General features: G+C 43.0%; 15 non-coding genes across 15 annotated transcripts; all 15 read right to left on the reverse strand.

Moving 5' to 3' along the window:
* Positions 1-25,137: 25,137 nt before the first annotated feature.
* On the reverse strand, positions 25,138-25,212 carry Trnat-ugu (transfer RNA threonine (anticodon UGU)). The gene has a single exon. It is a non-coding gene; the product is annotated as a tRNA-Thr (tRNA).
* A 331-nt stretch (positions 25,213-25,543) lies between these two features.
* Trnat-ugu (transfer RNA threonine (anticodon UGU)) lies at positions 25,544-25,618 on the reverse strand. Its single transcript has one exon. It is a non-coding gene; the product is annotated as a tRNA-Thr (tRNA).
* A 331-nt stretch (positions 25,619-25,949) lies between these two features.
* Positions 25,950-26,024, reverse strand: Trnat-ugu (transfer RNA threonine (anticodon UGU)). Its single transcript has one exon. It is a non-coding gene; the product is annotated as a tRNA-Thr (tRNA).
* A 331-nt stretch (positions 26,025-26,355) lies between these two features.
* Positions 26,356-26,430, reverse strand: Trnat-ugu (transfer RNA threonine (anticodon UGU)). Its single transcript has one exon. It is a non-coding gene; the product is annotated as a tRNA-Thr (tRNA).
* Positions 26,431-26,761: 331 nt separating this feature from the next.
* Trnat-ugu (transfer RNA threonine (anticodon UGU)) lies at positions 26,762-26,836 on the reverse strand. The gene has a single exon. It is a non-coding gene; the product is annotated as a tRNA-Thr (tRNA).
* A 331-nt stretch (positions 26,837-27,167) lies between these two features.
* Trnat-ugu (transfer RNA threonine (anticodon UGU)) lies at positions 27,168-27,242 on the reverse strand. Its single transcript has one exon. It is a non-coding gene; the product is annotated as a tRNA-Thr (tRNA).
* A 331-nt stretch (positions 27,243-27,573) lies between these two features.
* Trnat-ugu (transfer RNA threonine (anticodon UGU)) lies at positions 27,574-27,648 on the reverse strand. Its single transcript has one exon. It is a non-coding gene; the product is annotated as a tRNA-Thr (tRNA).
* Positions 27,649-27,979: 331 nt separating this feature from the next.
* Trnat-ugu (transfer RNA threonine (anticodon UGU)) lies at positions 27,980-28,054 on the reverse strand. The gene has a single exon. It is a non-coding gene; the product is annotated as a tRNA-Thr (tRNA).
* Positions 28,055-28,385: 331 nt separating this feature from the next.
* Positions 28,386-28,460, reverse strand: Trnat-ugu (transfer RNA threonine (anticodon UGU)). Its single transcript has one exon. It is a non-coding gene; the product is annotated as a tRNA-Thr (tRNA).
* Positions 28,461-28,791: 331 nt separating this feature from the next.
* Positions 28,792-28,866, reverse strand: Trnat-ugu (transfer RNA threonine (anticodon UGU)). The gene has a single exon. It is a non-coding gene; the product is annotated as a tRNA-Thr (tRNA).
* A 331-nt stretch (positions 28,867-29,197) lies between these two features.
* Positions 29,198-29,272, reverse strand: Trnat-ugu (transfer RNA threonine (anticodon UGU)). Its single transcript has one exon. It is a non-coding gene; the product is annotated as a tRNA-Thr (tRNA).
* Positions 29,273-29,603: 331 nt separating this feature from the next.
* Trnat-ugu (transfer RNA threonine (anticodon UGU)) lies at positions 29,604-29,678 on the reverse strand. The gene has a single exon. It is a non-coding gene; the product is annotated as a tRNA-Thr (tRNA).
* Positions 29,679-30,009: 331 nt separating this feature from the next.
* Positions 30,010-30,084, reverse strand: Trnat-ugu (transfer RNA threonine (anticodon UGU)). The gene has a single exon. It is a non-coding gene; the product is annotated as a tRNA-Thr (tRNA).
* A 331-nt stretch (positions 30,085-30,415) lies between these two features.
* Positions 30,416-30,490, reverse strand: Trnat-ugu (transfer RNA threonine (anticodon UGU)). Its single transcript has one exon. It is a non-coding gene; the product is annotated as a tRNA-Thr (tRNA).
* Positions 30,491-30,821: 331 nt separating this feature from the next.
* Trnat-ugu (transfer RNA threonine (anticodon UGU)) lies at positions 30,822-30,896 on the reverse strand. Its single transcript has one exon. It is a non-coding gene; the product is annotated as a tRNA-Thr (tRNA).
* Positions 30,897-72,089: the final 41,193 nt, after the last annotated feature.

A 72,089-nucleotide genomic window follows, 5' to 3' on the forward strand; every position in this document is an offset into this window, starting at 1 on the left:
TCCAGGGTACTGATGACCTCAGAAGTTAAGTCCCATAGTGCTCAGAGCCATTTGAACCATTTTTTTTTACTTTTTCTGTCCGAAGCAGCTCTCTACCTTAATATATTATCTGAAAGGCTTCTGAATTCTGCAAAACTACTGCAACCTACTTAAACCACTTTCATTTGAACATGCCCTTTGTGTACGAGCCTTGGTCACGATCCACAGATTTTCCCCCTCGAACCTCCCACATCCTTCGGTTACCATACAGACGATTCTGTGATTCATCAGGATTCTCCCCATCAGTCGTTCCTGTCTTTTGACTACGTTGTACCTGCTCATTAGTTATTCTATCTACCCATCCGATCTTCAGTTTTCTTCTATACCATCACATTCCAAAAGCTTCTATTCTTTTCTTGTCTGAACTGTTTTTCGTCGACGTTCCGCTACATTACAAGGCCACATTGCTGAGAAATGCCTTCATACATGACTTTTTGACATTTAAATTTATACTCTGTCTTAATAATTTCTCCTTTTGGGAAACGCTTTTGTTACTGCCACCAAGATGCGTGATGTATCCTCTCTACTCCATCCATTATCGGTTATTTTGGTAGCCCAACAGCGAATTTCATCTAGTACTTTTAGTGTGCAATTTCTTACTGTAATTCGCTCGGCATCGCCTGAGTCAATCCGTCTTCATTCAGTTGTTTTTTATTTGTTTTTTGTTGATGACCATCTTATAACTTGTTTTCAAGGCACTATCAACACCGTTCAACTGCTCATCCATGTCTTTTGCCGTCTCTGACAGAATTATTACGCCATCAGCAAGCGTCAATGTTTTTATATCTTATCTCGGTACTTTAATCCTTTTTCTTATTTGTCCTTGGTTTTGTTCATGGGACTACAACTCTGTTTAACTTGTTCCTCAACTACTGATGCCCTTCTATATTCATAGGCTCTTATAACTGCAGTATGGTCTCTTGCACGCTGTACATAACCTTATGCTCCCCCTATATTATCCTTGCTACCAACAGAATTTCAACGAGTGTACTGCAGTCAAGACAGTCAAAATCTCTATACGTCAAGGGCAACGTCCCGATGCACTGACTCACTCATTCACTGACTCATCATCGCCCCGCCCAAACCACTAAGGATAGAAACTAGAAATATTGCCAAGTTTGATGGTCTTATACTGTAGGCGTCGTTAAACAAGGGATTTATCGATATTCCATACCTAAGGGGGTTAAATAGGAGATGAAAAGTTTTATAAAAATATGTTGCTATTAAGGCAGTTCTGAAGCTATACCTACGAAAATTGATATTTGAATTTTTGGTCACAAATAGACAAATACGTGTTTCATCATTCCTGGAAATTTAATCAGTATGACGTGAAATAGTAGGTGATTTTTTTTGGAAATAAATCACAATCAAATAACTAGTAAAAATTTTTTGAAGCTACATCTATGAAAATTGGTATTTGACTTGTCGGTTACAAATAAAAAATTGCATGTTTGTTTTTGGAAATTCTGCCCCTAAGAGGGTGCAATAGGGCATGAACTTCTTTACGAAAATTTTTATTATGAAAGTATTTTTGAACCTGAATCCATGAAAATATGTATTTGGCTCCTGTATCAGAAATACAAGGATAAGCACTTCACAGTTTTTGGAAATCGAACCTATAAGGGCGTGAAAAGTTTTAAGACAATATTTAATTGTGAAAGTATTTTCACAGCTAAATCTTTGAAAATCTGTGTCTGGGTTTTCGATAATAAATGAAAAAGTATGTGTGTTCACTATTTTTGGAAATTGAACTCCTAAGGTGGTGAAATAGGGCCACACTGATTCAGTGACTCATTAATAACCAGCCCAAACCACTAAGGATAGAAACTTTGATGTTGGTACTGATCTTATGCTGCAGGCATCGTTTAAGACGGGATTGTTCAAAATTCTACGGGGCGCAAGCCTTTCTGGAAATATCTCGCTATTAACTTTGATGCTGTTGTTGTTGTGGTCTTCAGTCCTACTGGTTTGATGCAGCACTCCATGCTACTCTATCCTGTGCAAGCTTCTTCATCTCCCAGTACCTACTGCAACCTATATCCTTCTGAATCTGGTTAGTGTATTAATCTCTTGGTCTCCCTCTACGACTTTTACCCTCCACGCTGCCCTCCAATGCTAAATTTGTGATCCCTTGATGCTTCAAAACATGTCCTACCAACCGATCCCTTCTTCTAGTCAAGTTGTGCCACAAACTTCTCTTCTCCCCAATCCTATTCAGTACCTCCTCATTAGTTACGTGATCTACCCACCTTATCTTCAGCATTCTTCTGTAGCACCACATTTCGAAAGCTTCTATTCTCTTCTTGTCCAAACTGGTTATCGTCCATGTTTCACTTCCATACATGGCTACACTCCATACAAATACTTTCAGAAACGACTTCCTGACACTTAAATCTATACTCGATGTTAACAAATTTCTCTTCTTCAGAAACGATTTCCTTGCCATTGCCAGTCTACATTTTATATCCTCTCTACTTCGACCATCATCAGTTACTTTGCTCCCTAAATAGCAAAACTCCTTTACTACTTTAAGTGTCTCATTTCCTAATCTAATCCCCTCAGCATCACCCGATTTAATTTGACTACATTCCATTATCCTCGTTTTGCTTTTGTTGGTGTTCATCTTATATCCTCCTTTCAAGACACTGTCCATTCCGTTCAACTGCTCTTCCAAGTCCTTTGCTGTCTCTGACAGAATTACAATGTCATCGGTGACCCTCAAAGTTTTTACTTCTTCTCCATGAATTTTAATACCTACTCCGAATTTTTCATTTGTTTCCTTTACTGCTTGCTTAATATACAGATTGAATAACATCGGGGAGAGGCTACAACCCTTTCTCACTCCTTTCCCAACCACTGCTTCCCTTTCATGCCCCTCGACTCTTATAACTGCCATCTGGTTTCTGTACAAATTGTAAATAGCCTTTCGCTCCCTGTATTTTACCCCTGCCACCTTCAGAATTTGAAAGAGAGTATTCCAGTTAACGTTGTCAAAAGCTTTCTCTAAGTCTACAAATGCTAGAAACGTAGGTTTGCCTTTTCTTAATCTTTCTTCTAAGATAAGTCGTAAGGTTAGTATTGCCTCACGTGTTCCAACATTTCTACGGAATCCAAACTGATCTTCCCCGAGGTCGGCTTCTACCAGTTTTTCCATTCGTCTGTAAAGAATTCGCGTTAGTATTTTGCAGCTGTGACTTATTAAACTGATAGTTCGGTAATTTTCACATTTGTCAATACCTGCTTTCTTTGGGATTGGAATTATTATATTCTTCTTGAAGTCTGTGGGTATTTCGCCTGTCTCATACATCTTGCTCACCAGATGGTAGAGTTTTGTCATGACTGGCTCTCCCAAGGCCATCAGTAGTTCTAATGGGATGTTGTCTACTCCCGGGGCCTTGTTTTGACTCAGGTCTTTCAGTGCTCTGTCAAACTCTTCACGCAGTATCTTATCTCCCATTTCATCTTCATCTACATCCTCTTCCATTTCCATAATATTGTCCTCAAGTACATCGCCCTTGTATAAACCCTCTATATACTACTTCCACCTTTTCACCTTCCCTTCTTTGCTTAGAACTTTGAAGCTAAACATCCGAAAACTGGTATTTGGTTTCTCAGTCAGAAATTTAAAAATATCCGCATTTTTGAAAATTTGATAACTGAGGGAACAAAACAGAGGGTTAATTTTTTAAATGAATCAATGTTAAGGTACTAATAATGAATTTTTAGAAACGATATCTACGAAAGTTGGTACCTGACTTCTCTGTAAAAAAGTGCGTGTTTCACTGTTTTTGGAAATTCAATCCCTTAAGGGAGCCAAATACGGGATGAATAGTTTTATGGCATTATTTCATTACGGAAGCATTTTAAAAGATAAATCTATGCCAATTTGGCTTCTATGTAAGAAAAAGTACGTGTTTCACTATTTTTGGAAATTCAAACACTGAGGGGGTGAAATAGGAGACGAAAATTTTTAAGAAAATATTTCGTTACATTAAAAACAAATTAAGCTACATACATGAAAATGGGTGTTTCACTCCTAGGTTAATTATAAAGAAATATGTGTTAGGAGATGAACCTTTCTTCGTAAATATCAGATAAGAAGGCAAAAGGCATAATTAACTAATCCTTGGACTCCAGCTACCAAAGCCATTTTGTTCAGAAGTACATTCAGTAACGTCTAGGTTTCTAGAGGCTTAATTAGCGTGAAAAGCTTGGAAGCGTATGCAGTTTGTGAACAAATAAAAATTCTGTGCAGACCGTACAGTCTACGCGAAAGAAGCAGCGGACGCTACGCTAGTGTTTATTTAAATCCACAAATGCTACAAACTTAGGTTAGCCTTTCTCAACCCTATATTTTAAGATAAGTCGTACGGACCCAGTTTGCTAGGTTGCTTCTAAATTTCTTCAGAACACAAACTTTTCTTCCCCGAGGTCAACGTCTACCATTTTTCCATTCTTCTGTAAATAGTTCATGCCACGATGTTGCAACCATGGCTTGTTAAAAGCCGAGTAGCACCGTCGATCGGAGCCCATGTTAAACTGCAAGTCCCCCTATTAGTAGAGGAGTCAATCAATCCAAAACTCTAAGAAAAGAAATGGCATGCCATTTCTAAGAGTACAGTGGTGTTCAAACCTGCTTTCGGATTGATTACAGGTTTAATTCCACCTTGTTTCGGTACCATTCACACATGACAGTAACTGCTTGTTTTGAAATTGGATTTATTACATTGTTCTTAACATCTGATACTGTTTCGCTTGTCTAGAATATCTTGCACACCAGGAGGTCTGTTTTGATCATGGCTGTCTCTCGCAGTGATTTTAATAATTCTGAGGGATTGTCGTCTACTCCTGCAGTTCTTCCCGAAGTATTGAGTATGGTGTTTTCCTTGTGTGTAGGATTGGATGCACTGTCGAAACACTGGGTAGCGCAATAAACAACGTAGGAGCCAAAAGGTCTGATAAAAGATGATTTACACTCGACGGAAAGAAGGGCAAACAGCAGAGGCGGTTGTTACGTGGAACGTGAACGACTGTAGCTACAAAGCGTCGGTCCGCGGAATGATGCTTGGTAGCGCGGACGAAGCAGTTGGTCGTGTTCGCTACTGCAGTATTCATCTAACGTGCGAGCAATGCACGCATGCGCTAATGTGTACTGTTTACTCGTGCTGTGTACCTCGTGCATGATTTGGGTCCCGTTTCCGTAGCTCTGCTATTAATAATGTCCCTCACAAATATCCCCGTTATTTCCGTTTGCACATCTCACTTCTGTCGCCGGAAAGCGAGCAATCACTGCAGTGGGTAGCGGTATACCCTCGCATTACGGCTCTGGCGCTATCGAGGAGCGCTCGGAACAACGCATCCGTGTGTAGCCGTACTCGGAAACCGCAAAGGCCACTGAAAATATCGACAAGGCTCAACAGACAGTTTCAACCACCTAGTTTTATCCGCATCATTAGACTACTCTTGCGCGTACATTATCACGGCTGTTAACGTTAAGTTTACCAGCTGAGAGGTAATCCCGGAAGCAAAAGGCGGTGATATGTGCTATACACAGCACACGTTAAATGTTGAACAATACTTTATGGCAGCAGATGGTTAAAAGATAATAAATAGGTGCAAGTAGGACTTGTGCTCTGAGCCTACTGTATGAATTTCATTATGTATATAGACAATTCGACTGTCTCAGGATTCGAGAATATTGACTGTTTTTGCCTGTTACCGATGTTGATACTGGCAAGATATCGGTCCAGGAATTCCAAGGCTTTCGAGAATGCTTTAAGTTAGAAGTTGGATAACAAATTGCAAGAAAAATATTTAATGTTATATAATTAAATATTAACGCTTTCTGGCAGTTTTCCTTTACCTGTACTGTGAAACCTTGCCGCTCGTCAAATTTCATGAATATAGGTCAACGGTAACTGAACTATGGTTTTTCTTGAGTTTCCGAGAGTCATAATATATGACGTAAACGGCCGCATCTTTTGACTTCATTGACTTAGAAGATTAGATTTGTTCCGTTGCCAAGGAACTATAGACCTTAGTATACGATATAAATTTCACATTGATATGTCCACCCGTTCCTGAGAAGAAGGGGTCTTACAGACACAGGGACAGACTGTCGCATAACAAGGGACACCTTTTTCTTCGTTTGATGTAATCACAACTTAACAATTTTCGGATTTCTTCCTTGACTTGTACTACGAAGCTTTGCTTCTTATCAAATTTCATGAGTCTAGGTCAACACTAAATCCCCTGATACCTTTGATAAGAGTGTTTTCGAACGTCAAAGTATGTGACATAAATGGCCGTATCTTTTGATTGCATTGACTTAGCTTACAAAGCTAACGATTTTTACACCGCTTAGGGATCACAGACCATGGTATGTCACATAAATTTCAACTTGTCAGGTGTACCCGTTCTTGAGGAAGAAAGGGGTCTTAACGGATGGGCAAACAGACTGTCGGATAACATATCACAAAAGAAATAATAATCACAAATTAACCCTTTTCGAATATTTTTCTTTACATGTACTGTTATTGCTTGCTTCATGCCTAATTTAGTAACTATATGGAAACGGGAAGTACTGTATAGGTATGAATCAGTGAGTTTGCATCAAAATATGTGACGTAAATGGCCGTATCTCTTGACTGCATTGACTTAGAATTTAAACACTTTACACCACCAAGAGACCGTAGGCCGTAGTACGTGACATAAATTTCAACTTGATATGTCTAACGGTTCCTGACGAAAGGGAATTTTAACGGTCGAACAGACGTACAAACAAACAGACCGACGGACAACTTAAAATTCTGTAAGAGTTCCGTTTCTGCCGACTGAGGTACGGAACCGGAAAGCAGGAACTTCCACAAATATGCAGTAATGTTGTTGACAAAGCGTCTGCTCTGAACAGAGATGGACCAGGTTGTACTGCGGGACAAGGATTTAACTAAGAATACACAATACATACGAGTTGAAGGTAGATATAGACAGGAGGCAGGAATATGAGAACTAAAAACTAATATTCGAAAGAAGATAAGACCAATGGAGGAGTGTCTCTTTGCGATTTATGGGCGCTCAACGGCGAGGCAATCAGCTGCTTTACAAGTATTAGTAAAAACAAATGTGTTTAAAATTGCGTAAAACAAGGAAGAGCAAGTTGTGGCAGAAATATGCGTACACCCTCCCAACTTCATTCAATCTTCAGAACAATCACGCTAGCTCATGTCCTTCAAGATAGCGTAATTAAAGGCAAATGTTCTGAAACAGGCAATTAAAACACAAGTATTGTAAGAGGAAAGATAAAATAATCACACATCGAAATGTGACTGACTCTTAATTACAACAAGCATGGATGGACCAATACCTGATGACTTACTAAAAATATCTCTCTAAAATTTTAGGGAACAAGTCTGACAATTCATAAAACCTTAATTGTCGTACCACATTCGTTGGTTGTCAGTCGAAATAGGGGGCAAATGTGCTGGTAAATGAGCTGCTGCCCTTTGGTTTGAATATAAAACGCAGTCTACTAAAATGTGTCTAGAGTGACTGTAAACCACACAATGGGCTTTTCTCTTGGCGGAGCAAAAAACCATACAACATAGGGCTGGTTACAATGTGAAGACGAGTGAGAAGGACCACATATATTATTCGTGGCAGGAAGGAGGTACGCCATGGCAGAGTTGTTGTCACTTCCAACTACTCTTCTTCCTATCACCTCAAAAGTGAGGTTCTAGTATGTAGAGGATGTAATGGTACTTGAATTACGTAGCCATTACGGAACCTCACCTGAACCTCTCGATACCTGTAATATTCTACTGTGTTTCTGTAAAGTAGTTGACATATTTCTGAGACAACATTCAGAATTGATTTCATTAATGTAGAGGTATTTTGATACATCGATATGTTTATATTGCAATGATATTATTCTTTCTTTTGTCACTATGATCTTTGACGTACTTGTAACTCTTGATTTTTGGGCTAGTAAGCAGTTAGTTAGAGAGTCGGACGTTTAGAGAGTCAAGTCTTGGACGTCATGTTGGAAAGACGCATATTGTAGTCAGCTTATAAAATGTGAACTTTAACAGTGAGGAAGATGTTTTCAAGTATAATTTTTATAGTGAAGTGATGTTTTGTGTGTTACGTGATATTGCAACAAAAGCAATAAAAAGGAAGTGTAACTTAAACTCGGAGTGCTGATTTTTTTTTTTTTTACATCACCATTGTGCTAACTTTGAAAGGTTTAATCTTCAAGAATGGTTTGTGAAGCGCATTTACAAAACTTTTGAATATAGCAGAATAAAACCTAGGCCTCTTAGCATCCGAGCTTGGAATCATCACTACCTAGATTTTCAACGATTGAACCGTTCACAACGAGACCAGCGTGGGAAACACGAAAAGATGAGTGCCTAGTTTATTCATTATTACATGAAATGACTTTATTAACTGTGCTCTAATGACACCTGCCACATAATTACTTTGTTGTTGCCCGAAAATGCAGGCTTTAGCAGCGTGAGCAAGGCCACGATCATTATTAATTTTGACCTTTGTTGTGGAGGGTTGTTAGAAGGGGTAGCGCACGGAGCTAGGGGAGTATCGTGACTCACCTTCTTGGATGCTACATCTTCCGGTTTGTTTCCGTTAATACCCATGTGGACTGGTAACCAGCAGAAAGACGCCTTCTTCCCAAGCCTATGTAGATGGAGAAGGATGTCTTGGATAAACTGGACTATTTTATCCACAGGTTACAAGTGTTTTAGAGAGTTAGGGGCACTTAGGGAGACAGAAAAAACGAGAAACATAGCAGTCGCAACACCTACATTCGCTCCAGCGCTCTCAAGATCGGTATAATTTGGCATCGAACACGGAGAACTCACTAAGTAGCCAGATCTGAAGGCACGATGAGGAAACGCAACAGGGCTGCCTATGAAGTCCTCCTGCATAGACCCATCCCTGAATACAGCAATATAATTGTGGTACTCATTTGAAATATGAAATATTCTGTTAAAAACATGTGCAGGAATATAACCTTTCCTGTATCGCATTCAGTCTAAAATTACTCCAACTCTCTGCAGCAACCAGGGTGGCAGACAGTTACAACCATGGATTTCCATTTGTACTAGAACCACCCCAAGTAACTCCAGCACACGCCTTACGCGGATCCCAAACGGCTTTGTTGCTCGTATGTGTCTCAAGAAAGGGCATTACGTTGCTGGACGAGTAACAGTTTGGTATATTGATGAGCTAAGACCAGCGAGGTTCTGATACATTTGACACACCATCAGGAGCTTCCGCCTGATTATGAGTGGCGGTTTCCCAGCCTCAGCACAGAAACGGGGTGTGGGGTATGTCCCTAAGCACATTTGGCCCGCCCAATCCCCTCATAATGGATGCCGTCAATAATTTTTAGATAAGAAGGTTTCGCCTGTCCGTACGTGCACCTATAGTCTAGCCCTTATTCTCACGAAATCCCTATAAAACTGCAGCCGACATGTGCTGTCCGCTCCGCATCACCTGTGGCTAAGCCACTTTAAGTTCCTCTATTAAACTTCGCGTGTGGAGCCGCATAAATTGAGCTTATTCTTTTAATATTTCGGATGTAAATCTCTCAGACATCTTGAGAGTGAGCCGAAAGACTAATGCTCCAGCACTCGTTCCGTCCCTCTAGACTCTGGCCCACTGCGCCATTGCGCATGCGGGCATAGATAGACAAGCACCAGAGACGTTGATCAGCGGCGATAAAGAACAAATGCATAAATTACATCTATGACAGTGCAATCGATTCACGCTGGGATGTCGATGTATCACTGTGAGCTGCAGTATCGTGACTTTTTTTGTAAGTTTATTACACAAAGCGCCGGATTCAGGGAGTTATGCAAGCTGAAGCCGCTATCTCTATTAACTAATTCGTCGGTAAGCGAATTTCAGTTGTCTCTTCCACTACCGAGTCCCGGAAAGGTGAAGCAGACACAAAAATTTTGACGTTAACGTACAACATAGAGTGACCAGCATGAATACCAAGCTCTGTCACAAATTATTTATTTGACTGTGAGAGTTGAGGATACCTTCGGTGTTCTGTACATCCTCAATGGACTGGACGAAACGTTTTTCCGAGGTATTAGAGGCCGCATTTGCAGGGGATCTTGTTAATGTATTGCCAGAAAGTGTGTGCAATATTGACAAGTGAAATAAAATAAGATGGCAAAATTACGGCTCTGTAAACTCACTAAGGTAGCAGCGGATGAATTCTAATGCTGCAGATTTGTTCTTTTGAGAAAAGCAGTTACCTTTCGTACTCTAACTATACACGCACCTTAATTTGGCGTTCATCTGAACAAGTCTACACCTAAACTAGTTTGAAATTGTACGGTACTCCGGTATAGCAAATGAGTAAATTTTAAACAGTGGCACGAGTAAAACTGATGTCAAAAAAACTTGTGCCAAGGAGGTCTAGCTGTAATTTGTTGTGTATTTTAAGTGCTGTGTTAAATTGGCTTTATCGGAATACAGTTTTTAGGTTTGAGTTGCTGTCAGTTTGTTATTATAAATTTGTTTGAGGGTTACTGCACGCATTTTTGAAATAGCCTTGGGCATTTTAAAACTTTTATCGGAAATAGTTATCGAGTTTGTTCAAACTTGTAATTGACGTTATAATTGCTTTACACTCAAATTTGGCACCACTGTATCACCGATATTTTACCCTTGATGTTGGACTGGTGTAAATATTATTAATTAGGAGTAAGCCTTGTAATGGGCCCTTCTTAACAGAAAAAAAAATAAAGCGGTCGGACAATATGTTTTCTAATAACTGTTGAGTAAGAATTGTTTGTTAATAAATTTTTTTCAAAGGACGTCTGAATCCATGTTAGCCCGGCACCTCACCACTCCTTAATACATAGCTCCTACCATTCGGGTGGTAGCAGAGCGCAGTGAGAGGGTGGAGGGGTTCTGAGCCTGCCGTGTGGTAGGACCTGTTTAAATACTTGGTACCAGTTGTGATTGCCTAAATATAGTCATTCTTACGTTGTGTGTTACACCGAACATACTATGCATATCACTGCATTTAACAAATAGCCAACTTGAATATGAGCTCGCGACTCGTAAAGAAAAGTTGACGGAAGTGTAACTGAATTAGCGCAACGGCTGCGCGGAATGCTGGGACGCTTCCTTGTCATGACGGCAACTGTGGGCCACGTGACAGACGCTTACGCCTGTTGTAATAGCCTCTTATAAACAGTGCAACCTAGTATAGAGTTATTGCACGGTAGTGTTCCTAGCCGCGTGCAAGGTTTCCGAATACAAGCGCAAACACATCATTTGCTCACTCGTGTTCAAGGACTAGAACATTTAGTGGCTGGTTCCAAACAGAAAGCGCATATTCAGTATTTTCGTAATAAAGTATTTAAAGTAATCACTCAATAAAAGCAAGTCTTCTCGTCCAGACTGTGTACCATTTAGGTTCCTTTCGGAGTATGCTGATGCATTACCTCCATACTTAACAATCATATACAACCGTTCGCTCGACGAAGGATCCGTACCCAAAGACTGGAAATTTGCACAGGTCACCCCAATATACAAGAAAGGCAGTAAGGAGCAATCCACTAAATTACAGGCCCATATCGTTAACGTCGGTATGCAGCAGGATTTCCGAACATATATTTTGTTCGAACATTATGAATTACCAGGAAGAAAACGGTCTATTGACTCACAGTCAACATGGGTTTAGAAAACATCGTTCCTGTGGAACACAACTAGCTCTTTATTCACATGAAGTGTTGAGTGCTATCGACAAGGTATTTCGGATCGATTCCGTATTTCTGGACTTCCGGAAGGCTTTTGACTCTGTACCACGCAAGCTGCTCGTAGTGAAATTGCGTTCTTATGGACTATCGTCTCAGTTATGTGACTGGATTTGTGATTTCCTGTCAGAGAGGTCACAGTTCGTAGTAATTCATGGAAATTCATCGAGTAAAACAAAAATGGCTCTGAGCACTATGGGACTTAACATCTATGGTCATCAGTCCCCTAGAACTTAGAACTACTTAAACCTAACTAACCTAAGGACAGCACACAACACCCAGCCATCACGAGGCAGAGAAAATCCCTGACCCCGCCGGGAATCGAACCCGGGAACCCGGGCGTAGGAAGCGAGAACGCTACCGCACGACCACGAGATGCGGGCCATCGAGTAAAACAGAAGTGATTTCTGTCGTTCCACAAAGTAGTGTTATAGGCCATTTGCTGTTCCTTATCTATATAATCGATATTGGCGACAATCTGAGCAGCCGTCTTCGGTTGTTTACAGATGACGCTGTCGTTCATCGACTAATAAATTCATCAGAAGACCGAAAAAAGTGCAAAACGATTTAGAAAAACATATCTGAATGGTAAACGATTTAGAAAAACATATCTGAATGGTGCGAAAAGTGGCATTTGACACTAAATAACGAAAAGTGTGAGTCATCCACACGAGTGCTAAAAGGAACTCATTAAACTTCGGTTACAAGATAAATCAGTCTAATCTAAAAGCCGTAAATTCAACTAAATATCTAGGAATTACAATTACGAACAACTTAAATTGGAAGGATCACATAGAAAATGTTGTGGGGAAGGCTAACCAAAAACTGCATTTTGTTGGCAGGACACTTGGAAAATGTAGCAGACCTACTAAGGACACTACTTGCACTATGCTTGTCCTTCCTCTTTTAGAATACTGCTGCGCGGTATGGGATCCTTACCAGATAGAACTGACGGAGTACATCGAAAAAGTTCAATGAAAGGCAGCGCGTTTTGTATTATCGTGAAATATGGGAGTGAGTGTCACAGAAATGATACAGGATTTGGGCTGGGCATCATCAAAAGAAAGGCGTTTTTCACTGCGACGGAATCTTCTCACGAAATTCCATCTCACCAACTTTCTCCTCCGAATGCGAAAACAGTTTGTTGACACCGACCAACATTGGGAGGAACGATCACCACGATAAAATAAGAGAAATCAGAGTTCGTACGGAAAGATATAGGTGTTCATTCTTTCCTCGCGCTTCACGAGACAGGAATAATAGAGAATTGTGAAGGTGGTTCGATGAACTATCTGCCACGCACTTAAATGTGATTGTCAGAGTATGCATGTATATTTAGATGTAGATGTAGTTACAAATTAGTTTGCTAACATGGCAACGAAATGAGACGAAGGGAGGAATGCATGTTTCTTATCACGCGAGTGAAATGGTCCCTAACTAACCTAAGGACATCACACACAACCATGCCCGGGGCAGGATTCGAACCTGCGACCGTAGCGGTCGCGCGGTTCCAGACTGTAGCGCCTAGAACTGTTCGGCCAACCCGGCCGGCAAATACTGTATAATAAACTACCCAATCCTTCTCTAGATCTGTTTGCTGCTGCATCAGAGTTTGCAATATATACTATTAAACAAATTGCACAATTATTATGGTCCACAGTGAGTACTAAATTTCTTTCTGCTTATAGAATGTGAGTTTATCGTATCATGCCAACAAAATTTGAGTGAAGCTTTGCAAGCGCCTTAGATAATAGGGCTGCATAAGATGTTTCCTCGTGCTGTAGGGAAACTTAAAAGAGTGATTACTGAAACCATTAATGAAATCTATCACTAAGTAATTTTAGAGATGAGTTTTGCAAAATCAGCTCTCAGAAAGAGCACGATATGAACTCATAGGTTCTCATGTATATCGTGTACAAAGGAATTCCGAAAATTTGGCTCAAAATATTGAGGAAATCCGAGTAACACTGTCGGTGCTATCTGTAGAAATCCCAGAAAGATATACGGTAAGAAGTGTAATTAAGGGTCATCGGGTAGAAGTTAGATCAAGTGCGATAGTTTGCACTAAACCACAGACATTCGTTGAATTTGATCAGTTAGTCTTGCACACTGAGCAGTTTTGGTTTAGTGATACGAAACGCAATAACGGGGAAATAAATCTTTGTAACAACCAAGTGCAATCCTCCGCAAGTGAACAGCCTACCGTTGAATTTAGAAATTACACAGTGTGTTTACGATCTAATAAAAGACGACATTTTGCACCTCATTGCTCTGTGTGTCAAAAGAAGAAACAAGGCTTTTCGCGAAACAGTTAAGGGTGCTTCTGCTGTAATGAACAAGGTCATTTAGCGCGTGACTATATTAAAAATACGGACAGAGGGAAAATTAATAGACGCCAATATCAGTTTATTGATACGGAAGAGGCACAAAGCATTTATGTGTAGCAACTTCCCCTTTATATGCGGAACTGTTCATAGAGAACCTATTTGTCCGCTACGGGACCCCGGCAGTAATTTTCTTATCACCGACGAACGGTGGTGTCGGCATATTGTATGATTTCCAATCATCCGCATGTACAGAGGTCATATTTACGTCGCGGCTGCGTCAATAGAGAGTCTTTTCCTGTAAAAGTATTGTTCTCTTGTACGTTAAAATTCAGGAGCTGAGTTGATATATTCAGTTTATTATTCTTAAGCAACTGGCTGTGGATGTTATCTTGGGTTGTGATTCTTTCAAAGAAAACCAATTGTGTTTTCGATTATGTGGATTCCGCCATTCAATTTAAATTTAGGCCGCGTGTAAAAAAAACCTTTGGTGTCAGCATCAGAGACGATCTAATGTACACAACTGGCCATTAAAATTGCTACACCATGGAGAAATGCGGATGATAACCGGGTATTCATTGGACAAATATATTATACTAGAACTGACATGTGATTACATTTTCACGCAATCTGGGGGCATAGATCCTAAGAAATCAGTACCCAGAACAACCACCTCTCGCCGTAATAACGGCCTTGATACGCCTGGGCATTGAGTCAAACAGAGCTTGGATGCCGTGTACAGGAACAGCTGCCCATGATACATCAATACGATACCACAGTTCATCAAGAGTAGTGACTGACATATTGTGACCAGCCATTTGCTTGGCCACCATTGACCAGACGTTTTCAATTGGTGAGAGATTTGGAGAATGTGCTGGCCAGGGCAGCATTCGAACATTTTCTGTATCCAGAAAGGCCCGTACAGGACCTGCAACATGTGGTCGTGCATTATCCTGCTGAAATGTAGGGTTTCGCAGGGACCAAATGAAGGGTAGAGCAACGGGTCGTAACACATCTGAAATGTAACGTCCACTGTTCAAAGTGCCATCAATGCGAACAAGAGGTGACCGAGACGTGTAACCAAGGGCACCCCATACCACCACGTCAGGTGATACACCAGTATGGTGATGACGAATACACGCTTCCAACGTGCGTTCACTGCGATTTCGCCAAACACGGATATGACCATCATGATGCTGTAAAAATAACCTAAATTCACCCGAAAACATGACGTTTTGTCATTCGTGCACCCAGGTTCGTCGTTGAGTACACAGGCGCTCCTGTCTGTGATGCAGCGTCAAGGGTAACCGCAGCCACGGTCTCCGAGCTGGTAGTCCATGCTGCTGCGAACGTCGTCGAACTGTTCGTGCAGATGGTTGTTGTGTTGCAAACGTCCCCATCTGTTGACTCAGGGATCGAGACGTAGCTGCACGATCCGTTACAGTCATGCGGATAAGATGCCTGTCATCTCGACTGCTAGTGATACGAGGCCGTTGGGATCCGGCACGGCATTCCGTATTACCCTCCTGAACCCACCGATTCCATATTCTGCTAACAGTCATTTGATCTCGACCAATGCGAGCAGCAATGTCGCGATACGATAAACCGCAATCGCGATAGGCTACAATACGACCTTTATCAAAGTCGGAAACGTGATGGTACGCATTTCTCCTCCTTACACGAGGCGTCACAACAACGTTTCACCAGGCAACGGCGGCCAACTGCTGTTTGTGTATGAGAAACCGGTTGGAAACTTTCCTCATGTCAGCACGTTGTAAGTGAAAAGATAATCATTTGCATATCACAGCAACTTCTTCCTGTCGGTTAAATTTCTCGTCTGTAGCACGTCACGTCCGTGGTGTAGCAATTTTAATGGCCAGTAGTGTATGTACCATCCAATCCAGTGTTTCCAAATTTGATACCTCAATATTGAGTACTGAACAGAGGGAGACCTTCTTGGAGAGAGGTGTTAGGGGGATTTCCTGAAGTGCTGACGGACCGCTTGGGTGTCACAAATGAAACTGAGTACACCGTTCAGTTGACTTGTATGGTACTGGTTCGGCAGTCTACCTGTCATTTATCCCACCCAAAGAAGAAGGAATTGTACCAGTTGGTGTATAAAGTGCAGGCGCACGGAGTGATTAGATCTTCTGTGTCTCCCTACGCCTCGCCTATATTCTTAGTGGCTAAGCCTCAATGGCAAGGTTACCGACAGGTAGTGGATTGTAGACCGGTCAATAAAAAAGCGGTTTTGGAATTTGTCCCGTTGCCTGATATGCGTAAGTTTTCTTCTTGGCTTCCTTTAGCTAAGTATTTTTCCTTCTTGTACATAAAACAGACCTATCATTAAAATTCCTCTGGCTGAAGAATCTAAAGCAGTGACTTCATTTACTACCAACTGGAATTTGAGTGTAATATGGTGCCTTTTGGTCTTGCCACAGGAGCGGCGTGTTATCTCTTTCATCAGATTCGGTCTTGGGAGACCTTAAATGTAAGTGTGTTTACAACTGTGTTGATGATGTGATCTATAACCGTACGTTTGACGATCATTCCTAGAAATGTTGCATGAAGCTGGACTCACAGCTACACCTTCCAAAGTAAACTTAGTGGGTAAGGAAATCTCATTTTTGGGGCATATAGTTTCTGCTGATGGCGTGTCCCTCGATCGGAAACGGACTCTGCTACTGTTGGTACGGTGGGAGCTATTAGGAATGGTAAGGTGGCGGGCTAACATGAATTCATCCATCCTTTGAAACAAATTTACCTTCAAACAATTCTCACTCAACAATTATTAAGGAAACATATTGTCCGACCACTTTACTTTTTTGTAAAAGGTTACCCATTACATGGTTTAGTTTTAATTAATACCGTTTGCACTGATCCAACATCAAGGGTAAACTACTGATGATACAGTAGTGCCACATTGGAGCCCAAAGCAAATTATAACACTGATTAAAGGTTTCAACTCAACCTCGATAACTATTGGAGATCAAAGGCTTATAATTCCCACGGCTATTTCAAAAATACATGTTGTAATCTTAAAAAGAAAATTATAATAAAATTGATAGCAATTCAAACCTAAGAACTGTATTCAGATAAATCCTATTTAACACAGCATTTGAAATACACAACGAAGTACAGCAGAACCACCTTATCACAGTTTCTGTATACGCCAGTTTTTTTGTGCCACAGTTAAAAATTTTCTGATTTGCAGTAGAGGAGTGCCGAACAATTTCAAACAAGTTAAGGGTGCAAACTTCTTCAGACGAACGCCAAATTAAGATGCGTTTATAGTTAGATTACGAAAGGTAATTACTTAACTCACGAATAAATCTATAGCATTAGAATTCATCCGCTGCTACTTCAGGGGTGTACAGCGCCGTAGTTTTGCGGCCTTATTTTATTTCACACGTCAGTCTTGCGCACACTTCCTGGTAATATATTACCCTCATAATTAAACTGGCGTGATAAATACAAATCAGTCACCACTGGTCCCACACATGCACACAAAAAACGGGCCTCACTAGGGCAAACACAATGACAACCTTGTAACATGAACAGTTAAAAGAAACAAATGATCAGTCACGAAATAGTGGAACTAATGGCGCCCCACAAGGGCAGACTCAATAACAATTTTGCAAGATGTACAACTAAAACACAAAGATGAGGAAGAGCTCAATAATAAGGTAACTCAGATTCACATGAAACTATCCAGTACTCGAGTGACAGTGCGACCAGGGCGGAGTGGCAGTATTGTAATGGCTCTACACGCCTCCAGGTGCTGCTTTAACCACCGATCGCCGATTTCCTTCGGGCAACACCAGTGCTGTGCAACCGAAGTGCTCTTGCATGCAAAAGGAGAACTCCTTTCAAAGTTACAGCTTTCCAGCTTATCAGCGGTTCTCAACTACAAATAGGCCGTGTTATCACTCCAGGTGCGGCCAATCATATTTTTTCCGGCACATACATGGACATTTGCCAGCACAGGGCCCCACTCACCACCTTCTTCCTGCAGCTGGTAACTCAGATCCTTCGCTCCCCGAGCCATACCGCCTCGCGGACAACAGTCGTACGACAAGCCTATCTGGTAAAGAGATTCTACACAATTAGCGATTCCATCAGAGAGGCACAAAGTCGAACTATACCAAACTTTGAGGAAGTTGTAAACCACAGCCTTCCCGGTTATCAAATCATCTTTAAAGAACCCAATAGTGCTGATGTCTTCGCTGGAAGATAAAGAATAACATTTACTTTGTGCTTGCTGAGGATCTAACCTATTTTTGACATAGAAAGCAAGAAGAAAAAGAAAGAAACAGATGCAGAAAAAATTAAGTCCATGGCTTTCTCACTATTTGTGGGAAGCCTATCATAAAAGATAGGACGTACCATCAGGAAGCATAAGGTAAAAATGATTTTGCGTATGCATGTCATGATTTAAAACGGCCATTAATCATCAGCAGTGTTTGTTCCTTCGCACATGCATGCATTTCCGAAGGAGGATTGCCTTATACTATAATACAGGCACTGTATTAATGTATGTCAATCTTGAGGCTATTCGTAAGGCCGGTTTGGACATACTGATCACGAAAAGTAATTACTACGGTCCAATTTCCTTCCGGCGAACAATTTACCACGTGCTCTATAATTCATCTTCTGTGATAACCTCTACATCTCAGAGTAGCACTTGCAACCCAAGTCCTCAATTATTTTCTGGATGTATTCCAATCTCTGTCTTCCTCTACAGTTTTTGCCCTCTAGTACCATGGAAGTCATTCCTTCATGTCTTAACAGATGTCCTATCATCCTGCCCCTTCTCCTTATCAGTGGATTTCCACATATTCATTTCTCTTCCGATTCTGCGCAGAACCTCCTCATTCCTTACCTTATCAGTCCATCTAATGTCAACATTCGTTGTAGCACCACATCTCAAATGCTTGGCTTGTCTTCCGTTCCGGTTTTCCCATAGTCCATGTTTCACTATCATACAATGCTGTACTCCAGACGTACATTCTCAGGAATTTCTTCCTCAAATAAAGGCCGATATTTGATATTAGTAGACTTCTCTTGGCCAGGAATGCCCTTTCTGCCATTGCTTTTGATGTCCTCTTTGCTCCGTCCGACATTGGTTATTTTACTGCCTTGGTAGCAGAATTTCTTAACTTCATCTACTTTATGACCATCATTCCTGATGTTAAGTTTCTCCTTGTTCTCATTTCTGCTACTTCTCATTACCTTCTTCTTCCTCTGATTTATTATCAATCCATACTCTGTACTCTTTAGACTGTTTATTCCATTCAGCAGATCATGTAATTCTTCTTCACTTTCAGTCAGGATAGTAATGTCATCGGCGAATCGTATCATTGATATCCTTTCACCTAGAACTTTATTCCACGCGTGAACCTTTCTGTTATTTCCATCATCGCTTCCTCAGTGTACATATTGAACAACATGGACGAAACACTACATCCTTGTCTTACACATTTTTTAATACGAGCACTTCCTTCTTGATCGTCCACTCTTATTATTCCCTCTTGTATCTTGTACGTATTGTGAATTACACGTATTTCTTTATAGCTTATTACTGTTTTAATGTAAATCATCTTCACCTTCAGTGAGAATAGCAATGTCGTCCCCGAATCGTATCATTGATACCCCTTTACGTTCAATTTTACTCCCACTCCTGAACCTTTATTTTATTTCCATCATCGCTTCTTCGATGTACGTTTGAACAGTAGGAGCGAAAGACTGCATCCACGTCTTGCACCCTTTTCAATCCGAGCATTTCGTTCTTGGTCGTCCACTCTTATTATTTTTTCGTGACTCTTGTACACATTGTCTGTCCCTAAAGCTTATCCCCATATTTCTCAGAATTTCGATCATATGGCACCACTTTACACTGTCGAACGGTTTTTCCAGGTTAACAAATTCTACGAACGTGTCTAGATTTTTCTTTAGTATTCCTTCCTTTATCAAACGCAATGTCAGAATTGTCTCTCTCGTCTTTTACCTTTCCTAAAGCCAATCTGATCGTCATGTAGCGCATTATCAATTTTCTTTTCCTTTCTTGTGTATATTATTCTTGTAAGCAACTTGGATGCATGAGCTGTTAAGCTGATGGTGCGATAATTCTCGCACTTGTCAGCTCTTGCCGTCTTCGGAATTGTGTGGATGATGCTTTTCCGAAAGTCAGATGGTATATCGCCAGACTCATATATTCTACACACAACTTGAATAGTCATTATGTTGCCACTTCCCCCAACGATTTTTGAAAATCTAATGGAATGTTATCCATCCCTTCTGCCTTATTTGATCTTAAGTCTTTCAAAGCTCTTTTAAATTCTGATTCTAATTCTGGCTCCCCGATCTCTTCTAAATCGACTCCTGTTTCTTCTTCTATCACATCAGACAAATCTTCTCCCTCATAGAGGCTTTCAATGTATTCTTTCCACCTACCCGCTTTCTCCTTTGCATTTAACAGTGGAATTACCGTTGCACTCTTAATGTTATCACCCTTGCTTTTAATGCCACCGAAGGTTGTTTTGACTTTCTCGTATGCTGTCCTTATGACAATAATTTCTCTTTCGATGTCTTCACATTTTTCCTGCAGCCATTTCGTCTTAGCTTCCCTGCACTTCCTATTTATTTTATACCTCAGGGACTTGTATTTCTCTATTTCTGAGTTTCCCGGAACATTTTTGTACTTCCTCCTTTCATCGATCAATTGAAGTATTTTTTCTGTTACCCTTGCTTTCGTCGCAGTTACCTTCTTTTTACCTATGTTTTCTTTCCCAACTTCTGTGATGGCCGTTTTTAGAGATGTGCATTCCTCTTCAACTGTAATGCCTACTGAGCTATTCCCAATTGCTGTATCTATAGTCTTAGAGAAACTCAACCGTATCTCGTCATTCCTTAGCACTTCCGTACCCCACTTATCTGCGTAATGATTGTTCCTGTCTAATATCTTAAACCTCAGCCTACTCTTCGTCATTATTATATAGTGATCTGAGTCTATGTCTGCTGCTGGGAAGCCTACCAATCCAGTACCTGATTTAGGAATCTCTGTCTGACCATGATGTAATATAGCTGAAAGCATCCCGTACCACCCTGCCTATTCCAAATATACCTCCTCCTCTTGTGATTCTTGAACAGAGTATTCGCTGTTACTAGCTGAAACTTGTTACAGAACTCAATTAGTCTTTCTTCTCTCTCATTGCTTGTCCCAAGCCCATATTCTACTGTAACCTTTTCTTCTACTTCTTCCGCTTCAACTGCATTCCAGTCTCCCGTGACTATTAGATTTTCATATCACTATACATACTGTATTACCCAGTCAATATCCTCATACACTGTCTCTTCATCTTCAGCTTGTGACGTCGGCATGTATACCTGAACTATCGTTGTCAGTGTTGGTTTGCTGTCGATTCTGATAAGAACAGTCTATCACTGAACTGTTCGCAGTAACGCACTATCTGCCCTACCTTCCTATTGATAACGAATCCTACGCCCGTTATACCATTTTCTGCTGCTGTTGATATTACCTTATACTCATCTGACCAGAAATCCCTATCTTCTTACCACTTCACTTCACTGACCCCTACTATTTCTAGATTGAGCCTTTGCATTTCCATTTTCAGATTTTCTGGTTTCCCTATCAAGTTAAAGCTTCTGACATTCCACGCTCCGACTGGTAAGAACGTTATCCTTCCATTGATTATTCAAGCTTTTTCTCATGGTAACCTCCCCCATGGGAGTCCCCTCCCGGAGATCCCAATGGGGGACTATTCTGGAATCTTTTGCCAATGGGGAGATCATCAGGACGCTTCTTCAAATACAGACCACATGTCCTGTGGATACACGCTACGTGTCTTTAATGCAGTGGTTTCCATTGCCTTCTGCATCCTCATTTCATTGATCATTGCTGATTATTCCGCCTTTGGGGGCAGTTTCCCATCCCTAGGACAAGAGAGTGCCCTGGTCTCCTCCTTCGCCCTCTTCAACAAGGCAGTTGGCAGAATGAGGGGTGACTTCTTATGCCGCAAGACTTCAGCTGCCAATGGTTATTATTAATCAAAATTTAAGCAACGGCGGGTTCGAACACGGGATCGAAGACATTTTGATTATGAGTCAGAGACGCTACACCAAGAACAAGAACGTGCAAACGCCGCCCAAAGCACATGAGCGACTGATCGAAACTTGAGTGAGGACATCCTCATCTCACTCAGCAGAGTGTGAAGTAAGCTTCACTGCTCTGACTGTGACTGTGCGGTCTTAAGGTCGGGTAGGGGGAAGGTGAGAAGACATTTAAGCAGTTTCATGTTCCTCAAATTAATGCACCGTAATTTGGTACGATAGAGCGGTGCATTGACTATCCGAAAGTACAGGTCACCAGCAACGTGCATAAACGGACGCATATAATCACCAGTGAACACGAAGACAGACGTTTCAGTGGCTCATTCGTCCCCTATGATCGACGCGATCGATCACCTGGTTCAAGACAAGAGCTGCCAAAAGTCCAGGAACGCGATCAGTAACGAGTAAGACCCGACAGCGAGAGAGAGCAGTGCCGCTATTAGCTACTCCTCCCAAAGAAGTCTGGTCATGGGAAACAACGTTCTGGGCCGTCCACTTAAGCTGTGCAGGCAACAGGTGGGCAAAGATCTTCATATCGCCGTTGAGTAAAATGTCCGTGATGTACATCGAGTCTTGTTCTTAGGAATGAGGAGACCGCTAAGGAAACCGTCTGGGATCTCCAAGAGAGGCGACATATAGTCCTGACAATTATCCATCCGTACCAGCCCCATTAGCGCGCGAAAAGTACGGTAAAATTGTAGTGGGAGGCCAGCAAGGCCATGTGACGTGTAGAATCCACCTTGATGATAGCATCACGGACTTCGGCCTCTGTGACGTCGGCAAGTTGCATCACGAGGTACCGCGCCAAATGTGAGTTGGGAGACTTCCATAAAGTTGGTAGGCTGGTGGTGCTGTGCAGAGTACAGCGTAATATAATGTTCGTGGAGGAAAGACCCTATATCGCGTTGGGTATCTAATCGTCGCCGATCAACAGTTGTCAGAACGTTAATCAAAGTCCTCCGACAGTGGCGCCATTCCTCTATCATATGATACACAGACGGATGCTCTTGCACTAACCCGTCGTGTGCGCGCGCCCTAACCGTAGCTCCTTCAAGGTGACAACGAGAGAGGAATGTGACCTGTGTCTGACGAATACGGTGTCACAGTATATTCCCGGAGAATGATGTAGTGGATATCTTGGGTTCGTCGTCGCCACGCTGCAACCTCCCTTCTGTAACCCATCAAGGCTTTTCAGATAGCTGGCTTTGTGCAGAGCACCTATCCTACCAGGGCACGCTGATATGCATCGCGGCATTGACGACAAGCTGTCCACGTCGTTTCGATCAGCTCCTGGCAGACGGGTGAAGTGAGATGACTAATATTCAGTTTCCCCAGCTGCCCCACATCCTTTGGCAGCAGAGACTGATGGCCCAGATATATTTTCCACGGTCAGAGAGCCAGGCTTCAGCAGATCAACTTGCAGTCCGCAATATCGCAGTAATTAACCCTTTAACTGGTCTGGAGGTGTTAAGACGCGCGCCTTTGTACCTGTCCCTGTGTTCTCTGGACGTTCAGAGTACCAGGTAGAAGGACCGGTGGCGCGCGTAAACACGTTTAGAGCGCACAGGTACAGGTACAAAGACGCACGCGTTAACACGTCCAGAGCAGTTAAAGGGTTAAAACAGATTCGATGCGGACGATCGCCATGGACATGCTCAAAGAATCCACAATGTTTAGATGCTTGAGAACTCTTGCTAGTGCACGGACAGCGACGCTGCGGTTGGTTTTTTGGTGCCTGAATGGAGTTGAAGGAGCCTCCCATGATCAATGCATCCTGCCGACCCATGAAGTGAGGCGTAACTACCTCGGACAAGAAAGTGGACCTTTCGCGGCGGCGACCCGAACCAGATGGCGCATAGATGTTGATGATTCTGATGCCACTAAATGTGAGAGCCGTACCTCTGGCATCAGGGAGATACGTAACTGTATCGGCACGGATACTGTCACGTAGGAGGAGCACCACGCCGCTACCAGAAGGGGAAGCGTGGGAGACGTGCGCCGTAAATCCGCGTGGAGCACAAAAGGGTTGCAGCGTGTACCTCCTGAAGCAGGGAAACGTCAATGTCCGCAGCATACAGCATTACATGGAGTGAAGCCACTTTGTGACGTGCGCGAACGGTACTGCCATTGACCATGGCTATCCGATGAATCTGAATAGCTGCCGTCACGGGTGATGCAAAGACAGGTAAGCACCGGAAACTCCCTGTTAGGTCCCTACGGGAGGGTACGTCACTGAGGAGACCTCACCAGGGAGGCTCAATCGTTCTGTATACCTCCAGAACTTCCATCCTCAGCGTCGACACCGACCGCCAAAGAGACAGACGTCTTACCAGCACAGTGCGCCATCAGGTAGCGTCGGACAAAGAAAGGGAGACAACCGCATCAGAAGCAGGTGCGGGACGGTCGTCATCCATGTGTGGATGCTGACGGGAGGCGGAAGAGGGGAGAGACTTCACTTCGTTCGGTCCCAGGCGGTCCGAGGACAGCGCTTCATCTGTAGGAGGATTGTCATCCTGTGCACACATCCGTTGGAGGCAGTCATCAGATGGAGCACGATGTTGTCTCTTCCATAAGAAAATGAAACACGTACAGCCGTCCTTATGATGTCATTTATTGTATGGCTTTCGTATGTCCATCTTTGTGACTGGAGGTCAGGGGAAGGGGGGGGGGCGGCTTCTGTCGTTCCTTTAGGTAAAAAAATGAAACACCTACATCTCCTCTATGATATCGTTTATTTTAACTATATATGACCATGCAGCTTTGCTAGAATTGAAATGATAATTAAATGAACACCCTAGCTGCAAGCAGGCGTTGATACACTTCATTGGGGACATGTTGAAAATGTGTGCCCCGACCGGGACTCGAACCCGGGATCTCCTGCTTACATGGCAGACGCTCTATCCATCTGAGCCACCGCGGGCACAGAGGATAGTGTGTCTGCAGGGACTTATCCCTTGCACGCTCCCCGTGAGATCCACATTCCCAACATGTCCACAAGACTACATTCGTAGTGCGCCTATTAGATGTTTGCCCATCATACTCATTACTCGTGGCAGATTAATCTACCAAGTCCTGTACGAGTTCGGGCATAGCGTGTGCGTTCGCACACAAGAAGGTCAAAGGCCGGGAACCCATATTTATTTTAACTATATATGACCATGCAGCTTTGCTAGAATTGAAATGATAATTAAATGAACACCCTAGCTGCAAGCAGGCGTTGATACACTTCATTGGGGACATGTTGAAAATGTGTGCCCCGACCGGGACTCGAACCCGGGATCTCCTGCTTACATGGCAGACGCTCTATCCATCTGAGCCACCGCGGGCACAGAGGATAGTGTGTCTGCAGGGACTTATCCCTTGCACGCTCCCCGTGAGATCCACATTCCCAACATGTCCACAAGACTACATTCGTAGTGCGCCTATTAGATGTTTGCCCATCATACTCATTACTCGTGGCAGATTAATCTACCAAGTCCTGTACGAGTTCGGGCATAGCGTGTGCGTTCGCACACAAGAAGGTCAAAGGCCGGGAACCCATATTTATTTTAACTATATATGACCATGCAGCTTTGCTAGAATTGAAATGATAATTAAATGAACACCCTAGCTGCAAGCAGGCGTTGATACACTTCATTGGGGACATGTTGAAAATGTGTGCCCCGACCGGGACTCGAACCCGGGATCTCCTGCTTACATGGCAGACGCTCTATCCATCTGAGCCACCGCGGGCACAGAGGATAGTGTGTCTGCAGGGACTTATCCCTTGCACGCTCCCCGTGAGATCCACATTCCCAACATGTCCACAAGACTACATTCGTAGTGCGCCTATTAGATGTTTGCCCATCATACTCATTACTCGTGGCAGATTAATCTACCAAGTCCTGTACGAGTTCGGGCATAGCGTGTGCGTTCGCACACAAGAAGGTCAAAGGCCGGGAACCCATATTTATTTTAACTATATATGACCATGCAGCTTTGCTAGAATTGAAATGATAATTAAATGAACACCCTAGCTGCAAGCAGGCGTTGATACACTTCATTGGGGACATGTTGAAAATGTGTGCCCCGACCGGGACTCGAACCCGGGATCTCCTGCTTACATGGCAGACGCTCTATCCATCTGAGCCACCGCGGGCACAGAGGATAGTGTGTCTGCAGGGACTTATCCCTTGCACGCTCCCCGTGAGATCCACATTCCCAACATGTCCACAAGACTACATTCGTAGTGCGCCTATTAGATGTTTGCCCATCATACTCATTACTCGTGGCAGATTAATCTACCAAGTCCTGTACGAGTTCGGGCATAGCGTGTGCGTTCGCACACAAGAAGGTCAAAGGCCGGGAACCCATATTTATTTTAACTATATATGACCATGCAGCTTTGCTAGAATTGAAATGATAATTAAATGAACACCCTAGCTGCAAGCAGGCGTTGATACACTTCATTGGGGACATGTTGAAAATGTGTGCCCCGACCGGGACTCGAACCCGGGATCTCCTGCTTACATGGCAGACGCTCTATCCATCTGAGCCACCGCGGGCACAGAGGATAGTGTGTCTGCAGGGACTTATCCCTTGCACGCTCCCCGTGAGATCCACATTCCCAACATGTCCACAAGACTACATTCGTAGTGCGCCTATTAGATGTTTGCCCATCATACTCATTACTCGTGGCAGATTAATCTACCAAGTCCTGTACGAGTTCGGGCATAGCGTGTGCGTTCGCACACAAGAAGGTCAAAGGCCGGGAACCCATATTTATTTTAACTATATATGACCATGCAGCTTTGCTAGAATTGAAATGATAATTAAATGAACACCCTAGCTGCAAGCAGGCGTTGATACACTTCATTGGGGACATGTTGAAAATGTGTGCCCCGACCGGGACTCGAACCCGGGATCTCCTGCTTACATGGCAGACGCTCTATCCATCTGAGCCACCGCGGGCACAGAGGATAGTGTGTCTGCAGGGACTTATCCCTTGCACGCTCCCCGTGAGATCCACATTCCCAACATGTCCACAAGACTACATTCGTAGTGCGCCTATTAGATGTTTGCCCATCATACTCATTACTCGTGGCAGATTAATCTACCAAGTCCTGTACGAGTTCGGGCATAGCGTGTGCGTTCGCACACAAGAAGGTCAAAGGCCGGGAACCCATATTTATTTTAACTATATATGACCATGCAGCTTTGCTAGAATTGAAATGATAATTAAATGAACACCCTAGCTGCAAGCAGGCGTTGATACACTTCATTGGGGACATGTTGAAAATGTGTGCCCCGACCGGGACTCGAACCCGGGATCTCCTGCTTACATGGCAGACGCTCTATCCATCTGAGCCACCGCGGGCACAGAGGATAGTGTGTCTGCAGGGACTTATCCCTTGCACGCTCCCCGTGAGATCCACATTCCCAACATGTCCACAAGACTACATTCGTAGTGCGCCTATTAGATGTTTGCCCATCATACTCATTACTCGTGGCAGATTAATCTACCAAGTCCTGTACGAGTTCGGGCATAGCGTGTGCGTTCGCACACAAGAAGGTCAAAGGCCGGGAACCCATATTTATTTTAACTATATATGACCATGCAGCTTTGCTAGAATTGAAATGATAATTAAATGAACACCCTAGCTGCAAGCAGGCGTTGATACACTTCATTGGGGACATGTTGAAAATGTGTGCCCCGACCGGGACTCGAACCCGGGATCTCCTGCTTACATGGCAGACGCTCTATCCATCTGAGCCACCGCGGGCACAGAGGATAGTGTGTCTGCAGGGACTTATCCCTTGCACGCTCCCCGTGAGATCCACATTCCCAACATGTCCACAAGACTACATTCGTAGTGCGCCTATTAGATGTTTGCCCATCATACTCATTACTCGTGGCAGATTAATCTACCAAGTCCTGTACGAGTTCGGGCATAGCGTGTGCGTTCGCACACAAGAAGGTCAAAGGCCGGGAACCCATATTTATTTTAACTATATATGACCATGCAGCTTTGCTAGAATTGAAATGATAATTAAATGAACACCCTAGCTGCAAGCAGGCGTTGATACACTTCATTGGGGACATGTTGAAAATGTGTGCCCCGACCGGGACTCGAACCCGGGATCTCCTGCTTACATGGCAGACGCTCTATCCATCTGAGCCACCGCGGGCACAGAGGATAGTGTGTCTGCAGGGACTTATCCCTTGCACGCTCCCCGTGAGATCCACATTCCCAACATGTCCACAAGACTACATTCGTAGTGCGCCTATTAGATGTTTGCCCATCATACTCATTACTCGTGGCAGATTAATCTACCAAGTCCTGTACGAGTTCGGGCATAGCGTGTGCGTTCGCACACAAGAAGGTCAAAGGCCGGGAACCCATATTTATTTTAACTATATATGACCATGCAGCTTTGCTAGAATTGAAATGATAATTAAATGAACACCCTAGCTGCAAGCAGGCGTTGATACACTTCATTGGGGACATGTTGAAAATGTGTGCCCCGACCGGGACTCGAACCCGGGATCTCCTGCTTACATGGCAGACGCTCTATCCATCTGAGCCACCGCGGGCACAGAGGATAGTGTGTCTGCAGGGACTTATCCCTTGCACGCTCCCCGTGAGATCCACATTCCCAACATGTCCACAAGACTACATTCGTAGTGCGCCTATTAGATGTTTGCCCATCATACTCATTACTCGTGGCAGATTAATCTACCAAGTCCTGTACGAGTTCGGGCATAGCGTGTGCGTTCGCACACAAGAAGGTCAAAGGCCGGGAACCCATATTTATTTTAACTATATATGACCATGCAGCTTTGCTAGAATTGAAATGATAATTAAATGAACACCCTAGCTGCAAGCAGGCGTTGATACACTTCATTGGGGACATGTTGAAAATGTGTGCCCCGACCGGGACTCGAACCCGGGATCTCCTGCTTACATGGCAGACGCTCTATCCATCTGAGCCACCGCGGGCACAGAGGATAGTGTGTCTGCAGGGACTTATCCCTTGCACGCTCCCCGTGAGATCCACATTCCCAACATGTCCACAAGACTACATTCGTAGTGCGCCTATTAGATGTTTGCCCATCATACTCATTACTCGTGGCAGATTAATCTACCAAGTCCTGTACGAGTTCGGGCATAGCGTGTGCGTTCGCACACAAGAAGGTCAAAGGCCGGGAACCCATATTTATTTTAACTATATATGACCATGCAGCTTTGCTAGAATTGAAATGATAATTAAATGAACACCCTAGCTGCAAGCAGGCGTTGATACACTTCATTGGGGACATGTTGAAAATGTGTGCCCCGACCGGGACTCGAACCCGGGATCTCCTGCTTACATGGCAGACGCTCTATCCATCTGAGCCACCGCGGGCACAGAGGATAGTGTGTCTGCAGGGACTTATCCCTTGCACGCTCCCCGTGAGATCCACATTCCCAACATGTCCACAAGACTACATTCGTAGTGCGCCTATTAGATGTTTGCCCATCATACTCATTACTCGTGGCAGATTAATCTACCAAGTCCTGTACGAGTTCGGGCATAGCGTGTGCGTTCGCACACAAGAAGGTCAAAGGCCGGGAACCCATATTTATTTTAACTATATATGACCATGCAGCTTTGCTAGAATTGAAATGATAATTAAATGAACACCCTAGCTGCAAGCAGGCGTTGATACACTTCATTGGGGACATGTTGAAAATGTGTGCCCCGACCGGGACTCGAACCCGGGATCTCCTGCTTACATGGCAGACGCTCTATCCATCTGAGCCACCGCGGGCACAGAGGATAGTGTGTCTGCAGGGACTTATCCCTTGCACGCTCCCCGTGAGATCCACATTCCCAACATGTCCACAAGACTACATTCGTAGTGCGCCTATTAGATGTTTGCCCATCATACTCATTACTCGTGGCAGATTAATCTACCAAGTCCTGTACGAGTTCGGGCATAGCGTGTGCGTTCGCACACAAGAAGGTCAAAGGCCGGGAACCCATATTTATTTTAACTATATATGACCATGCAGCTTTGCTAGAATTGAAATGATAATTAAATGAACACCCTAGCTGCAAGCAGGCGTTGATACACTTCATTGGGGACATGTTGAAAATGTGTGCCCCGACCGGGACTCGAACCCGGGATCTCCTGCTTACATGGCAGACGCTCTATCCATCTGAGCCACCGCGGGCACAGAGGATAGTGTGTCTGCAGGGACTTATCCCTTGCACGCTCCCCGTGAGATCCACATTCCCAACATGTCCACAAGACTACATTCGTAGTGCGCCTATTAGATGTTTGCCCATCATACTCATTACTCGTGGCAGATTAATCTACCAAGTCCTGTACGAGTTCGGGCATAGCGTGTGCGTTCGCACACAAGAAGGTCAAAGGCCGGGAACCCATATTTATTTTAACTATATATGACCATGCAGCTTTGCTAGAATTGAAATGATAATTAAATGAACACCCTAGCTGCAAGCAGGCGTTAATACACTTCATTGGGGACATGTTGAAAATGTGTGCCCCGACCGGGACTCGAACCCGGGATCTCCTGCTTACATGGCAGACGCTCTATCCATCTGAGCCACCGCGGGCACAGAGGATAGTGTGTCTGCAGGGACTTATCCCTTGCACGCTCCCCGTGAGATCCACATTCCCAACATGTCCACAAGACTACATTCGTAGTGCGCCTATTAGATGTTTGCCCATCATACTCATTACTCGTGGCAGATTAATCTACCAAGTCCTGTACGAGTTCGGGCATAGCGTGTGCGTTCGCACACAAGAAGGTCAAAGGCCGGGAACCCATATTTATTTTAACTATATATGACCATGCAGCTTTGCTAGAATTGAAATGATAATTAAATGAACACCCTAGCTGCAAGCAGGCGTTGATACACTTCATTGGGGACATGTTGAAAATGTGTGCCCCGACCGGGACTCGAACCCGGGATCTCCTGCACGATAGGTTTCGAACGTCTTCCACATTTCAGCAACGTGACTGACGATGTTGCCTTAAGGTTCAAAGGCGGCCACCACAATGTCCGACAGTACTTCAAACGGGAGTTCGAAAACCCTCAACGTTCGGAGCCCAAATCAGCGTGATCAACCACGACAGTCCAAAAAAGTTCCTCAAGTATCGGAAATTGAGACTGTTAGCATGCCGCTGCCTAATGACGGCGCCCAGATCTTTATTCGCCAGCTTTATGTACACAGTAGCACTGAGGATCGAAAAATGAACTCCGAGAACATGTTGTAATGGGAGACGCATTTCTTCCCATATAAACCGTTCTACATCATACGCCTACGGTCGTATGATGAGCCAGAGGAAAAGTTAATTTAATTCTGGCTTGGCGGTAAGAAAATGCCATGATGGTCGATGAAGTCTGACTCTAAGACAAACGCGAGCTCGCTCTCAAGCATCACAACAGGCGAGACGGAAATAAGGCGTGTTCACCCAACGCCACCTAAACGACAAGGCCTCACAACTCAACTATGACGTCACGAAATCAAGGCGAGGCCCTTAGCGTCAACCCCGCCTCTCGCCAAATCGTTGCGCTAACACCGTTTGGAATGGTTCAAATGGCTCTGAGCACTATGGGACTCAACTGCTGAGGTCATTAGTCCCCTAGAACTTAGAACTAGTTAAACCTAACTAACCTAAGGACATCACACACATCCATGCCCGAGGCAGGATTCGAACCTGCGACCGTAGCGGTCTCGCGGTTCCAGACTGCAGCGGCAGAACCGCGCGGCCACTTCGGCCGGCCCACACCGTTTGGAAACGGATAAATTATCAGACAGTAAAAGACGTTAAATCGATCGAGCTTGACTATAAATGAGATTACTGCAAGTTGATTTGTTATCTCGGGGAGAAAAGTGGAAGCATTTACTGTTTACAGCTGCATCAGATATAGAATCACGAAAATTTTTTGCACTTCACACAACTTTGGATGCTGAAAAATTACAGGCACTAAAAGCTGTCAAGCTGTAAAAAATGGCATTACTGGGACTTAAAACATTTTCATTTTTATCTAAGGTATGTCAGGCGTAAAATAAATTACGACACTGAAGCAGATTGCGGAAGAGAGTGGTAATTAAAAACAGCACATTTCGAGGTATTGTATGTTCATATGTTTCGTTAATTTTAAATACAAGGACATAAACACAGTAGGAAGTGCATTCTGACAGTACATATGAAACTACTACCTCCCAGTACGTTGTGTATTAGGAAACAACAGATAAAGTTATTAGTTTAATCCTTAACTGATGGCTAGTATTTTCTTCCAGAGACCCCTTCAATTTGCCAAAGATTTTATTTACTGGTCTCGAAACTATCAGCCTAGAATAATAGATAAATAGTAAGTAATCAGAGTATCGGGCGTCGCGAATGTGTCGGAATGGTTGCTTTTGTAGGCGAATTGGACCTGGTTTCCTTCTTTGATACACCACATACCTCCAATAGCGAAATGTCTGTCTCGACTACAGCAACTTGGTACGTTTTAAACAGTTATCGTTTCCAGGCTGTTTATACACTCGTAGAAGCTACATAAAACTTTCGAAAGAAGCGGTGAATTAGAGTTAACACTTTCAGCACTTTGTTCGTACGCCATACGGGCGCAAGTATCGCCAAGTATCCGTACGACGGAGCTTTTCCAATTGGTGAAATTTGTTTCCCCGCGTGCTACACGACTGCAGGCTGCAGGGCACCCTTAGTATTTCGTATTTCGTTTGTTGCGTGCGGGAGGGGTCGATTTATAAATGTGTCTTTGCTAAACATTTTCTGGCTCATTACAAGACACCAGCTGACGAAACCGTCACGTAGAACAGAAACAGCCTACCAACAAGCTTCCAGCTAAGGAAGCTAATGCAAAATGAAATGGTTTTTGTTCTTTTTCGTAGGAGGGGCCCTATTCTTGGGCCCAAATGGAGAGTTAAACGTGATGTGTATAGCCTCTCTGCAAAACATGAGGCAACCATCAATAAAGTTTCTGTAAGTTCAAAAGGACGTTTCACACGGATAATGAAGCCAAACCTTATTATAATCCAACTTGAATGAGACTGGTTTAGACCGTCTCAATCAGCTTTAAAACTACTACCCATTCGCTAGAAAACAATGAAGAAATGGAAAAAAAGTTTCTGTCACGTTTTCCTTACGTCTGATACACATGGTTTTGTTTTGCACAGAGATGTCACCAAACCTAAAACATATCTAGTGAAATTTATGAAAAAGAAGTTAGCTTAGTCTTTGTGGCTACAGGTGGAGATGTTGGATCACTGGAACCTACACCAACCACTAGCCTAGAAAGATATTTTGGTCGGCGTTTTCCAGAAACGGTACCACCTTCTGCCAACAGAGTAAATGCCATGCACTGCTGTAAAATTTTCTCTTACAAAGGAAAGAGTCTGGCAAACGCATAACGAAAGAAAGCATATTGCCGTGTTGAACTAAGTCTATCACAATGTTTTGAATACTACTATTTGGCATGATGACTGGGTGTTGTGTGATGTCATTAGGTTAGTTAGGTTTAAGTAGTTCTAAGTTCTAGGGGACTGATGACCATAGATGTTAAGTCCCATAGTGCTCAGAGCCATTTGAACCTATTTGAACTACTATTTGGAAGTAAATTACGTGTAAATTACAGTCACTCATTATTTGTCATAAAATACTAAATAAATTTGTACTTGCGAAGTTATTTTTTGTGCTTATATTTGAGCAAATGTAAAACTTTTCCTGAATGAGTTTTTCCCGTGTTCGTGGTGACGCTAATATACTTGCACCGAACGTTAATACACCACTATGAGTATTTCGTAATCTGTAACACACGGAGTTTAAAATTATGCCACATGAGTGTCTCTAAGATGCTTTCCTATTGGTATATAATATTTTCAAATGGTTCAAATGGCTCCACGTTCTATGGGACTTAACATCTGAGGTCATCAGTCCCCTAGACTTAGAAGTACTTGAACCAAACTAACCTAAGGACATCATACACATCCATGCCCGAGGCAGGATTCGAACCTCTGACCGTAGCAGCAGCGCGGTTCCGGACTGAAGCGCCTAGAACCGCTCGGCCACAACGGCCGGGGAATTATTCTTGAAATCTGCTACAAAATCATCAGTTCATCTACGCGGTCGAAGACGAAAAAAGCAGTGTTGACTGTGTTAAGGTCCCGGTGGACAAGTAACTAGAGATCGAGATTCTTCGTGGAACAGCCTCTCTCTCTCTCTCTCTCTCTCTCTCTTAGCTTTGCCAAAATCGTTTGGTTGACGCACAAATTTCTCAAGGCATTCCTGGAGATTTTAACCTCATCAACTCGACAGAGGCAGTACCGGTACGGGGAGCTGTAGTAAGAAAGAATAGCGTAACAGCCCGTCGCTAATAAGGCTAAGAATTTTATCGGAAACACCTGGGTCGGGCGCGGCCTTTGTCACCGGCGCGCTCGTCTCGCGGCGACGCAGAGTTTCCTCCGTCGGCTGCCTGCCCGCCTCTTCGCGGCTCCAATTAACGTCGGCCTCCTGATTGGTGGCCGCGGAGCTTAGGCCGAGCTTCTGATCGAGCGCCCGCGGGGCCGCCTCGACATCAAAGGCAGCGAAATCAGTGCGCGGCTGGCGGCCGCAGTCGCACCCCGACCTGGCGCGCGAAACGAGCGCCGCAGTTTATTCTGAAATCAGCCACGTTAAACTCCTCACTAACTCTGCTTTGCCGCTTACTGAAATAATCAGAGGAGTCGGTCACATCGAACTCTAACGCTCCGCTCGGGTCCTCATATGACCTTTCACCTAATGTGCTAAATGACCTTCAACTAAGCAACTGATATGGCACTGGTCGTGACTACGTGAGTATGAGCATCCACACTCGATGAAATACTCGTTTTTTTTTTAATTCCTCGTTTGAGGAAGCTGAAAATGATTGAAATCTTAACTCTTTGACAGGAGGGAAGGTCCTGTATGAGGCTGTCAGTAAGCATACAAATAAGAATAAATCACAAGGTTCCATCAACGCCGCTACTCTTGTGTGTGTATATCAATGACATTTGATCAGTAACACTTCCTGATGCCAAGTTTGTTTTGTTTGGAGTACACAGTAAATCATGCGTAGTCTTACAAAAATGGATTGTAAAAATGTCCACAGACATTAAGAAATGATTCCTAGCAGAGCATTTGTCACTAAATTTTGAAAAGATACACTGTACGTAGTTTAGAACTTGTAAGAGATTTCTTCCTAGTATAGCTCTAAAATATGACGAACAACAGACATAATATTTGACAGTGCTTCGTTTTTGGATTGACAGCTTCACAATAAATTCAGTTATATGGAGCATAGCACAGAACTGTTCAAACATGACATAAAGATTGAATACCTAGCAAACTCTACGTTCTTTCATACCATACCGAAATACTTGCTAATTTTTTGGGATACCTCATCAGGCCAAGATGAAGTTTTCGAAGTCTAAGACAATATGATATGACTTATTTGTGGTGCGCACTCAAGAATTCTTCGATGTAATCTGCCATATACATTGTGGTCCATTGATAGTGACCGGGCCAAATATCTCACGAAATAAGCGCCAAACGAAAAAACTACAAAGAATGAAACTCATCTAGCTTGAAGGGGGAAACCAGATGGCGCTATGGTGGGCCCGCTAGATGGCGCTCCCATAGGTCAAGTGGATATCAACTGGTTTTTTTTTAAATAGGAACCCCCATTTTTTACTACATAGTAGTACGTAAAGAAATATGAATGTTTTAGCTGGACCACTTTATTCGCTTTGTGACAGATGGCGCTGTAATGGTCACTTCACTATCATATCGGAAACAGTGGACCTAGGGATATACGAGGTGCGGCTAGAAAAAAACCGGACTGATGCTGGAAAAAACATTTATTTACAATTATTTACAATTTCATGTTATCTCCTTCAATGTACTCTCCTCCTCGGTCTCTACACCGCTCCATACGAATTTTCCACTGTTCATAGCAATGCTGCAGATCATTTTCGGTAAGTCCATACATTACTTCCGTCGCTTTTTCTTTTACTGCTTCAACAGTCTCAAATCTAGTTCCTTTCAAAGCTGACTTGACTTTAGGGAAAAGAAAAAAGTCACAGGGGGCCAAATCAGGTGAGTAGGGTGGATGATCTAAGATGGGAATGTTGTGTTTTGCCAAAAACGTCTTCACTGACAACGCACTGTGAGCTGGGGCATTGTCTTGGTGAAGGATCCATGACTTTTTTCTCCACAAATCGTTCCGTTTTCTCCGTACTCGCTCACGTAGGGTAGCCAGGACGCTAATGTAGTAATGCTGATTCACTGTTTGTCCCTCTGGTACCCAATCAATGTGCACAATCCCTTTGATGTCAAAAAAAACAATCATCATTGCCTTGAATTTCGATTTTGACATTCGTGCTTTTTTTTGTCGTGGAGAACCAGGAGTTTTCCAATGCATCGATTGGCGTTTAGTTTCGGGATCGTAAGTAAAAAACCACGATTCATCGCAAGTAATAACATTTTGTAAGAAGGTGGGATCACTTTCAATGTTTTCCAGGATGTCAGAACAAATCATTATTCGGCGTTCCTTCTGTTCAATTGTGAGACACTTTTGAACCATTTTTGAACACACTTTGTTCATTTTGAAACTTTCATGAAGAATCTGCCTAACACTTTCCTTGTCAACTCCTGTTAACTCAGACACTGCTCTGATTGTTAAACGGCGATCTTGTCGAACAAGTTTACCGATTTTTTCAATGTTTGCATCAGTTTTTGCTGACAATGGTCTGCCAGTGCGAGTGTCATCACTGGTGTCTTCGCGGCCATCTTTAAATCGTTTAAACCACTCAAACACTTGTGTTCGCGATAAACAATCATCGCCGTACACTTGTTGTAACATTACAAACATTTCACTTGCAGATTTTCCTAGTTTGAAACAAAATTTGATGTTATCACGCTGTTCTTTCTGTACACTCAACATTTTCCGACGCACAGACAAAACGTCAACTACTTAAAACAGACGCCACGGGCAGACTGAGTGCAGGAGGCAGATGAAACTCGAGCAGTAGGCGGAGCGAGAGTCACGTGACAGGCCACGCGATTTTCAGCCTTATTGCATTCGTTTTATTGTTTCACCAGTACTAGTCCGGTTTTTTTCTAGCCACACCTCGTAAAGGAGTGTTGAAATCTCCCGTACAGGCGTATGACACAAGTGACACCCAACCGCCTCACACGTTCGAAGTCCCTGAGTTCCGTGGAGCGCCCCATTCTGCTCTCTCACGATGTGTAGTGACGACTGAGTCGTTGACATGGAGTACCTGGCAAAAAGTGCCAGCACAATGCACCTAATAAGATAAACGTATCCGGATACTTTTGATCACATAGTGTACCTCTGTATTTCAATATTCATGCCTAACAGTTTCATAGGCACTTCAGTATACAAACATGGGGCAGTCCACAAAACCATCAGACAGTTATGTGTATTTTACACAAACATTCATAATACAGAAAACTTCCAGTGTTTAATTGTGTTTACTTTCTGACGTAGGCATGCGGTCACTTTATGATTTCTGGCCACTGCATTTACATTCCAGTCATTGGCGTGTGCAATACGTCTTCCAGCAAATACACACATCAAAAAAAGTTTTACATCATCTCTGTTCTGAGAGTTCTGGAACCGGTACAGAAAATTGGACTAGAGATCAACGTAAACATCATTTCCGCCCTTTTTATGGCTCATGAAAACCACACATTGCATGTTGTACCACCATACAGCGAGACCTTCATAGGTGCTGGTCCAGATTGCTGTACACATCGGTACCTCTAATTCCCAGTAGCACGTCCTCTTGCATTGATGCACGCCAATATTCGCCGTGCCACACTATCCACTAGTAAATCAAGGCACTCTTGGTCCAGATTGTCCCACTCCTCAGCGGCGATTCGGTGTGGATCCCTAAGAGTGGTTGGTGGGTCACGTCGTCCATAAGCAGCCCTTTCCAATCCATCCCAGGCATGTTCGATAGGGTTCATGTCTGGAAAACATGCTGGCCACTCTAGTCGAGCGATGTCGTTATCCTGAAGGAAGTCATTCACAAGCTATGCACGATGGGGACGCGAATTGTCGTACATGAAGACGAATGCCTCGCCAATATACTGCCGGTATGGTTACACTATCAGTCGGAGGATGGCATTCACGTGTCGTACAGTTGTTACGGCGCCTTTCAAGACCCCAGCGGCGTACGCCGGCCCCACATAATGCAACCCCGAAACAGCAGGGAACCTCCAACTTGCTGCACTTGCTGGACAGTTTGTCTAAAGCGTTCAGCCGGACCGGGTTGCCTCCAAACACATCTCAGACGGTTTCTTGGTTGAAGGCATATGCGACACTCATCGGTGAAGAGAACGTATTGCCAGTCCTCAGCGATCCGTTCAGCATGTTGCTGGACCCATCTGTACCGTGCCGCATTGTGTCGTCGTTGCAAAGATGGACCTCGCCGTGGACGTCAGGAGTGAAATTGCGCATCATGCATCCTATTGCGGACAGTCTGAGTGGTAACACGACGTCCTGTGGCTGCACGAAAAGCTTTATTCAACATGGTGGCCTTGCTGTCAGGGTTCCTCCGAGCGGTAAACCGTAGGTAGCATACATCCACTGAAGTAGTAGCCCTTGGGCCGCCTTAGTGAGGCATGTCTTTGTCAGTTCCTGTCTCTCGGTATCTCCTTCATGTCCGAACAACATCGCTTTGGTTCACTGCGAGACGCCTGAACACTTCCTTTATTGAGAGTCCTTTCTGGCACCATCGAGCACTGCGGGCGTGATCCACCCGCGTTATTGACCATCTAGGCGTGGTTGAACTACAGACAATTTGAGCCGTCTACCTCCTTCCTGGTGGAATGATTGGAACTGTCGGTTGTCGGACTCCCTCCGTTTAATAGGCGCTGCTCATGCATGGTTGTTTACAACTTTGGGCGGGTTTAGTAACATACCTGAACAGTCGAAGGAACTGAGTCTGTGATACAATACCCACAGTCAGTGTCTATCTTCAGGAGCTCTGGGAACCGGGGTAATGCAAAACTTTCTTTTGATGTGTGCACGTTGTTTATAGTGAGTAGCATAGAGTATTGCAGATAACACTTCTATTAAATTAGAAACAAAGGCCTAGAATCTTTCAGAAAGCAAAAGGTAGAGAATGACTAGGATGTATACCTGTTACCTTTTCTTTGCTATCAGTTACGCTACAGTTTCGACATGAGAGCTGTATCTCATATGATATACACTGTTTAAGCTGTATCTGCAGAAGTCATTATTTGGTAGTTAACCTAAATCACCACGGGTGTGATGGATCATGGTTCAAATGGTTCATATGGCTCTAAGCGCTATGGGACTTAACATCTGAGGTCATCAGTCCCCTAGAACTTAGAACTTGTTAAACCTAACTAACCTAAGGACATTACACTCATCCATGCCCGATTCAGGATTCGAACCTGCGACCGTAGCAGCAGCGCGGTTCCGGGCTGATGCACCTAGAATCGCTCGGCCACAGCGACCGGCTGATAGATAATCATTGTGCCGTAGCAATGAAATGGGAAACCTCATCAGACACACGTTATTACGCTAAAAGCCTTTAACCACTGATATGTGGTTGCCAGTCATTTTATCATAACAAAACCTACCTAAAACGAAGTATTTTAGAGACGTAGCCAATGAGCTGATGCTTTGAAATTGCTTATATTCGTACCACATACTCTATAATAATAATAATAATAATAGTAATAGACCGTGGTGGCCGAGCGGTTCTAGGTGCTTAGTCTGGAACCGCGCGACCGCTACGGTCGCAGGTTCGAATCCTGACTCGGGCATGGATGTGTGTGATGTCCTTAGACGAGTTAGGTTTAAGTAGTTCTAACTTCTAGGGGACTGATGACCTCAGATGTTAAGTCCCATAGTGCTTAGAGCCATTTGAACAATTTTGAATAATAATAATAGATAAACACAAAATTTGTTTAGATCCACAGAATAATGAGTCCCCTAAGTACTGCTTGTAAAGTAAAACCAATGCTGCATCTCAGTGGCCACGTTTCTCTATACGAAGCGAACTTCTGGCGTGTCGGAGTCTTCATTTCGCGCTTGACAATGTAGTAGAAAGTGGGATTCCACACAATGACGATACCGGTTCCTTGTCCACATACGTTTTCATTTCCTGTGAGAGGACTGGTAAAGGATTGATTGGTAATGTGATGACCTAAATATCCTGACAACTGATTTTCTGTTTTGGTGCAACTTTTTTCATCTTTTCCTCCTCTTCCTCCTCCTCCTTCTTCTTCCGATTTCTTTACCGCGTCTCTACGTTGTCGATGTGTTACTTCGGAGTGTGTACGACCGGATGCACTTTCAAACGCAACCACTTCCCCTGGGACGGGATTCGTATACCTCCGTATACCCCTGTATATCCCGACAAGAATTTAACATCTATAGTTCAAGGGGTTATGCAACACATTACATGGACACTGACGTACGCTTAACTGCACAAATTTTCCAGAAATTCCAGAATGTATGCGTGGAATCGTGCATTCTGCTTTCTAGTACATTGGGCCAAGGCTTTCGTGGCACGCGATTCTCAGGAACATAGAAGCTGCTGCTATTTCTTCGACTGCGGAATTCGGTGGGAATTAGTCAATGTGTCCATAGATACATCAACGCAAATAACACGTGAACTGATGAAGGTTCAATAAAAAATCTGGCGATTCAAGTTACATCCTGTTTTTGGATATAAACAATTTATACCTACATATCATTCAACTATCTCCGCCTATTGGAGGGTTATGATGGATATCTGTTTCAGAAATCGTTGGATTTGATAATTTGTCGGACAGGGCAGCGGATTCTGATGTAGGATGTATCAGAGGTGGACGTGGCGCATCATTACAGTCTGCTTGACTTTCACAGTGATTTGCCGCATGTCCGGAACAGCATGTTCTGAGAAACGGTTCCCTCTCCAAGATGATGATCGATAGCAACGCTGTCGCATTAAAAAAGATATATACTGCATTATGGAAACCCCCAACAATGTCACAGTTTGGGGATGGAAGTAATTAGAGTCATCGGCGCTTTTAAATTCGATGGATGTTGAGGTGGTACCATACCTACGAAGCTTTAATGTTAACTTCGCATTTTCTTGTGCACTAAACCGACATTGAGGTAGTGTGTAGCTTACATACTCTCGGATTTGTCTCGAGGAGCGTCGTTTTCGATTTCGTCAACCTTTACACTTAACCTTTTCTTCTCGAGTATTTAAATCCCTGATTCTTTTGCTCATGCTTTCGTCTCTGACATTTATATGCTGGATAATGTTATTCATGATAGTTTTCCGCCGGCCGGAGTGACCGAGCGGTTCTAGGCGCTACAGTCTGGAACCGCGTGACCGCTGCGGATTTCTGTGATGTCCTTAGGTTTGTTAGGTTTAAGTAATTCTAAGTTCTAGGGGACTGATGACCTCAGATGTTAAGTCCCATAGTGCTCAGAGCCATTTGAACCATTAAGTTTGATTTTCATTTCTTCACTTGATGTTCGTCAGTGCCTTCTGCCTGGCGGTATGTTGCAGCGTCTCAGTCACGTTGCCCAGAACAGGGTAGGACCACCCTGGAACTCACATGTTGAACCATCAGCAGCTAAACTCACGTGTTTGCTGACGAGGTAACACTACCGAACTACGCGTCTCACGATCTGAGCGACCAATAGGGAGGCTTGTAGGTGGTCAAGTGGGGGTGGAACCGCGGCCAGCTGCCGGGAGCGGACACGCCTTCGCTCTCTTCTTCTGGCAGCTTCCAAACCGATCAGACGCCCTCCTCACCTGCTCTATTGGGCGGCTGCCCATTCAGTCTCGGCGGCTTCTCCAGGCCTGCCTTTCTTTACGGCATTAAAACTTCATACAGTTTAAACTATGTTTTATTCTTCACCTCAACGGAAACCTACTGCTTTCCCCTCCTGGCCAATCCTGACGCATTAACAGTATTTATATCTACAATATTTTTGGGGATATCTTTATGCCAAAAGGGCCCTACATCACCTAAAAATGATGAAAAAGTTTCGAACTGAACAAAGATTACCAACTGACAATCACACAATGTTACTGCAAGAAATTTGGGCTCATGTGAAAAATATTATTTACGTTTTGTATAGACAAAATCCAATTTAGGTTTCGTTCTCTTCTGACCAAGCGGAATCGATTGGTACACCTCACGATGATATTCTGTTACATTTTTGTTTTGTCATCTTTCTAGTTATTTTGTTAGAGCTTGTTTTATCCCTTCCATGACGTTTAAAACCGGTCCAGCCAACACACTGTAAATATGATATACATGCGATCAGAATTGATGATGCGCTAGACTATCTGCATATTTACTTACAACATACTGAATCTGATTCATGAGACACGTAATTCTATCCTAGGGCTTGACTGTCGCCAAGCCGGCACGGTAGCGCAGCGTGTTCGGTCAGAGGGTTAGCTCCACTCTGTAATAAAAAACTGAGTGAAGGGATCAACGATAAACTAGAGCAGATGTCATGGGACGTCGCTCCGAACAAATGCAACGAACAAAATGAGATCAGAAGAAAAAGGACGCTCTGAGGATGACTTAACTAGCCTTTAGAATAAAAAAGCTGCAGCCTCAGCTGAAGGGAGTACATGGTCAGTAGCGGCAAGAGTTTTGACACAATATCGCTGGGTGTAGCAAGAAGACACGTTAGCAGATACATGTGGGCCTCTGTTTCCCAAGGTGACTCCGTATTATCTTTGACTAGCGTGGAGGTGACAGCAGTTTTGCAGTGAGAAAGTTGTGTGCATCTGACTAATTTTTATTTTGGAAGGCCAATAAACAAACACTTCAAAAGTTTTTGTTGATTGTTTATGAAAGAAAAAAGACACCTCAGTAAATATTTGAAGCCGCAGATCTGCAACCCCGGGCAACAAACGACTATGAGATAAATACACTGCTCTCAGTAACTTAACGTCGAGATAGATAAAGCAACGTAACATATCAAGTACTCGGCGTAAATGCATGAAAGTGATGGGAGCATATTGCCAGAGGTTTCAGCTGTGAACAGAAAGTTGGACATCACTTGGAGATCAGCTTGATTATATTGCCGAATGGGGTTGGCCCCACAACACGAGGCAGGTGAAAGAACGGGAAAAGACAGTGAGTGCCAAACAGCGAGCAGTTACCGTGCACTGTGATGGTGTTCTCACTACAACATGGCCCGGAGGCAATTTCTGGATAACTTCACGGGGGGAAGATGGTTCAAATAGCTCTGAGCACTATGGGACTCAACATCTGTCGTCATTAGTCCCCTAGAACTTAGAACTACTTAAACGTAACTAACCTAAGGACATCACACACATCCATGCCCGAGGCAGGATTCGAACCTGCGACCGTAGCGGTCGCGCGGCTCACGGGGGGGGGGGGGGGGAGAATCACCCGGGAACTGGAAGAAAGACGAAGTGTGGTAAGTGTATCCCAGGAGTACTGTATCACGCGCACGAGGAGTGTTCCGAATAACCGGCACTGCTTCCCAAAGAAGAGGAGGTTGTCGACCACGGCCAACTTCAGCAGCAGATGGCCACTACACTGTGCACCAAGCAGGAAGGGACCCACCTCAAATCGCTTTTGCAATTGCAGTCACATCTGACAGGACAGAAAGACACTTAATCTTACGCGTCACAGTAGCAAGGCTACTGCATGAGACTCGTCTATTTGCCAGATGACAAGTGTGTTGACACTGCACGTCGGTGGCAGCGTTTGCGATGGTGCCAAAAGTTCAATGACTGGACCAACGACGAGTGGAGTCGCGTGCTCTTCTCTGATGAGAGCAGATTCAGGCTGTGATTATGGACGCTCCTTCCTACGGCGAGAGGAGCGAACAAGTAATGCACTCAGAGATGTTGTCGAACATGACCGTTTTGACGGTCCGGTTGTTATGGAGTGGGGACACATGTTGAATTGGCGCTGTGACTTCCAAATCTTTGAAATAGCTAAACGAACCGATCAGTGTTATTGTGATACTGTTCTTCTGCCAAATATGTGCCTTTTCAGGGGAATATTTCGCCCGGACTTCATTTTATGAATGAGAATGCACGACCGCATGGAACAACGCAGTTAGAGGTGCTCTTGGAACGAGAGGATATTCGACGAATGAACTGACCTGCCAGTTCCGACTTAAATCGCATCGAACACATGTCGGATGCGCTGGGAAGACATCCTGCAGCACATTCACATGCACCAATGACCATCCAGCATTTGTCAAAGGCGTCGATGGAAGAATGGAACGCTCCACTAAAATAACTCTTTACCAGCCTTGTGGCCAGCACGATAGAACACTGCACATGGTGCACTGCCACCATTGGAGAACACACACCCCATTAAGAACCGTGTCCCGCCTTTTGTAATGTACAGGTGAACATCATGAATCGAGTCGTCTTCGGTGTAATTAATGTCTTTGAATAAAAGTGCCATTTCTTTTCGTCTCATTGCACATTTCTTTCAGTTACCTCGCCGGCCGATGTGGCCGTGCGGTTAAAGGCGCTGCAGTCTGGAACCGCAAGACCGCTATGGTCGCAGGTTCGAATCCTGCCTCGGGCATGGATGTTTGTGATGTCCTTAGGTTAGTTAGGTTTAACTAGTTCTAAGTTCTAGGGGACTAATGACCACAGCAGTTGAGTCCCATAGTGCTCAGAGCCATTTGAACCATTCAGTTACCTCGAGTATTAACTTCTGTACCATATTGCAGCTGTGGTACTGCACAGTGCCACATCATATGAAAGTTACTTTCGTCCTGAAATTTTGCACCCCATGCGAACGCACGGGATTAGTTTGTTTGGGAAGCTGACTTGCTTGTGGGAGACATTAAAACAAAATAAAAAATGGCCAGGTGCAAGTGAGACTCCCACACTGAGGGTTCTGTACAAATATAATTAAGTACGGAGCAGTTCACCCATTCCGGGAATCCAGAATCCTCACAATTTTTGCCTATTATTGACACTGGTAAGATATCGGTATGAGGGATTCGAAGATATTCGAGGATGTTTTAATTTCAAGTTTGACGTCACATAACAAACGTTAAAAGAAACACTTGTTTCGTCTCTTATAATTAGAAATTAACAATTTTCAGATTTTTTTCTTTACTTGTACCGTGAAATCTTGATTTTCGCCAATTTTCGCGGATCTGCATCAGCGAGTCAGGTAGGTCTATCAAAATTTCTGGCATAAACGGACATATCTTTTGATTACATTGACCTAGCAGCATAACTGTTTTTCACCACCAAAGAATCATATAGCTATGTGAAATGAATTTTAACTTCATACGTCTGCCCATTCCTGACAAAAAAGTTTCTTAATAGACAGACGAACAGACAGACAGTCTGGTAACAAATTATAAAACGTTATTATTTCGTGTGATAAAAGTTAATGATTTTTGGATTTTTTCCTTTTGTTGTAGCGTGAAACCTTACTTCTTGCCAAATACCATTACTCCAGACCACGGGAAGCACCTCATAGGTATTCATGAGTGAGTTTTCAAGTACCAAAATAAGTCATATAAACTGCCGTACCTTTTAGTTGCAGTGAGTTAAAAGCTTACATTTATTCAGCCGCAAAGGGGTTTAGGCCTTCGCATGGAACACAAATTTCAACTTCATAGGTCTACCCATTCCTGAGAAAAACTGCGCTTAAAAGACGAACGAATAGACCGACAATGGGACTGCATATGACAATACTTTTTCGGTAGATATTACTACAAATTCACAATTTTCGGGTTTTTCCTTTGATTGTTCTGTAACACCTTGATTGTTGTTAAATTTTATAATTATAGGTCAACAAGAACTGGCCAATAAGTTTTGAAGAGTGAGTTCTCGAGTATTAAAATACTCGTATGTGACACAAATACGAGTATTCGTATCTTTTGACTGCTCTGACTTAGATACTTCTGTTCTTTCCACGCGTAGGAGCTATAGATCTTAGTATGTGGCATAAATTTCAGTTTGATACGTCTACCTTTTACTGAGAAAAACTGTTTTTAACAATCGGACACACATACAACCAGGGTTCGGTTTTCACCGACTAACATCTAGAACGGTAAAATGAGCTGATAGTTTCTATGAACGAAACCAAATGTCACGTACCAGGCGAGTAAGAGCCGTAGCACTCGCTCCGCTATAGGCGGTCTTCATTACTTACGATCTTGCCAAAACGAAAGGTGTGTCACACGCAGTGAACTGTAAGAATCATGACGTAAACTGAAAATGAGTGGATAGTTTTGATGTACAAAGTGCAGTGTGATCCGTCAGACAGTTAACACAACAGAATAACTTATTCATAAATACACTGCAGGAAGAAAAAAATCAGTACATCTCGAAATACGACGTCTATTATGATTTGTGGACTGCTTATATCACCTGGGGAATAATAAATGTACTAATAATGATTTCAACATCGTTCACCAACAGACAGATAGTGTCGTAGCTACAATAGGGAATTCTCACACCTAGAAGGCTGAGTGTAGTGCAAATGCGTAAAGCAAGCAGGCAACCTCGCCACGGATACGCACTCGTGCTTCCTCCAGTCAACAGAGTGAGTCTAAAAGGGGTCACATTGTGGCCTTTAGAGTGATGGGATGGTCCTTTCGGAGAACTGCCACACACGTTGAACGAGCTGTGTCATTTGGTTTCAGTGCTCACGTGGACTTTTCACACCAGTAGACGAGGTTCTGGACGTCCACACGACACATACGCCCACCAACATCATTACATCGTAAGGGCAGCAGTGGCAGATCCGGTAGCTACCACAGCAGTACAAGAGGGCTTGCTATCTCACGCGTGTCATCACTAACTGATAAGAGGGCTTGTGATCCGAGACGTATCAACACGAAGTGTTGCGAACCGGTTATTAGCAGGGGGCTACTGGCTCGCATAACTCTAGCCTGTCTTCCACTCACGCCACAGCGTCGATGTGCAAGATGTGCAGCAACTTTCCTGCCCAGTATGACCTTCGTCCTTGTTTCTTATCGAGCACGTGTGGTATATGATGGGACGACGAGTGACTCGTACGACTCGGCAACCAACAAATCTTGTAAGAACTACGTGACCAGGTCGAGCAGGCGTGGTACAATGCATCCCAGAACAGTACTCGCCAACTGTACGACAGAGTGGATGCCAAAGTCGGCGCCTACATTGCCACCCTTGGAGGCTGCACTACGTACTCACACGAATGTTTCGGCATGGGACGATACCTGTTTCCTCAGAACCGCTTGTGCTATTGACCTGCAAATTTCTTCATTTCATGTAATACATACACACTGTTTCAGCAATAAATTTTGAGTCAACTGGAAAACTCTAAAACGGTGTACTGATATTTTTTCCCAGAAGTGTATCTAACCAAAATGGTTCAAATGGCTCTGAGCACTATGGGACATAACATCTGTTGTCATCAGTCCCCTAGAAATTAGAACTTCTTAAACCTAACTAACCTAAGGACATCACACACATCCATGCCCGAGGCAGGATTCGAACCCGCGACCGTAGCGGTCACGCGGTTCCAGACTGAAGCGCCTAGAACCGCACGGCCACACCGGCCACCCTGTATCTAGTCTGCTTTGCTTATAACTTAACCGCGCTACAAATCGTTTCGGAAGCATAGTCATTATAAGTCTCACACAAAAGCGATATTTCCACGGCCTCCATTTCTACACCACTGGCCATTAAAAATGCTACACCACGAAGATGACGTGCTACAGACGCGAAATTTAACCGACAGGAAGAAGATGCTGTGATATGCAAATAATTAGCTTTTCAGAGCATTCACACAAGGTTGTCGCCGGTGGCGACACCTACAACGTGCTGACGTGAGGAAAGTTTCCAACCGATTTCTCATACACAAACAGCAGTTGACCGGCGTTGCTAGGTGAAACGTTGTTGTGATGCCTCGTGTAAGGAGGAGAAATGCGTACCATGACGTTTCCGACTTTGATAAAAGTCGGATTGTAGCCTATCGCGATTGCGGTTTATCGTATCGCGACATTGCTGCTCGCGTTGGTCGAGATCCAATGACTGTTAGCAGAATATGGAATCGGTGGGTTCAGGAGGGTAATCCGGAACGCCGTGCTGGATCCCAACGGCCTCGTGTCACTAGCAGTCGAGATGACAGGCATCCTATCCGCATGACTGTAACGGATCGTGCAGCTACGTCTCGATCCCTGAGGCAACAAATTGGGACCTTTGCAGGCCAACAACCATCTGCACGAACAGTTCGACGACGTTTGCAGCAGCATGGACTATCAGCTCGGTGGCCATGGCTGCGGTTACCATTGACGCTGCATCACAGACAGGAGCGACTGCGATACACTCAACGACGAGCCTCGGTGCACGAATGGCAAAACGTCATTTTTTCGGATGATTCCAGGTTCTGTTTACAGCATCATGATGATCGCATCCGTGATTGGCAACATCGCGGTGAACGCACATTCGAAGCGTGTATTCGTGATCGCCATAATGGCGTATCATCCGGCGTGACGGTATGGGGTGCCATTGGTTACACGTCTCGGTCACCTCTTGTTCGCATTGACGTCACTTTGAACAGTGGAAGTTACATTTCAGATGTGTTACGACCCATGGCTCTACCCTTCATTTGATCCCTGCGAAACCCTACATTTCAGCAGGATAATGCACTAACGCATGTTGCAGGTCCAGTACGGGCCTTTCTGTATACAGAAAATGTTCGACTGCTGCCCTGGCCAGCACATTCTCCAGATCTCTCACCAACTGAAAACGTCTGGTCAATGGTGGCCGAGCAACTGGCTCATCACAATACGCCAGTCACTACGCTTGAAGAACTGTGGTAACGTGTTGAAGCTGCTTGGGCAGCTGCACCTGGACACGCCATCTAAGCTGTGTTTTACTCAATGTTCAGGCATATCAAGGCTGTTATTACGGCCAGAGGTGGTTGTTATGGGTACTGATTTCTCAGGATCTATGCACCCAAATTGCGTGAAAATGTAATCACATGTCAGTTATAGTATAATATATTTATCCAATGAATACCCGTTTATCATCTGCATTTCTTCCTGGTGTAGCAACTTTAATGGCCAGTAGGGTAGTTACAGAAGATAATTTGAGAACGTTGCCAGAGACTACGACCTGGATGCATATAGCTCAGAGCTTCGGGAGTGCGAGCGACAGCGCGGCGATAGCATCTGACCGCTCTGACGGACTGCGCCAGTAATTGCGCTGAGTTAGGGCCCCGACGCTATCTGTAGCTCAGCTAGCGCTGCGTCCGTCACGTTGTCACGTACGCTGAGAATAGGATCCCATGACCTCGCGGACCACAGCTGAGTGGGTCTCTGCATGCAGGGCTCACTCAAAGCCTTCTGCTCGTTACGAGATTTGCCGGAACTAACAGGTAAATTCTTCAGTGTTGACTCTTTCTGTTGTTCCTCTGCGACTACTCACTGATGCCCACTTCCATTTTAAAGATCTGTCAATGGAACATTAGGTAACTGTATTTGATAAATAGAGGATAACAGTAGTTATACGAGGGGCATTCAATAAGTACTGCAACAGTTTATCTTCTCAGCAAATTTTGGTTGAAAAAAATATGGAATTACCTGTGTGAAATCGTGGAAAATTCTCTCTTCAGCCCCTATAGTTTCCTGAAGTACCGATGGGTGGTGGCGGTATACTCCGAGGAGACAAAGATGTTGAATAGCGATATGCACATATACAGATGGCGGCAGTGTCACGTACACAAGGAAGGAAAAGGTCCGTAGGACCATGCGTCGATGGAGCTGTCAATTGTACTCAGGCCATTAATGGTGGCCCGACGGGATTTAACATACTTTGAACGCGGAATTGTAGTTGGAGCTAGGCGCTTGGCGCTTTCGATTTCGGAAATCGTTAGGGAATGCAGTATTCCGAGACGTTCAGTATCAAGAGCGTGTCGAAAATACGCAATTTTAGGCATTGCTTCCCCCGCGCAGTAGCCGATGGCCTTCACTTAACGACCGATAGTAGCCGCGTTTTCTTACAGTTGTTAATGCTAACAGACAAGCAACACTACACAAAAAAAAATTGCAGCCGGCCGAAGTGGCCGGGCGGTTAAAGGCGCTGCAGTCTGGAACCGCAAGGCCGCTACGGTCGCAGGTTCGAATCCTGCCTCGGGCATGGATGTTTGTGATGTCGTTAGGTTAGTTAGGTTTAACTAGTTCTAAGTTCTAGGGGACTAATGACCTCAGCAGTTGAGTCCCATAGTGCTCAGAGCCAAAAAATTGCAGAAATTAATGCAAGTAATATGACGAACGTATCCAGTATGACAGTGTGGCGAAATCTGGTGTTAACGGGCTATGCCAGAAGACGACAAAAAAATGGTTCAAATGGCTCTGAGCACTATGGGACTTAACTGCTGTGGTCAAAAAAAAAAATGGTTCAAATGGCTCTGAGCACTATGGGACTCAACATTTTAGGTCATAAGTCCCCTAGAACTTAGAACTACTTAAACCTAACTAACCTAAGGACATCACACACATCCATGCCCGATGCAGGATTCGAACCTGCGACCGTAGCAGTCACGCGGTTCCAGACTGTAGCGCCTAGAACCGCTCGGCCACTCCGGCCGGAGCAGACGACAGATGCGAGTGGTTCTGCTAACAGCACTCAACCGCCTGCAGTGCCTCTCCTGGTCTCGTGACCATATTGGTTTGACTCTAGACTTGGTTTGACCAGCGACCCACGTTGTCAACAAGGCACTGTGCAAGCTGGTGGTCGCTCCATAAAGGAGTGGCCTGTACTTACGTGGAATGATCATAGATGGAAATGGTTACGTTCGGCTACTTACAGACCATTTGCAGCCAGTCATGTATTTCATGTTCCCAAACAACCACGCAATTTTTAAGGGTGACAACGGGCCGTCTCACAAGCCAACAGTTTATCGTGATTTGTTTGAAGAACATTCTGAACAATTCGAGTGAATGGTTTGGCCACCCAGATCGCCCAAAGTGAAGCTCGTTCTGTAGTTATAAGACTTAATCAAGAGGTCAGTTCGTTCTAGGAATCCTGCACCGTCAATACATTTTCAATTATGAACGAGTATAGAGGCATCATGTCTCAATATTTCCCGCAGAGGACTTCGAAAGACTTTTTGTATCCACGCCATGTCAAACTGCTTCACTTTGCCGGGGAAAAGGAAGTCCGACATGATATTAGGACATATCCCATGACTTGTATCATTTCAGTGCCTGCAATGGACGTGCGATCCAGACAAAGTGCTGTCATTGAGTTCCTTTTTGTAGAAAACCAGAGTGTCGAAGATATTCCCAGGCGCTTGCAGAATGTCTGTGGAGACCCAGAAGTGAACAAAAGCAGGTTGAGTAGTTGGACGATGCATCTTGAGTAGTTGGACGATGCATCTGTTAGCATCGTAATACAGACGCGCGAAAGTGTCCTGTATTCCATTTTCCGGTTGGGCTTACACAGTGGTGACTCCTGGAATGTTGGAACGTGCGGTCTCATTCGACTGCTCGACGGAGCACTGTCAAACACGTTGCAGCTCAACTGAACAAAACTTCATTGGACTGTTTTCCTCATCCGCCTTACAGCCCGGATCTCGCTCTCTCCGACTTCCATCCGTTTCGTCCAATGAAAGATGCACTCTGCGGGAAGCAGTATGTGGATGCTGGGGAGGTTACTGATGCAGCAAGACGTTGGCTCCGACGTCGACCTGTAGGGTGGTGCCATTCGGCCATACAGATACACCCTGTAAGGTGGAGTAAGGTCGTCGCATTGAACAGAGATGATGTAGATAAATAGGCGTTTATAGCCATAAGAGTGGAGAGCAGAATGGCTTGCTAGAATACTGAATAAAAACAATCTGCTTTCAGAAAAAAAATTGTGTATCATTACTTTTTGAATGCCCCCACAAGTTCAGTCCTTGAAAACCTTTGAAGTTTCACTACGACTTAATTAATGCCGTGTAGTGTGTTACTGAAATGGAGCTCTTCAGCCCAATGTCTAGTTTCATGCACATCTTCCCCCAGTCCTCTTGATGTATGCATATTTACAGCACATATAAACTGCTTTGGAACTGCATACTGCAATCAAGCGTTTCCTTCCCTCCACAATTTTTACCGATCGCAGTAACCTCCATTACCAAGTTACAATTCACTGATGCCTCAAGATGTGTCCTAGCAATCGATCGTAAATTTCTTGTCTCCCCATTTACAGTCAGTATCTCGTTATTACCTGATTGATATTCAGCATTCTTCTGTAGCACCACATATCAAAAAAGAATCTCTTCTCTACTTGTCTAGATTCTTTAGTGCCCAAAGAGCATACAAAACTTTGAAGTAGTTTAATAAAAAGAACAAGATACTTTGGAGCTAAATAAATATCCGAAAAGGAATTCTTAACGGACTTCAGTAACATTTATGGACTGACAATGAAGAAGAACCATAAATAAACAACACTACCAGCGACTCTTTAGGTCTGATAACAATGGAGGAACTGTAAAATACGACACAAGAAAAAAGAACAAAAAGTCGCACAGGTATATAAACATGGAACTGTGGAGCTGATTTAATAAGCATCTGATCAACGAAAGCATAGATTTTTTATTATTGCACGCTGCCTGAGATGACATGTACCAGACGAATGAAATGCTGCTTTGGTATATTCTGTTTTCAAGGAAAGTGATTAATCACAATGCACAAATTATATGATAAAATTATGAACATGGGATTAATGCCAGTAGTGGAAGCATATATATTAATGGTACAACATGGTTTTAGGAAAGGTAGACTATGTCGTCACTGTCTTTTCACTTTGGTACTAGTAACTAAGAAAACAAGATAAGTTTTCAGCGTTTTTGAAAAGGTTTTGACAAACAAAAGTGGAAAACACTGTGGGAATTAATAAAGGAAAAGGGAGTTCCAGCACATATAATTATGGAAGTTCCGTCATTATACAAAAATAATAAATTAATGGTTTGTACGGTAAGTAATGGGACAGAATCTGCCGATAGTAATCAAGCAATTAGACGAGGCTACCACTGTCCTCCATTCTTTTCAGTGTTTGTATTAGCGTTGTCATTTATAAATGGTTGAGTATGTCAAATGACAGATTAAGAAGTGATAAATTTATTACATGACCATTCTGTTTGCCAATGTCCGGCTTCCAATAGGAGAATTTGAAGGATAGGTTCAAATTACTTTACGTAAGCTGAGTCAGACTGCCACAGACAAAACGAAAACGATAGCATTTCAAGAATTGGAATCCATAAGAGCCAAAACTGTTGTAGCTGGACAAATAACCGAAGAAGTAACAGTTTTTAAATAATTGGGGAGCAGATTTAAATTTCCCAACTCAGGTGATGTAGAGGTAAAACTGATCACATTCGGAAATTTTTGTGGAGCCATACAACGTACATTGAAACGTAATGTGCAGAAAGAAACATTAATCAAACTTCGCGAAGTAATAGCGTTGAATTTTCTGTTGTATGGTAGCAAATTTGTTACAATTCATCGAATCATCAGAAATGAAGTTCCTCCGCTCTGCAGCGTAGGATATTCTTTACTGGACCACTTGTTCCTACACCGGTAGTAGACAAGAACAAATGTTGAACCCGTTACAAACATAACTGAACTTTCCTTTGAGATGGAGTGAACAATTCTGAAGAGGAACGGGCCAAAAGAGCTAATCCATGATGTCGATGTTGATGATTGTTTTATGTTTATTATTTAGTACAACAACTATTTGATAACGTATATCACCCTGAAAGTTGTTATTTACGCGCCGAATTTGTTTTTGCATGATGTAATCTGACTGTAGAAGAAAATGTTAGTGAGAAAATCTGTGTCGTGAAGAATCTATTTCAGAGAAGTACATCCCTTAGTTTTCATGTTAAGTATCTCTGTATCTGCCTTGTACTCTTTAAGTGACGGTTTCCGGAGCATTCCAATAGTGGACTCTGTGTAATAACTGCATCATGCGGTGTACCCCTGCCAATTGCGTCCTCCTTTTTTCGTGACACCACTGTAAATTTTCGTTAAAGTAATTTTTATGGGAAGATGATTAAATCAAAGAAGACACATGCAATCTTTCGTATTATTATTGTTATTCACGCTGCTTTTCGCCACCAACCGTTAAGTATGAAATAGGTAACGCTTGCACAACCTTGATCAGTCATATTGGACATTTCATTAACAACTGAAACAACTTCTGTACGTGTTTCTTAATTTTATTTGTAATACTCGCATCTTTCTTGCACTCTCTACATGTAAATTTTATCAGTTCTTCGCAGGCGTTGCCACGATTTCCATATTCACCTCTATCCACTTACAGTTACTGCCCAACTCACACTAACGTGGCATCAGTTTAGCTGGGTGGTTCTATCTGAATTCCACGCTGTGATCACGCGAACACTATTTGCACGTGTAACAGGGAAGGAAATGGCTAGTAGTGATACGTGGTGCCCTCCGGCATGCATCGTACTGTGACTTGTTGAGTACTTTTGTAAATGTAGGTTAGAACAGCACGGAGGGATTAAAAACAAAACATACACCACCTGTGTGATCGTCAGAGGAGCATAATACTCTTCTAAACAAATAATTTTCTTTGCGGTACCTAATTTTACATGGTAGCATGACAGACCTTGATCGTTCCAGAACAAAACCTGCATTGGAGTGTAGTAGCAAGCATTGTTCTGTTGCGACCAAGTTATATTGTGGAACCCTAAGAATTTGTCCACTTGTAGTGTAACATACAGGGTGATTCCGTGATGGTGTTACAAACTTTCAGACGTGATGGAGAAGGCTAAATGTATCGAGATGAGGCATCCTCTTCCGGAAACGACCGAGTCAAAAGTTATAATCGAAAATCGTTCCGATATCTCTTACAGTAGGATACGTGTATCGGTACTAATGATGCTGAGACTGTAGGTTACACAACTTTGAGATTTGGTAAAATGGACCAAAACAAGAAGAAAATGAAACTTCCTGGTAGATTAAAACTGTGTGCCGGACCGAGGCTCGAACTCGGGACCTTTGCCTTTTGCTGGCAAGTGCTCTACCAACTGACCTATCCTGTGAAGTTTGGAAGGTAGGAGACGAGGTACTGGCGGAATTAAAAGCTGTGAGGACGGGGCGTGAGTCGTGCTTGGGTATCTCAGTTGGTAGAGCACCTGCCCGCGAAAGGCAAAGGTCCCGAGTTCGAGTCTCGGTCCGGCACACAGTATTAATCTGCCAGGAAGTTTCATATCAGTGCACACTCCGCTGCAGAGTGAAAATCTCATTCAAGAAGAAAATGTCTAATAAAGAAAGGCTCTAAAATGCATACCTTAGGAACTACAAGCCCACATTCATCTTCGCTGGTGTGAAATGTATCTCTTCTACTGAAAGCTCTTTGGTTTCCACATTTTGGAAGAGATTATAGGTGTGAAATGTATCTCATCTACTGAAAGCTCTTTGGTTTCCTCATTTTGGAGGAGATTATATAGACCAAAACAAGATAAAGGAATCCAGCAAAAATGGGCTCTACAATTCATACCTAAGAGCTATGTGTAGTTCTTCAGTAGAATAGATGTGTATCACAGCAGTGAAGATGAACAAATGCTTGTAGTACTTAAGGCAAGCGTTTTAGGGATCGTACTTATTGCACATTTCTTTCTCGTTTTGGTACATACTACCACGTCTTAAAGTTTCTTATAATAGTAGCAATAACCGTAAAAGTACATGTACTCCACAGAGATAACAGAACGACTTTCGCTTATAACTTTCGACTAGTTAGTTTCCGGACCAGAGATTCTGGTTTCAAATGGATACGGTTACTCTTCACCATCATTCCTTGAAGTCTGTAACTTGTTTATATAAATCAAATCGCCTTTTCCGTGTTCACAAGAAAAGATTGAAAAATTGGCAATTCTGATGATACGATTTCATTTCATTTGTGGAGCCACGACCGTTGTCTGCGAAGGGCAGAGATTCTGAACAGAGTCTGCACGTGAGGTGGCCGTGTGGTGGCCATTAGCTTTGCTGTCAACTTTTGTTGTACTCTGATTGAACTTGTTCCGTGCGTACTTACCGACGACCTAATCCGCAGGTTCTCTGAGCACGACAACACAACACTAGTTGAGGAGCAACACATCAAACAGATACTAGAATATGAAAGGTCTTTTGTTACATAATGTTATCTCGTTATTGTCGACCAGGTCGGTGAGATGTCGCAACCGATGTTAAAGTAGTAACTGAAGCCGATGTCATATACGACAGTACCCGCAACCTGTCTCTCACAGCTCAGCTCATCTGGTTTGTGACTCGAAATTAAGGTTGGCCAGTACCTGACAAACCTTAAGACTAATCTTAACCTATGGGGTTAAACAATAACCTAAATAATAAAAAAATTTATACTTGTCTTACTCTTAGTTAACCCTTCGTTCTTTATATTGAGGTTACTCAATTCGATCAAATCCGTTGGTTAGTTGCGCAGTGTTTCTAAGCTCAGGACATGCTTGTATTTGTCTTATCTTTTACCACAGCGCCACCACTCTTTGTCTCGCTGCAATTCTGCCGGAATTGCCGCCTACGAGTGTCCACGTAACTAGCCCTGATAAAACGTATAGGCGTCACCCCAACCCAGTACATGTGTACATCGAGAAAAAAATAAATATAGATGCAATAAATTGCTACTGATTCATGGAGAGGCGGAATATAACTTCTCAGAAGATAACGCGTTCTTTGAGGCACTGTATGAGTTCTGAAAGCAATCAGCACTTGTTTACCTGACCGAATTGATAAACAAGTTTTCCAACACTATAATATTGTGACGATACCACGGATCTTTTAGAGTTAAGCTCATAAACTATTGTAGAGCTCAACAATATACCACAGATAAGTGTATCGTACAAATTACTATTAATGAAAATTATACTTGATGGTCGCACTCTACCGCGTACTATTGACACCTCTTAATTCGATACTCAGATAATGACAACGTTACACTTGGCACTAAATTATTTCAGTTAATTAATCTCAATTCTTACTTATCGCATTTACGCATTCCAAACTGTACAGAAAGGTTCTGCATTTAATTGTTATTGTAAAAGGTATGACTTCTCAGGCCCACGATGTATTTGTTATTATGGAAACAAACAATAGTTATTTACATCCTCTAATTAGCGATACCTCTGCTAATAAATTTACGTAAATAAATCTTTGCTTATTGGTTCATAATTGTCAACATTTTTACTATAACTACAACGTTACCTCTCAAGAAACTACGTAAATAGTAAACTTTGTGTCGTTAAACTCTGATAAAACCCTTCTCTGCTTTCTGTTTAAAGGCTCATAATTCATTTATTTATATTATATCACTGACTTGAGAGTGCTGGCTCTAAATGTTGTAAGTCAAATCACTAAACTTTCAACCTTTATTTTTTTTACTTCCCTTTCAATGATAAAAACTGGATTAGTCTCTTTCACTTTATCTCGAATAGCTGGTAAAAAGATAATATGGGGACTTGGTTTTAATTTTAACGAATCAGAGTTAATTTAATTCTTTAAAATGAATCAGATCTTTACACAGGCGATGTTAAACGTAGGTAGCTCTCAAAGAGTTGACGATCTTACGAGTGCCTTCAAAGATAATTACCGGTTCTCTAATGCACAAAGAACTTTACGATTTGAGCTGTTCAGTCCTAAAAGATATAATTAAAATTGGGGCGAATTTAAGAATTTTATGGAATATCACCTAAACCAAGCCCTATATTTAGATGAACCTTTAAACGAAGTACATGTTATTAAGGTATTGTTTATACGATTGCCTGACAGACTTCGGGAGAGATTAGTACGAGAAACGTGGATTCAGTTCTAACACTTTCAGAGTTGTTAGATCAACTCAATTATTTAAATAACTGAAAGGATAAAGCGGACACGAGAATGTCAAACTGTGTAGAAGTAAAAGATAATTTCAGTGGTCAAAGAAATGGAAACAGCAGAAGGGATACCAGAAATGGTTTTAATCATGAACGTAACAATAACTACCAGAATAAAAGTAATTTCCGACCGAATAATAGAGGTAAAAATAATAGGCTGGATTGAAATGAATCAAATAATAACCGTAATTCTAATAATAGGAATTATAATAGTGATAACAGTTTAAGGCTTTATGAGTGTATTCAAAGCTAATTATTGGGGATCCAATGCTGTCAGTGGAGGTAGGAACCAGTATAATGGGAATAGTAATCATAATGTGAGTTACAGCAGAGAGAATAGTCATAAACAATCAGCTAATGAGAACAGCATCACTGTCGCAAGGGTGTGTAATTATTGACGATGCAACGGACTCTCATCAAGCGATTCGAATGGCAGGACCATCAGCTAGTCATGAAGTCTTCGCAATAGAGACAAGCAGTTTTAAATAAAGAGTTACTGTTAGAAAACGAAGCGAGTGAAACACAGGGAACATCTACCGTCGTAATGCAAGGTTTAGTTAAAGATCAAATTATAAATTTCATGATCGACACAGGAATCCAAGTAAGTTTTTTTTTCTAAAGCTGTTAGGGAAAGAAACAAAACTAGTATTGAATGCCAATGTTTTCCGGTGACTAACGTTCATGTTATAGAATTGACTGGAACGAAAGTTAGGAAACCTGAAGAGGAAGCACTGTTGTCTTTTAATATTTCTTGAATAACATTACACCAATCTATGCTTGTTGTTGTTGTTGTGGTCTTCAGACTGGTTTGATGCAGTTCTCCATGCTAATCTATTCTGTGCAAGCTCCTTCATCTCCCAGTACCTACTGCAACCTACATCCTTCTGAATCTGCTTAGTGTATTCATCTCTTGGTCTCCCTCTACGATTTCTACCCTCCACGCTGCCCTCCAATGCTAAATTTGTGATCCCTTGATGCCTCAGGGCATGTCCTACCAACCGATCCCTTCTTCTAATCAAGTTTTGCCACAAACTTCTCCCCAATCCTATTCAATACCTTCTCACTAGTTACGTGATCTACCCACCTAATCTTCAACATTCTTCTGTAGCACCACATTTCGAAAGCTTCTATTCTCTTCTTGTCAAACTACACTCCTGGAAATTGAAATAAGAACACCGTGAATTCATTGTCCCAGGAAGGGGAAACTTTATTGACACATTCCTGGGGTCAGATACATCACATGATCACACTGACAGAACCACAGGCGCATAGACACAGGCAACAGAGCATGCACAATGTCGGAACTAGTACAGTGTATATCCACCTTTCGCAGCAATGCAGGCTGCTATACTCCCATGGAGACGATCGTAGAGATGCTGGATGTAGTCCTGTGGAACGGCTTGCCATGCCATTTCCACCTGGCGCCTCAGTTGGACCAGCGTTCGTGCTGGACGTGCAGACCGCGTGAGACGACGCTTCATCCAGTCCCAAACATGCTCAATGGGGGACAGATCCGGAGATTTTTGCTGGCCAGGGTAGTTGACTTACACCTTCTAGAGCACGTTGGGTGGCACGGGATACATGCGGACGTGCATTGTCCTGTTGGAACAGCAAGTTCCCTTGCCGGTCTAGGAATGGTAGAACGATGGGTTCGATGACGGTTTGGATGTACCGTGCACTATTCAGTGTCCCCTCGACGATCACCAGTGGTGTACGGCCAGTGTAGGAGATCGCTCCCCACACCATGATGCCGGGTGTTGGCCCTGTGTGCCTCGGTCGTATGCAGTCCTGATTGTGGCGCACACCTGCACGGCGCCAAACACGCATACGACCATCATTGGCACCAAGGCAGAAGCGACTCTCATCGCTGAAGACGACACGTCTCCATTCGTCCCTCCATTCACGCCTGTCGCGACACCACTGGAGGCGGGCTGCACGATGTTGGGGCGTGAGCGGAAGACGGCCTAACGGTGTGCGGGACCGTAGCCCAGCTTCATGGAGACGGTTGCGAATGGTCCTCGCCGATACCCCAGGAGCAACAGTGTCGCTAATTTGCTGGGAAGTGGCGGTGCGGCCCCCTACGGCACTGCGTAGGATCCTACGGTCTTGGCGTGCATCCGTGCGTCGCTGCGGTCCGGTCCCAGGTCGACGGGCACGTGCACCTTCCGCCGACCACTGGCGACAACATCGATGTACTGTGGAGACCTCACGCCCCACGTGTTGAGCAATTCGGCGGTACGTCCACCCGGCCTCCCGCATGCCCACTATACGCCCTCGCTCAAAGTCCGTCAGCTGCACATACGGTTCACGTCCACGCTGTCGCGGCATGCTACCAGTGTTAAAGACTGCGATGGAGCTCCGTATGCCACGGCAAACTAGCTGACACTGACGGCGGCGGTGCACAAATGCTGCGCAGCTAGCGCCATTCGACGGCCAACGCCGCGGTTCCTGGTGTGTCCGCTGTGCCGTGCGTGTGATCATTGCTTGTACAGCCCTCTCGCAGTGTCCGGAGCAAGTATGGTGGGTCTGACACACCGGTGTCAATGTGTTCTTTTTTCCACTTCCAGGAGTGTATTTATTGTCCACGTTTCACTTCCATGCATGGCTAACTCCATACAAATACTTTCAAAAACGACTTCCTGACACTTAAATCTATACTCGATGTTAACAAATTTCTCTTCTTCAGAAATGCTTTCCTTGCCATTGCCAGTCTACATTTTATATCCTCTCAACTTCGATCAACATCAGTAATTTTGCTCCCCAAATTGCAAAATTCCTTTACTACTTTCAGTGTCTCATTTCCTAATCTAATTCCCTCAGCATCACCTGACTTCGACTACATTCCATTATTCTCGTTTTACTTTTGTTGATGTTCATCTTATCCTCCTTTCAAGATACTGTCCATTCCGTACAACTGCTCTTCCAAGTCCTTTGCTGTCTCTGACAGAATTACAATGTCATCGGCGAACCTCAAAGTTTATATCTATTCTCCCTGGATTTTAATACCTACGCCAAATTTTTCTTTTGTTTCCTTTACTGCTTGCTCAATATACAGATTGAATAACATCGGGGAGAGGCTACAACCCTGTCTCACTCCCTTCCCAACCACTGCTTCCCTTTCATGTCCCTCGACTCTTATAACTGCCATCAGATATCTGTACAAATTGTAAATAGTCTTTCGCTCCCTGTATTTTACCCCTGCCACCTTTACAATTTGAAAGAGAGTATTCCTGTCAACATTGTCAAAAGTTTTCTCTAAGTCTACAAATGCTAGAAACGTAGGTTTGCCTTTCCTTAATCTTTCTTCTAAGATATCGTAAGGTCAGTATTGCCTCACGTGTTCCAACATTTCTACGGAATCCAAACTGATCTTCCCCGAGGTCGGCTTCTACCAGTTTTTCCATTCGTCTGTAAAGAATTCGCGTCAGTATTTTGCAGCTGTGGCTTATTAAACTGATAGTTCGGTAACTTTCACATTTGTCAACACCTGCTTTCTTTGGGATTGGAATTATTATATTCTTCTTGAAGTCTGAGGGTATTTCGCCTGTCTCGTACATCTTGCTCACCAGATGGTAGAGTTTTGTCAGGACTGGCTCCCCCAAGGCCGTCAGTAGTTCCAATGGAATGTCGTCTACTCCCGGGGCCTTGTTTCGACTCAGATCTTTCAGTGCTCTGTCAAACTCTACATGCAGCATGATATCTCCCATTTCATCTTCATCTACTTCCTCTTCCATTTCCATAACATCGTCCTCAAGTTCATCGCCCTTGTATAGACCCTCTATATACTCCTTCCACCTTTCTGCTTTCCCCTCTTTGCTTAGAACTGGGTTTCCATCTGAGCTCTTGATATTCATACAAGTGGCACTCTTTTCTCCAAAGGTATCTTTAATTTTCCTGTAGGCTGTATCTATCTTACCCCTAGAGAGATAAGCCTCTACATCCTTACATTTGTCCTCTAGTCATCCCTGCTTAGCCATTATGCACTTCTTGTCGATCTCGTTTTTGAGACGTTTGTATTCCTTTTTGCCTGCTTCATTTACCGCATTTTTATATTTTCTTCTTTCATCAATTAAATTCAATATTTCTTCTGTTACCCAAGGATTTCTACTAGCCCTCGTCTTTTTTACCTACTTGATCCTCTGCTGCCTTCACTACGCCATCCCTCAGAGCTACCGATTCGTCTTCTACTGCATTTCTTTCCCCCATTCCTGTCAATTGTTCTCTTATGCTGTCCCTGAAACTCTGTACAACCTCTGGTTTAGTCAGTTTATCCAGGTCCCATCTCCTTAAATTCCCACCTTTTTGCTATTTCTTCGGTTTTAATCTACAGTTACAATTTAAAACATGGTTCCTGAATCTCTGTCTTACCATTATATAATCTGTCTGATACCTTTTAGTATCTCCAGGTTTCTTCCATGTGTAGAACCTTCTTTTATTATTCTTCAACCAAGTGTTAGCTATGATTAAGTTATGCTCTGTGCAAAATTCTACCAGACTGCTTCCTCTTTCATTTCTTAGCCCCAATCCATATTCACCTACTATGTTTCCATCTCTCCCTTTTCCTACTGTCGAATTCCAGTCACCTATGACTATTAAATTTTCGTCTCCCTTCACTACCTGAATAATTTCTTTTATCTCATCATACATTTCTTCGTCATCTGCAGAGCTAGTTGGCATATAGACTTGTACTACTGTAGTAGGCATGGGCTTCGTGTCTGTCTTGGCCACTATAATACGTTCACTGTGCTGTTTGTAGTAGCTTACCCGCACTCCTATTTTTTTATTCATTATTAAACCTACTTCTGCATTACCCCTATGTGATTTTGTATTTATAACCCTGTATTCACCCGACCGGAAGCCTTGTTCCTCCTGCCACCGAACTTCACTAATTCCCACTATATCTAACTTTAACCTATCCATTTCCCTTTTTAAATTTTCTAACCTACCTGCCCGATTAAGGGATCTGACATTCAACGCTTCGATCCGTAGAATGCCAGTTTTCTTTCTCCTGATGACGACGTCCTCCTGAGTAGTCCCCGCCCGGAGATCCGAATGGGGCACTATTTTACCTCCGGAATATTTTACCCACGAGGACGCCATCATCATTTAACCATACAGTAAAGCTGCATGCCCTCGGGAAAAATTACGGCTGTAGTTTCCCCTTGCTTTCAGCCGTTCGCAGTACCACAACAGCAAGGCCATTTTGGTTAGTGTTACAGGGCCAGATCAGTCAATCATCCAGACTGTTGCCCCTGCAACTACTGAAAAGGCTGCTGCCCCTCTTCAGGAACCACACGTTTGTCTGGCCGTTGTGGTTGCACCTACGGTACGGCTATCTGTATCGTTGAGGCATGCAAGCCTCCCTACTAACGGCAAGGTCCATGGTTCATGCTTGTAGTAATAGATATCACTTTGCCTGTATTACTTGGGATGGACTGGTTAAAGTCGCATATGGTAGTTTTAAATTTCGAAAAATGAAGGAATGTTCGTTAAGGCTAACGATGTACACTGGTGGGTGAGACTGAAAAAGAGTAACGAGGAAGATTCGGAAACGTGAAGCCGTAATAGTTGGGAGGTACAAACACATAAAAGTTCCGTGGTAAAGGAAGAAGATGTAGATGAAGAAAATGAGATTAGAGAGGGTACAAATTGGGAAGAGCAGATAAATGTATAATGCTCAGACGTAACATATGAAAAAAGGCGTGAACTAAAATTGATATTAATGAGAAAAGAAGCAGCATTTAGCAAAAAACCTGGAGTTATTGAGTAGGTTAAAAATTAAGAAACTTGAAATATTTTTAAATCCTCTTATCTCATAGCATTAAGTGCGCATGAAGCTGTGAGGAATGAAATAAATAGGATGGTCAACTGAGGAATTATTGAAGGGTCTGACAGTACATATAACAATCCTATAGTAGCAGTTAAAAGCATATGGAGATATTCGGTTGATGTTGGACGCTCCGACAGTAAATAAAATAACTGAAATCGAATTCGACCGTCTAGTTCCGATAGAGAAAATGTTGTTACGATATCACTGGTCGAAACATTTAAGTTATACCGATCTGCCGTCATGGTACTGGCATATCAATCTGGAAAAAGAATTCAGGAAACACACGGCCTTCTTATTCGATGGTCAGTCTTATCAATTCAAGGTCTTACTCTTTGGATTGTGTGTATCGGTAGTGGAATTTATGCTCGCTGTGGATTTAGCACAAGGAGACGAGCAGTTACAAAAGGTATTTGTCTATGTCGACGATATTTTAATGGTTTCCAAAACCTTTGAAAATGTGTATAGCTTATAGAGAAGGTATTCATGGGAGTATTGCTGCTAAAGATGTAATAGTTAAATTCTAAATCGCATGTTGGTTGTAACGAGATAAAATTTCTTGAACACTGCTGTTCTACAACAAGACAAGAGGAAATTAGACGTTAGTCAGAATTGTCCAGCGCCTAGCAACAAGCAGTAACTGAAATTGGTCATCAGTCTACTGACTGGTTTGATGCTAACCATTTCATCTCAGAGTAGCACTTGCAACCTACGTCCTCAATTATTTGCTTGACGTATTCCAGTCTCTGTCTTCCTCTACAGTTTTTGCCCTCTACAGCTCCCTCTAGTACCATGGAAGTCATTCCCTCATGTCTTAGCAGATGTCCTATCATCCTGTCCCTTCTCCTTATCAGTGTTTTCCACATATTCCTTTCCTCTCCAATTCTGCGTAGAACCTCCTCATTCCTTACCTTATCAGTCCACCTAATTTTCAACATTCGTCTATAGCACCACATCTCGTATACTTCGATTCTCTTCTGTTCCGGTTTTCCCACAGTCCATGTTTCACTACCATACAATGCTGTACTCCAGACGTACATCCTCAGAAATTTCTTCCTGAAATTAAGGCCGGTATTTGATATTAGTAGACTTCTCTTGGCCAGAAATGCCTTTTTTGCCATAGCGAGTCTACTTATGATGTCCTCCTTGCTCCGTCCGTCATTGGTTATTTTACTGCCTAGATAGCAGAATTCCTTAACTTCATTGACTTCGTGACCATCAATCGTGATGTTAAGTTTCTCGTTCTCATTTCTACTACTTCTCATTACCTTCGTCTTTCTCCGATTTACTCTCAAACCACACTGTGTACTCATTAGACTGTTCATTCCGTTCAGCAGATCATTTAATCCTTCTTCACTTTCACTCAGGATAGCAATGTCAACAGCGAATCGTATCATTGATATCCTTTCACCTTGTATCTTAATTCCACTCCTGAACCTTTCTTTTATTTCCATCATTGCTTCCTCGATGTACAGATTGAAGAGTAGGGGCGAAAGGCTACAGACTTGTCTTACAACCTTCTTAATACGAGCACTTCGTTCTTGATCGTCCACTCTTATTATTCCCTCTTGGTTGTTGTACATATTGTATATGCCCCGTCTCTCCCTATAGCTTACCCCTACTTTTTTTTCAGAATCTCGAACAGCTTGCACCATTTTACACTGTCGAACGCTTTTTCCAGGTCGACAAATCCTATGAAAGTGTCTTGATTTTTCTTTAGCCTTGCTTCCATTATTAGCCGTAACGTCAGAATTGCCTCTCTCGTCCCTTTACTTTTCCTAAAGCCGAACTGATCGTCACCTAGCGCATTCTCAATTTTCTTTTCCATTCTTCTGTGTATTATTCTTGTAAGCAGCTTCGATGTATGAGCTGTTAAGCTGATTGTGCGATAATTCTCGCACTTGTCAGCTCTTGCCGTCTTCGGAATTGTGTGGATGATGCTTTTCCGAAAGTCAGATGGTATATCGCCAGACTCATATATTCTACACACCAATTTGAATAGTCGTTTTGTTGCCACTTCCCCGAATGATTTTAAAAATTCTGATGTAATGTTATCTATCCCTTCTGCCTTATTTGACCATAAGTCCTCCAAAGCTCTTTTAAATTCCGATTCTAATACTGGATCCCCTATCTCTTCTAAATCGACTCCTGTTTCTTCTTCTATCACATCAGACAAATCTTCACCCTCATAGAGGCTTTCATTGTATTCTTTCCACCTATCTGCTCTCTCCTCTGCATGTAACAGTGGAATTCCCGTTGCACTCTTAATGTTACCACCGTTGCTTTTAATGTCACCATAGGTTGTTTTGACTTTCCTGTATGCTGAGTCTGTCCTTCCGACAATCATATCTTTTTCGATGTCTTCACATTTTTCCTGCAGCCATTTCGTCTTAGCTTCCCTGCACTTCCTATTTATTTCATTCCTCAGCGACTTGTATTTCTGTATTCCTGATTTTCCCGGAACATGTTTGTACTTCCCCCTCTCATCAATCAACTGAAGTATTTCTTCTGTTACCCATGGTTTCTTCGCAGCTACCTCCTTTGTTCCTATGCTTTCCTTCCCAACTTCTGTGATGGCCCTTTTTAGAGATGTCTATTTCTCTTCAACTGTACTGCCTACTGCGCTATTCCTTATTGCTGTATCTATAGCGTTAGAGAACTTCAAACGTATCTCGTCATTCCTTAGTACTTCCGTATCCCACTTCTTCGCGTATTGATTCTTCCTGACTAATGTCTTGAACTTCAGCCTGCTCTTCATCACTACTATATTGTGATCTGAGTCGATATCTGCTCCTGGGTACGCCTTACAATCCAGTATCTGATTTCGGAATCTCTGTCTGACCATGATGTAATCTAATTGAAATCTCCCCGTATCCCCCCGGCCTTTTCCAAGTATACCTCCTCCTCTTGTGATTATTGAACAGGGTATTCGCTATTACTAGCTGAAACTTGTTACAGAACTCAGTTAGTCTTTCTCCTCTTTCATTCCTTGTCCCAAGCCCATATTCTCCTGTAACCTTTTCTTCTACTCCTTCCCCTACAACTGCATTCCAGTCGCCCATGACTATTAGATTTTCGTCCCCCTTTACATACTGCATTACCCTTTCAATATCCTCATACACTTTCTCTATCTGTTCATCTTCAGCTTGCGACGTCGGCATGTATACCTGAACTATCGTTGTCGGTGTTGGTCTACTGTCGATTCTGATTAGAACAACCCGGTCACGGAACTGTTCACAGTAACACACCCTCTGCCCTACCTTCCTATTCATAACGAATCCTACACCTGTTATACCATTTTCTGCTGCTGTGGATATTACCCGATACTCATCTGACCAGAAATCCTTGTCTTCCTTGCACTTCACTTCACTGACCCCTACTATATCTAGATTGGGCCTTTGCATTTCCCTTTTCAGATTTTCTAGTTTCCCTACCACGTTCAAGCTTCTGACATTCCACGACCCGACTCGTAGAACGTTATCCTTTCGTTGATTATTCAATCTTTTTCTCATGCTAACCTCCCCCTTGGCAGTCCCCTCCCGGAGATCCGAATGGGGGACTATTCCGGAATCTTTTGCCAATGGAGAGATCATCATGACACTTCTTCAAATACAGGCCATACGTCCTGTGGATACACGTTACGTGTCTTTAATGCAGTGTTTTCCATTGCCTTCTGCGTCCTCATGTCGTTGATCATTGCTGATTCTTCCGCCTTTAGGGGCAATTTCCCACCCCTAGGACAAGAGAGTGCCCTGAACCTCTATCCGCTCCTCCGCCCTCTTTGACAAGGCCGTTGGCAGAATGAGGCTGACTTCTTATGCCGGAATATTTTAGTTTAATTTTCTAATAGTAGTTAAATTGTTTTAGGTTTACGTTTTAAGATTATTTAATGACATTAGGTGTTGTGTTGTATAATCAGAGCTATTTCGCATTTAAAGAGATCATAGCTATAAGAGGCAAGATTATTCTTGCAGCTACGGGTAGTATGGATCATTGGAAACTTTAGACAAAGTGCAGACTATGGCAGGGTTGCCATCATTTTATCTAAATCTGTAAAAACTGAGAGTAGCTGGTGATACCTATGGTTGACCAAAGTATTAAAATGATCATTTATTACCGATTAGCTAGAATACTGTTAAATGAGGTACTGATGAGCATGGATTTAAAATAGAATTTGATGTCATGCTGTTATCTTCTCAATAACAGCTTGAAACGAGGAGGAGGCTCTGTAATGTGTCAGATTAATTTTGAACCCTTTCGTATAGTTACGAAAATAATGTGGTCGTTTTAATTTATTATGACAGCAGCAGAAGTCATAAAGCAGATGAAGGGTGTAAAAATCCTTTATTTCAGTAATTAAAGTCGCTGTGTGTGTATGTTCTAGAAAAACTAGTATCGTGACCAGCTGTACACGTGTTCACCCAGAAGCGGCAAAAACCACCAATGCGGCGACAACAGTGGTCATCCTGGGGGAGCTGGTTGCTATACCACAAAACCACAGTCACAAAATACTATATATTGATTGTTAAAGACTAATGGTAGCACCCTATGTTTGTCTATAGTTCAGCTATGGAAGAGTTAGTCACTATTGAGGAACCGAAGAGTACGTGAGCTTGAATGTGTAAGACGACGGTTGTGTTACTGAACGTAGTTCGAGACACGTTTACGTGTGTCGCTGTCGATACTTTGCTAGGAGGATTTGGTATCCATTATCAAGACAGTTGGAATTTTCCGTGAAATTGTTGGGAAGATTTCGGAAGCTTGTAATGAGTGGATTTAGATTTTTAAACGCGAGATTTGATGATGCAGTAACGATACTAGGGCACAATCACCGGAACTGTTCCATTAATTTTATTTGAAAGTAGGTCCTCGTAATTTTGTTTTGTACTTGACCTGTGGTCATGAGATCTTTGAGTGAAGGGCTTAGCGTAGCGTTGCTGGTGCACTGTGTTAATTCGAAGAGTGCTATTTACGTGTAGTAGGTACGGCCGTTAATGAAAGTTTTAATGTCCGCAATTGTGTCTGACGAGGTCCGGTTTTGTTGTTGTGATAGTTTGTTGCACACGCCAGAGGATTTGCGTGTTGCGTGTACTTAGGAGATTTTAGGATGAGCACACCGTAATGTAATTGAGTGTTAGCTATTTGTGTAGATTCGTGGAGGATAGTGTTACTACGAGGTAGTAACTTGTTGTATACTGTGGAGTATGTAATAATAGTAACTTCTTGTATACTGAGGAGTACTGAATAATAATCGAGCGTCGTTCTCGAGCTTTTCTTGATAGGGGGATCAATTAAAGGAACAAACGGACCAAAGTGACTTGTGATTACCAATATATTTAGGCAGTATTCATTCTTAGTGGTGCAATTATAGAGATTACCTAGCAATAGGTGAACCCTCTGATGGCGGAAAGTCCAACCACTACCATTATCCTATTAGTACGTGACTACTGACATTGTATTAGATTCGTAGTCGGTACGCGGGCAGCCCACAGCTGAAGTGGATGTGTTTTTGAAAATCTGATTTAAGTTGAGCTTGATAGTGGTGGTGGCACGTAGGTTTTATGTTGTGTGTGTGTGTTTGTTTTTAATTTCTCTCTCGTTCAGTGTGAAGATTAGATTCACATTAATGTTTGCCTATTAAATATCTGATTCATTTTAAACTATGATTCGTTAAGATTAGTACCAAGTCCCAATATTATCATGTTATCCACTATTTTGAATAAAATGAGAAAGAATAATCAAGTTTTGAACATTGAAGTAAAAAAAAAAAGGTTGAAAGTTTATTGGTCTGACTCGTAACACTTAGAGCAAGCACGTTCACGTCAGCGATATAATATAAATCAATAAGTGAAGAGTCTTTAGAAAGTAAGCGGGGAAGTATTTTATCAAAGTTTAAGAAGGCAAAGCTTAGTATTTACGTAAATTCTTGAGATGTGACATTGGAGATATAGTTAAAACATATATTACTTGACATTTGTAAGTCAATACGCAAAGATTTACTTATGAAAGAATTTGGATTTAGTACAAAAGACTGTATTTAAGCTTTAATAGCAGAGGTATCGCTAATCTGACGAATCAAGTAACTGTTGTCTATTTCCATACTAACAAGTACATCTCTGGCGTGAGACATCACCTGCTTTATAAAAGTAATTAAATGTAGAACCATGTTGTACATTTTGTAATGAGTAAGTGCGGTAATTAAGAATTGGGAGAATTGGGATTAAGTAACTGAAGTATCTTAATGTCAAGTGCAAAGTTGTTATTATCTGAGTAACGCGTTAAGAGGTGTCAATATTACGCGGTGGAGTACAACTGCCAAGTATAATTTTCTTTAATAGTAATTTTTATGGTACACTCCTCTGTGATGTGTTGATAATCTCTTTAGTTATTTATGAGCTGAAATCATCATAATATAATATTGTTGGAAAGCTTATATACCAAATCGATCAGGTACACAAGTGCTGATTTTTTTCAGAATTGCTCGTAGAATGTCTGAGAGGTTAGATTGAGATCTGTTGCGGCTCTGAAAAGAATTATTAACAATGTGTTGCATCTGTATTTTCTTTTCTCAATTTCGCTTTGTACTGGGTTGGGGTGACGCCTGAACGTTTTAACAGGGGTAGATACGAGGACACCCGTAGGCGGCAATTCCGGCACAGCGTAGCCACTTTGGATACCCGTATTTCACGAACGTACCCCAGAAGTCCTACAGGAAAAGCTAACCTGCAGTTTAACGTAGAATCAAGTCCACGGGGAATCTCGCTGTGCATATTAAGGACAGACTGAAAATTCCGTGGTCCGAGCGAGAATCAGTCCCCCAAAGTTGCTGTTTAATAGCGTATGTGTTAACATCAGACCACCAGGCCAAACGGGTGGAATAAATGCGGATAAAGCAGGACAACGAAAATTAAGTACAATAATCTGTCATGGATTTCCGTTAAAGCAGTTGGTCAGCCGTGGAATGGAAGAAAATTTTCCAAATTTGTGGTTTTACTTGTGGCTCACCCGTGGTCTTCTTGAAATACTTTTATGAGAGTAGATCTGCAAATAATACGAACAACTATGTTGTTTAGTGTGTTTACTTTCACTTTCTTAATTTTCATACATTCCATCTAAACATAGTTATCGTATATCAACGTGTCAATGTGTTTAAGTAGGCTGTTTAGATGTAAGTTGGCTGTTTAGGTTTTTATGTTGCTAACGTCACGTAACGCTCTGTATGAAAATCATTGGCTGTGCTGTGTGCAGTCTGTGGCTGGTTGGCATTGTTGGAATATTCGCTATTTTAGTTTTCGGCAGTTGGATGTGAACAGCGCGTAGCGTTGTGCAGTTGGAGGTGAGCCGCCAGCAATGGTGGATGTAGGGAGACAGATGGCAGAATTTTGAGAGCGGACGATCTGGACGTGTGTCCATCAGAAAGAGTAAATTTGTAAGTAGTTAGTGCCTTCAGTAGTTAGAATCTGTTATTCAGCTGGCAGTATTGGCGCACGCTGTATTGCAGTAGTTTGAGTAACGAAGATTTTTGTGAGGTAAGTGATTCATGAAAGGTATAGGTTATTGTTAGTCAGGGCCATTCTTTTGTAGGGATTTTTGAAAGTCAGATTGCGTTGTGCTAAAAATATTGTGCGTCAGTTTAGTGTTGATCAGAATAAGTAAAGAGAGTAATGTCTGAGTACGTTCAGTTTTGCTCAGCTGTTTGAAAATCAAATAACGTAGAGGTTTATCACCACAGTAATTCATTAATTTTTCGAAGGGGATGTTTCATGTCATGCAAAATATTAGAATATGTGGCACAACATGGGTAGAATGTGTAGGAGCTCTGTTACGCTGCAGCTTCATTATAGAATTTGAGAACAAACAGATCTCTTTCGGTAATAGACGTTAAAGGCACATCTGCGAAAGAGCGGAGCGGTTTTTACACAAAACATATTTGAAAAGCGATAAATAAATAAAGTTTTATGAACGGTTGTATCGACTGTAGGTTACAACAGGAGAAACAAATGTGGAATTA

This window comes from Schistocerca nitens, chromosome 1 (assembly GCF_023898315.1).
Source record: "Schistocerca nitens isolate TAMUIC-IGC-003100 chromosome 1, iqSchNite1.1, whole genome shotgun sequence".
Classification (NCBI taxonomy): domain Eukaryota; kingdom Metazoa; phylum Arthropoda; class Insecta; order Orthoptera; family Acrididae; genus Schistocerca; species Schistocerca nitens.